Genomic DNA, 72,089 nt, shown 5'->3' with positions numbered 1-72,089 from the left:
CCCCATTCACCATGCGCGGATATGTACGATGTAAGCATGTCTGCCGATCTGCCCTGGCAATGAGATGAGAGACCCAAAAGCTCAATGTTTACAGACTAATAGTGTCAGGTCCTAAAGAAGGTATTATTTTTTATTTACATGATGTAAGGAGATGTTGGCGCACAAATAGGGCGCTGCCTACTCGTTCGCTCTTGGATTACATAGGGTCTATAAACATAAAGTACATAGGGTCTTAGGATCTGAAACACTGCACGGGCAAAGACACGAGTGCAAGACTAGCAAGACTAGCAAGACTGGTCTATGAAAAGCAAACCCACCGACCAAGAACGCGCGCTGTCCCCAAACACCTTCTTTCTTTGTTGAATGGTCACTCTCGCTCGCTGCACCTGGTTACCTGCTGGCAATATTAACTTTTGCAGTACTGAACAAGAAAACCTATAGCATAAACTATAAAAAACAAAAGATCCGCCTTTTTTATGAACAGCCACTGTAAATTAACAGGGCCACCAGTTGTCAAGTGTCCACGTGCTTACGTCAGTTCCCTCTTTTGTGAATTCTCTGTATACAAGGCAAAAGTATTATGTATACAAGGGGAACTACACATTAATCATTAGTAGTACATTTCAGCAGTACAGGTACTATATATTTGTTTATCGATTTTGTCAATTCAGATATGTACTACCTCAAAAATGCACATTCGATCTAATTACTCTGAAGCAGCTTCACGACGGCAATTTCACAAATGGTGCATTTATGCTTCCACATAACAATTTTGCGTAGGAGACCCGAAACCAGGAACGCATAGCATTAGGTTTGGCTTGTCGGATAGCTTCTGCCGAAGTGCACAAGCTGAACGAAGCTAAATGAAGTGGTAAAATATATAGGATTTGTAGGGCCAAGGTACGTGGAAGTCGACACACATTTTCGGCAGAGTTGCCCGCAGTTCACAAAAAATTTGGCATGGCATGGGGTTTAGACATGCGACCCGTGCCTTCTCTGAAACGCAGCGACGGGTAGAATTGATCCACAATACGAAGCAGGGCCGCATATTGCTCAACTGGTCTGCGAAAACCGCTATCCTGCCAGCATCCGCACATTCCTGCAAGTTTCTTTATGCTCTTCTTCCATATGTGACATCTTCAAGGCCCATGACCTGAACATCACCGCAAAGCGTCTAGTAAAAAAAAAGTGAAACTTGCTGCATAAACTGTTATGCTAAGTTATGTATGTCGGTTTCGCACGTGCTACTAAATTTTAGGAATTAATTCTCTGTACTCACAGCGAACACGAAAAAATTAAAAGTAAAGAACAAATGTGCTGGCAAAGACTATGCTTTAACAAAAAAATGTTCTGTAGGGCTGCCGGACGTTACAAATCCTGATTACCCGAAAAGTATAGGAAAGTTTGACAACATGGGGGGAAGTATTGTGCAATAATTGTTTACATAGAAAAGGAAAAGTTGCAACGCACTACAGTAATGATGAAAAAGAAATGCTGCAACCTCGCTTGCTGTTTATTTTTCATCTCCCACAAGAAAATTATAGCATTCGCCCTATTACGATGCAAGGCGAAGCCCAGAAGATGGTGGAGGTTTTACTAAATGTCTGTGAGCTTTTACACTGCTCGATTGGCCAAGCTGGCCAGTTTCTCCCCGCATAAATTTTCCCGCACTGAGCATAGACTTTTTTCAATGAGCGTTTGTCACGGTTCGCCTACATTTTGACGCCTGTATTGTTATTTTCTTTTAATACGAAAATATTTTCTGGCGGGGCTCACCAAGACTTCACGGCCGTATTTTCGTCACGGAAATACGTCAATGAAGCACAGATGACAAAGAAAAACTAGCAAGAAAATTTTATTAGCGTGGATGTCCTCGGAGTAAACCCACGATCTCTTGCCCAAGACGATAGGTGCAGGGAGCCCTATCCGCTGCGCTGCCGGCATATGGGCTTAAAGGCACGTAAACATACCTTATATATCTCTCAAACCTTCTCCTTCAGACGGTGCCCTTAGTTTCTAAAGACGGTGTCGCGTCTGGAAGCAATGAAGTCAAGCACTGCATCATAATAACGAGCGCTGACAGGAAGTTCCTATGTAGTAGCAGTGTGGCGGTGGCTGGCTGCCCGATTTAAACACCCATTTCGCTTCAATAATGTTTATACACCACCACCCCTCAACTTCCACAGAGTCTGTAGGTGCAACGCTAACACAGCGTTCGCAGTGATTCAATTCTGTGACTGCGCAGCTGTGCACTCTGTGTTTCGCGTCATGTCACAGTGCGCCACCTCGTCCCAACCGTAGTGAAGCTTCCACAGGAACAAACGGCATTTCCCAGCCGTCTACTGCCTTAAGTGTGATGGCACCGACTAAAAGATTGGCCGCGTATTTGCGTGCTTCGCTGCAAATGTCGTCTAAAGACGATAGAAGAGGCGCTGCGTGAGATATGGGCGCCATCTGGCAATACGTCGGGAGACATGAGTGCTGTGTTGTGGGCTGGTAGTCCCGGCCCAGCAGCAGGCGAAGACCGGCGGTGACCAACGCGACCGGCGGGGACGCCAGCCAGCCCGAACACGCGGTTTGGCGCGAAGCGCGGAAGCAGAAGAAACGTCCGCACTCAACGAGTACTCTCCACACACTGTTTTATTTACACGTCGCCTGAGTAAAACAGGAATGCCAGAGCGGTGCCCTGGCATTCGTACAGTGCAATAGTGAACCGAAACCGAAACACAACAATGAGCTCGTGCAGAGGGCACGGAGGAAGGCAAGTTTCAGCGCAGTCGCATTTTCAGCGCAGCTTAAGAAACTAGGGTCTGTAGAAATACGTATCTATATATTTTCTATTAAAGGAACACACCACCTAATACTTACCTAATGATGTTGCGCCTCAGATATGCGTAATGTTTGCTTTTTGATCAACAATGTACACAAGTATGAACTTAGTCAGCCGTTCAAGATGGCTGGCCCTTGGGCAAGTGGTTCAACTTTCGCCGGGTGGCTGAATCGAGTGACGTGCCGACAAACAGAAAGACAGACCAAAATTTCGGCGTTTAAGTTCCCCAAAAAAGACTATTGTCCTTGCCGCCGAAAGACGATAGACGAGCGCTGCGTGAGACATGGGCGCCATCTGGCATACGTCGGGAAACGTGAGCTTGTGCAGAGGGTTTCTTTCCCCAAAAGGCAGAGGGCGTTCGTGGCCGTCATAGCGTGGCATTTTCAGCACAGCCGCATTTTCAGCGCTGCTTAAGAAACTAGGGTCTTTAGAATTACGTATCAATGTATTTTCTGGTGAAGGAACACACCACCCAATACTTACGTAGTGATGCTGCGCCTCAGATATGCGTAATGTTTTGATCGACAATGCACACAAGTATGAACCTACACACCAGTTCATGGTGGCTGGCCCTTGGGCAAGTGGCTTAACTTTGGCCGGGTGGCTGAACCGGGTGAAAGACAGACAAAGAGAAAGACAGACAGACAGATAGACAGACAGGCAGACAAACAGACCAAACTTTCTGCGTGTAGGTTTGGCAACAGAGACTATCGTCTTTAAAAACTGGAGCATTGACCACCGCAGAAAGGGAACCACGTCGACGGGCGAATGTCGCGCGAGTAAGTGCTTTGGTGCATTGTGAGGCACGCCAGCAGGGAACGGAACGCCCTCGCGCGCTCGCGGCTCAAGCTACGAACACCGCTTCTCGGTGTTCCTGAAGTGCTGTGTGGTACTGTACGCATGAGCACTGGTGTAGTTTACTCAATTACTGGAGAGAGCACAGCTTCCAATTTCTCTCCACAAACGATGACGCTTTCAAAGTGTGCATATCGAGTGCCAGTGTGTAATATGCGCTTGTTGACGCCATCTTTGCGCAAAATTCGCCATGTGCTGTGTCTGGGTGTATGTTAACTGATTCAGCTACTACAAAGCTCTAATCATGATAACTGACGTTAGTAGTCGGAATGGAGATGTGCCACCAGGCGTCATCGCAGGTTCATTCGCATCAAGCGGTGCTATATCCACCAAACACGTACCAATGGATATTATGCAATCTCTCATTTATCAATGTACAATAAGCTTTCGACTAGTTCTGTGAAGACACGTTTAACATTCTTGTTCTACCAATTCCTGCGATGGAGAGATGAACCATGCTTTTTTGTATGTCGAATAACCTTCATTATTGTGCGAGATGATTCGACTGTTATTCTCGGCACCTATTCTTCCATGGGCGCGTTCCTATAGAACGCAGCATGTTTTAGCTTCCGAACGGTTTGTCTTTGTGTATTTCTTATGGGAAGCATGTACGCAGTTTGCTAAAAATATTCTTGTTCGTGCTCTTAAAATAAACACTTCATTGTATCGGAATTCACAGTTTTTATAACTCCCTGCTGCATATATAAATTTTCAATATATTAAGTCCTGTGCAAACGCCTGTATGACACTCTTTACCTATTGTTATAAAATATCTGTCCACACACGAGCATTTCTAACTCGAAAATTGCGCTGCATTTGCTGGAACAGTAAACTCCACCGTGTCGTATTTCCAGCCCATCGTCAGCACGTGACAGTAATGTCAGCACATGTCTGCGTGACTGCAGATTCTTCATAGCTCAAGTTAGCAACAATTTGCCTTTTCGCTTTTCCACATGCAGCATTTTACAGAACCGAATAGCATTTTTTTAAGCGTCTTGCGATTCGGTTTGGTCACAAACTTGAATCGTGATTAGGAAACACGATTCGTAATTGCAAGTTCTACTTCACCAACATCACTGTTCTTTGTGACAATTTCGTGTACTTGCAAAGCATTCCTTTTGCTTGGAAAACATCAGGTGTTCACACATGCATAGCAGCTAATGGAAATACCTCCAGACAATAACTTGCTGAATAAAACACTGAAAAATAAACGCATTTTTAAACGCGGAATGTGCACGTCTCGAAGGTGTTCGTAATATCTATTGTGCAGCAAGCATTGCGTAGAGCTTCACGCAAGTGCCATCAAGAAACGGACAGATCAGCTAGACAATCGTGGCTGCTTTTCAGACAATAAAAGTCCAGTGCCTGGTTAGGAAGGTGCGTCAACAATATGATGTACGTATAATTGTATTGCCAAAGAAGTATTTCTGACCCAGATGAAGTAACAATCTCAGCATTACCCTCTATGCCTGATCATGAAGCCGCCCTACATAATTCTTGTTGCCTTCTGCGTGATGCGCGTTCACGGTGGGTACCATCCAGCCGATTTTGTACTTACTCTAAAACAAGTTAACGCGTCCTATGTGCAATGAGTCGGATAACAATAATAATGGAAGTGCGTCAGTGAGCCAGCGTTGCATTGCTTTAAAAAAAGGAAAGTATATACCATGTACAAACACTCGTCTGTTGCGTGGACCCGCACAGGTGATCAACCACGAGTATGCTAAGTGTGTCTACCCTCTTCTTCGCAACAATGTTAGCTTTGTGTTTTTACTCAGCGTTTATGTTGTTTGTCTCCCATCCTTTGTATCCGTGTTTGCGTGTCTTATCGTTTTCGATGATGAATCCAAAACGTACTAGGTTTATTCAGAACCTACAATGAAAATACTTTTTGGACTGCAAGTTACGCGAAATAGCGGATATTCTAACGTCTTACAGCTTAAATACTTGATTTGGTGTAATGCGTTGCATGTTCAATGTGAAATAGCTAGTGCAGCAATAAATATGAACTAGAAATATAGAGAAAAAGCTGCGGTCACTGAAGCAGAAAGAAATATGAAGCTAGGCTCTGACATCGCTGCTTCCAGTACCCTGTAGCGAGTGCTGCTGTGAGCAACGTCAGCTGAAGGCGTTTGGGGTTTTCAATATCATTGGCTGCACACCAGAAGACATCCAAGATATGTCGTAGTAAACATTTTGACCATCTAGCGCTCTTTAACGAGCAAGTAAACCTAGTATACGGCTGCTCTTGCATGTCACCTACATCGAAATGTCGCGGTCGTGGCCAGCAACCAAACCTAATTTGTGTTTCCCTATTTCAGGGACTGAAGACGTTGCACAGAAACAAGTCGGTCAGAGGTATTGACCTTTGGTTACATCTTCCTTTTTCGCTTCTAAGAACGTGAATGCGGGAACCTCGAGAGATAATCTGTACTGAAACAACATGTTTCAGCTAATAACTGCAAACGCGTATTCGCAGAATTATATAACTTGCCCATTATGACTGAGTATCTTTACAAGGGGAGCTGCAAAGGACATAATAATAAATGTAGAGGTTCGTCATCACAGCTATTACAACTGGTCCGACGCGCACAGTCTTTCCTTTATACCTATCCCCAAGGATCTTGGAATTAAATTATTTTTCCAATGTTAATGAAAACTAAGCCAGGAAGGAGCTAAAGTTTGCTTCTTCACAACTATTACCACCAACTTATATGATCCTCCGCCACTCCCATTCTTCGACTAGATGATAATGATAATGGAGAAAGAGAAATAAATAGACCGAGGAACAAAGACAGAGAAGGGGTAAGAAAGAAAGCATAGCATAGCCCTCTATAGTATACATTAGCAAGGGGTTGGGAAAGGGTAGTGAGGGTGGGTAGAAGGGAAAGCCGGAGGGGATAGGGTCAAGCATAACAAAGTCATGTAAGAAGGTGGGAAAGGGTAAGTTACGGTGTGGAGGAGTGATTTCGAGATATAAGGAAAGAGAAAGAGAGAGAAAGAAAGCATAACATCGCTGTGTATAATATGATTTAGTAAGTGATTAAAAAGGAAAGTGAGTGGGAGGAGGAGTGATGGGAGGAAGGAAAGGCCGCAAGCTTTGCTGTTTCCACAGTCTTCGTCCCACTAGTGCGTGACTGCCCCACGTTTTTTCTTTATTTCGAGCACTGATATCTTTGTCCATGTCTTTTGTTCCTCCTCATCGGTATCCTAATCAATAAAATATCGTTTCACACTTATTTTGTCTATCACGTATTCATTATCCCGGCAGAACCCTGCCTCGTGTCCTGTCCGAAGAGGACTTAGTGTAAAATAGCCAGCTTCGCGTCAAAACAACCACCATAGCTTCGTTATATACGAATACATGACCAGCATAATATTTGTCACAAGGGTAAACAACCCTTAACCATGAAAACATTTCAGGGCTACACCATCAGATACCAGCAGTTTGCACGCAACGGCCAGTTACTGCAGGCTGCCGAATGGCAGAAGATGCTTGGTATTATGATGCTGCAAGGAAGTACCTGCAGATTATTAGCTTTAGGCTCTTGCGTTGACGGAGGCAACGTTTTCGAATCGCATCACGAGTGCAAGAAAACCTGCCAACGTGAGTATGCATACGGATAATAGAACTCCGCGTCATCAAAAGCTAGGCTGAAAAAGTAAAATTCTGCGGTTTTATGCGCGAACTCTGCATAATAATTATGAGGCATGACGCGGTGGGGTGCAATGCAATAACTTTAACCATCTGGCGCTAAACTAGGAAAAAAAACTTAGCTGTTTGGTTGTTTAGCCAGCATACACAGTGAACATTCGAGGATATATAGTGTCATCCACTACTAGGGTGGGCACGGCTCACCGTGGTGGCACTCCGTGGAGTGCCAGCTAGTGCACCCGGCGCGGCCGCGCATCGAAGCGCAGCGGCGCATGCGTAAGGGAAGCAAGTAGAGGTGCTTTGCTTTGTCTGCTACAATGCTGGAATGTACCGCTCCGAAATAGCTACCATAACGGTGGCGCCACTCTTGCTTGGCTGTAGCACCACAAGAGCGCTTGTGCATGCGCCCTTCGTTTCAATGCGCGGCCGCGCCGGTTACACTGGTCTTATGCACTCCAGCCAATTGGTACACACGTTCCGAAGGGCGCTCTTGAATCTACCCGATAAATCAGGTACACAGCGACAACCACACACACTTATGCCTTACTTTTCATACCTATCTAAGCATTGTTAACCGTTCTTACCAGGCAGTTCTCAAGTTCAGTTGCCCCTGGCATGGAATGTATACTTTCGGGGAATACAATACGCGATTTCCCTGAGCTCCCTATGATATAGGACTCCTAGCGCAAAACTCGCACACATTTGCGGTACCTCTCCATCCACACCCCTCAACCTGCTTGTTTTTCCTTTAAGTTACGATTTTTCTCACTCATTCAATATGAGCCGCCAAGCTATCTGAACAGGTATCTACTGTAGATTCTTTGCGTTCTCCACCTTTTAACGCACCCCAACTGTGCACTCCTTCGCTCCTTTTTAGTACTTGCTCTCTTCTCCTACTCCCGTTCTGTCGTGGGGAGCGAGGGATGCAGGTGTACACATAAACGGAGCTAAGGAAAGCAGTTGCTTTCTTAGTAGGCACAAGTCTTCTTGTCTAAAAGTTGGCTCTAGCGACACCCCTGTTCAAGAATTTTTCATACCTTCAAACTTAGCCGAACTTGATGAGGGACTGGACGAGGTATGGGAGTATAAATGAAAAATATTGCCACCGATTTCAAGGGGCTCTCCAATTTACTTCAAACAACTTGACACAGATAAGCGCGTTCCTGCGTGTCCCGGGCACTTAAATGGGCCCTAAATTGAAGCAATGAAATGGTTTCGATTGATAAATTGTGTTCTTAGAACTCTAACTTCGTTAACTTCACCATCATAGCTTTAATTATAGTGGAGAAAAGCTAGGCCATTGTTCGATTTTTGAATATAGTGCCCAAATACCCATGCGTTACGTCATGAAGTTCAAGGCGCATTGTTTGTATATCGCTTCATTGGTTCAACAAAATTTCGTGAAGCTTGGTATGTTAAGTATGTGGCTCTCTCAGAGGACAATGTACTTTATTTATACCTATTAAGAACTACGTAGGTCCCAGTAAACGCTGCCAAAATCTATGACGTCACGGCATTTCGTGCGGGAATATCTAGATGGCGTCGCCACCCGCATTTTCTTTTTTGCGCATTTTCTCCCTTACAAAACGTCTTCTCGCGGCGAGCGTGGTGATTTTGGAATTGTGAAAGAGTAATTTTCTAACATGATAAAAATCGTGCTTGTCTTTAGTGTCCCCTTTAGATACCAAAGCTTTAGAGGCAAAGCCTAATCTGTGACGTGTCCAATATTCACAGTTCTATCACGAACATCATATGTTCCTTAACACTTATTAACACATTCCACATTGAAGGCGTTAGATCCCGCGCGAGCGAGGTAATCTTTGATGCTGCATCGGTTCGTGATAATGAAATGGCTTCCTGCACGCCACTTTCATGAGCCTTCACCGTCTGGATCCATCACTTCAACTTCAAATTCCATCCGGACTATCCCAAACCGAAAAAAAACAGTCCTTTGCCGCCTGTGGCTTCGAGTGTCTTTCACGAACAGCTTTGCTTACCGAATCGGAATGACAGACAGTGCTGCCTGTGCTCACTGTGGCAGCGAGGAAACCATTGCGCACGTCCTGTGTCATTGTCCTCACTATAACTCCCAAAGACAGCAGTTCTCAGCAACGCTAGCACGCCTCGATGACCATCCGCTTTCTGAACAATCAATGTTGGAGTGCCGGAACGTTCTAGCATCCAACCAGAAAGCGACAAAGGCGCTGCTGACGTTTTTCCGCTCAACCGACCTCGCTAAACGACTATGATGTTCCCGTGCTTGAGTGTGTGTGCGTTTTCTTTATTGATTCTTTTACTCTTTTTTTCCTTGCTTACTTTTCTATTCCCCTTACCCCTGCGCCCAGTGCAGGGTAGCAAACCGAAAAACTTCTTGTTAATCTCCCTGCCTATCACTTAACCTTTCTCTCTCTCTCTTTAACACATTATTTTGCAGCCCTCAACGCACCCAAATCACGAGTGTGCGACCTGACACTGCTGCGGCCCTGCGGAGAAATGCTCCAAGCTTGGATTTTTGATAATAGTGACAGCCATTGCAAAATCGTGAACCACACCACTTGTAGAGTTGGTAGAACAGCATTCATATCAGAGCATCGTTGCCAGAAAATTTGCCTACGTGAGTATAAATAACCTCGTAGTAGTAGTAGCGCAACAGTGTAGGACACTGGTATCTAACGGCGACTTTGAGTATAGAGGGAGGTTCGGCTAAGTACGACATTCTCGAAAAATCACGAAATGAACGTCCTGGTCATACGATTGAGCGCCAATGTTGTCAGCGAAGTAAGGGAGTATTAATGGCCAGGACTAGTTTCCACAAATATGCAGCCTAGGCAATCCATAGTTCTTAATGCTTAATGCTAAATATATCTCCCGTATCAACCTACTGATTTTGATTGCCCGTGTCTGTCTGATCGTGTCTTCGCTTCGTCCCCGTCTTCTTTGCGTCATTACAGTTTTTCCTCAAGTTCTATAGCCGCCGAACACCAACAGACTTTATCAATGTAAATTGAACATTGAACTACTTTGTAAAGGCGTGTTGTAATTTCGTGTTATACCGGTCTGTATGACGGAGTGATCAGCTATGTTGCTTTTAATATTTAGCCAATCGATATTCGAAAGGTTTAGCACATTCATGCTCTTAATTTCTTGTATAGTTTTGTCAGTTTTAGCACAATGCATTGTTTATTTTATTTGCAGCGCACCAAAGAATACATGCAGTCTGCAGCGTGATTCCAGAGCTTCGAAAATGCTCCAAAAGAAACCATAGAATATGGTTTTTGTCTTTACAGAAAGGAGTTTGCATTGCGTTGCAACCAAATTACTGCCTCAAAAGCGGAATGGGCTTTTCGACGTATCCTGAATGCATGCAGAGGTGCACCTGTAAGTTCACGACATTTAAATCTGAAGCATTTCCTTGTGAACCTAAATCACTTTGAGCAATTCTATCTATCTATCTATCTATCTATCTATCTATCTATCTATCTATCTATCTATCTATCTATCTATCTATCTATCTATCTATCTATCTATCTATCTATCTATCTATCTATCTATCTATCTATCTATCTATCTATCTATCTATCTATCTATCTATCTATGTAGCCGCCTATGTCTGGGTGCTCTCGTGACTGCCTCCTTAGCTTGGTGTAGACGAAAATTGGCAGAGGAGGGTGAGAGGGTTTGACGAATATGGTTGTATAGTCGTGACATGAATAACGTGAAATTCCTGTCGCGTGCGGCGTCGAGCCCTTTCCTCCAGACACGTGTGGCACATACCCGTATACCACGGGCCACGCGGTAAGCGGGTATGCACCACGGGTGACTGACAGTTTGTATCTTCCCGGGCGCGGCGAGGACAGACATTGGTAATTTCAATGCGAGAGCTTAATGCCGAACAGGGCTCAGGCAGTCACGCTACGTTTACTGCAAACTGGGACGTACCCCACTCCGTATTTTGTAAAAAAAAAATTTCACCCCGAAAGTGAAATTAGAAAAGAATGTGACGAATGCGATGGCATCATTGAAATCAGACACATGCTGGCGGGCTGTCCCGCGACTCTCGCCAACCCCGAAGAAAAATGGCTTCACTGGCAGCAGATGACCTCCAGCCGTTCGTATCAAGATCAACTACGGGCTGTCCAGAGGGTTCACGATGGCGCTATAAGGCTCGGCCTAACGGTGCCCACGTGGACGCGGCCCTCCTCGGCCTGGAAAGGCCGGGCTTCAGGACTCCCAATAAAGCTTTGTGAATGAATGAATTAAAGAAATACCGACTTGGACAGCGTTATCCCGGCAAAGAATAAAAAATCAGGATGCCACAAGAAGCCTAATCCAAGCACTCTGCGTGACAGTCAGGTATTCTACCGCAGGAGCCACGCCACGCCTCAAAACTGCTTTGTAAAAAGACCCTATGCAGGCGTAATGTCGGTGAAACGTCCGTTGTGGTTGTGCTGACTAATTTTACAGCAAAGCAATAAACACTACATATGTACTCCTACGATATAGGCGTCATGTCAGGTTGACATCAATTGTGGTTCCAGTGTTGGCTCCGCTTATATAGCAGTCTAATAAACATTACATTTGTATTCTTATGATTCAGTAAGCTATACTGAAGCGTTGCTTGACCCCGGAGGAATACGCTAACGAAAGTTACACATGATATTCACATCAACGCACCGTAAAGTGCACTTCGTTCCGATAATATTCACGTGTGTGCTCTAAAGTGAGTGCGGATGTCATGTGAGACCATAAGTAACCCTTTAACGCCAGCTTAGTCCACGGGCCTGGTAAGGTCACGATGTTTGTTGTAACGTTGCGGGATGAAAATGTACCTGCCAGTTCCCACGTTATTCCCCATAAACGTACGGTACAAATACGACAGGCTCACACCGTTCCACATTTTTAGAGGGAAGAAATTTGATAATAGCGAAGCCAGGGCACATGATTTAGCCAGTGATATATGAATTTCTGATTATATAAATAATTTTGAACTCTATGAACAATAATTGGCTAAGAGGTTGGTTTAGATCTTTTCGTACCATTTTCTATTTCAACATGTTCAAAGTCTATTGGCACATAATAATTATATCTTGACCTCTTGCGGTCTGTCGTGGTATACTTTAAAAGATTTCGTAAAAGCAACACATGAAAGTCGTCGTCTCTCTATGCTTTTTTATCATTCCTTTGCGAAGTTGTTTAGCGAAAATTCATCATCTTTTCCGTGACCGAAAAATTGAGAAAGATACAAAAATAAATAAATAATAGAAATCCATGGCTTCGCCTGTGAATCGAACCAAGGTCGTCAGCGTGGCAAGCAGCCTTTCGACCACAGAGACACGCTATTTCTTAAAACTGCTTCGGAAACAAACACTGTATGAATGTCATGCTGTGGAAGGAGAGATTCCTGATTTGATAAGTGCATCATCATCATTATAAGCATCATCGAGATTTCGTTGTATTTGTTCGCTTCCCCTTTCTGGTCGTGTGACCCATTCAGTGGAAGTAGTTTCATTAACACATGTGTTATGGCGTGGCAGAAGCGTAAAATACCGCCAGGCGTTCAAACGTGTGAATTCCGCAACGAGTGGGTGTTTTCAAGGCCCACCGATTTCAAAGCGTTCAAACATATTTAGTCATCATCACTAGCAAAAGCATCAACAATGTGAACAGCTGCATAGGATCGCGTGTTGCCTTACGGACGATTAGTGGGCCCTTCACTGATTCGTAAGAGGAATAATTATGGCGTAGTGGGCACTTAACAACTGTACATGGAGTAGGCACTCTAGGATACTTTGAAACGGCCGATGTTAAGCACACAGTCATTCGTTTCACTTACGGCATGATTGGGGCATCTACCGAGAACTGAAGCCAGGCTAAAAGTTTAGGGGGCGATGTGCGCGGGGCCCGATTAAGCTATCGCGTTCTACTCTTGAAGGCGAAGCTCAAGCGTCCTCCATGTTTATTGTTTTTAACGTCATGCACCACGTAACGCCTACTGTTGAAACGCTGATGCTTATATCCCATAGCGACCATGGGTGGCGCTGCCTAATAGACTTTGAAGTAATGTTCTACAGATACACAAATGGAAATATAAAAACCCGGATGCGTTAATGATTCTAAAAGATTTACTCCGATCTTAACACAACACAACACACGCGACTTACGCAGTATACTACCTATAGGTGGCGAAACGTCTATGTAATCGTGTTAATACCGTTGCGTTGTGTTAAGTCGCAATAAATCTTTTAGAATCAAGGATACACAAATATCCGACGATTTTGTGCACCCAACCTCTAACCGATTTATTTCACGCTAATAACCGTCACTGTCTCATTCGTCACCGAGCGGAAAACTGGCCGTGATGAAACAGCAGCTGTGGTTCAGTGTCTTTCGTTACAGCTTAGAATTGTTTTTTTTTATCTTTTCGACCTCTGCTTCAGATGATCCACACGGCATTCATTTCCGACCACGTCCCTGGCCTCACCACAAATTAGCTGCCTCATGGAAGAAAATAGCGGATGATAAAGGCGTGAAGTTCTTTCAAGCTACACTTAAGTAAAAATCACTCTAATAAAAGCGTGCAGTCAAATAAAATCTGCCTTCTATACCAGAGTGCTAATTTCTGTACGTGTATGTAGTCTTCAGGGGAACATCCTTTCATTTTAACACAAGTTGGGCTCGCAGGGTGGCAAAAGAACCTCTCTATTCAATAGGAAGCACTGCGGTGGTAAACCAAGTTGATTGCGAAACCTAGTTGGACGAGCTGGTTATGCATATAAGTATTTAAAAGAAGCGAAAGAAACGTGAAGACAAAATATACACTGGCTTAACTTGCGCTATGTGTGTCTTGCCCTTAATTGTCATCAACGCTTACGCGTGTTTACGTATTCATCGTGAAGTAATCAGGCTGGCCGCAGATTTGCGCTCGCACACATTTATTATTTAAGCCAAGAAAGGCGAACGTTTAGAAAGTAATTTGGAGCACTTTCTAGAGGTAACGTTTAGAGATATTTGCTAGACTGTTAGAGATATTGCATCAACAAGAACGGGGCAAATGCAGAATAAGCACTACTGAGTTTTATAAAGTGTCCGTGTACATTAGTAGTGGCAACCGAATCTAGAGCCTGAGATTATATGGCTTTCATTTTTGTGCCTCTTGTCAATCTAAGGCAGCAGTACATGCAAAGTGGCAGGTACAAACAACCGACATTATTAATTCAAATAGGCTCCACCTCAAAATATGCATTCTAGCCAATTACTCTATAGCTGCAGCATCTTCACTGCATTATACAATGACTGAAACAAAATAATCGCGCCTTCACGAAAAAAAAGCGATACAGAAAATGACGTAGTGAGTGGTTCAAAAAAAGGGCAAATGAAATCGCCACAAGTGCGCAGAACATGTGGGAGAACAATGGGAACAACAGCACATATCTGGAGGGACTATAGAACACGGCTCACTGTATGAATATTCTGATTAGCGGTACATTTGGTATATGAATAAATGTTCTAATAAAACGGCTTTTGAACTAAATCCCGTATTAGGTGTGAATCATTCACAAGAAATGTAAAAGAAGCAATAATGCTGCAACGAGAACATGACAAAACGAACTTGAGTCCTTGTGCATGCATTGCTGACAAACCGAACTACAAAGAACCTAAAAGAAATGGCCGTTTTTCTCTCCTCAGCTCCTTGCTCTATAAGCAGCTGTAAGTGAAATCTTTTCGTTACAAGCCACGAGGGCAACCTACCAATCAAGCCAAGGGAGATTTTAAAGACGATAGTCTTTCTTGGGATACTTAAACGGAGAAATTTTGGTCTGTCTTTCTGTTTGTCGGCACGTCACTCGATTCAGCCACCTGGCCAAAGTTGAACCACTTGCTTACCGCCCACCCAGCTTGAACTGGTATGGCTGTTGATACTTGTGAACGTTGTCGATCAGAAAGTAAATATTACGCAACGCATATCTGAGGCGCAACATCACTAGGTAAATATTAGGTGGTGTGTTCCTTTAATAGAAAATGCATTCATACGTAATTCTAAGGACCCTAGTTTCTTAAGCTGCGCTGAAAATGCGACTGCGCTGAAACTTGCCTTTCTCCGTGCCCTCTGCACGAGCTCATTGTTGTGTTTCGGTTTCGGTTCTGTATTGCACTGTACGAATGCCATGGGGCGCCGCTCTGGAATTCCTGTTTTACCCAGGCGATGTGTACATAAAAGAGTGTGTGGAGAGTACTCGTTGAGTGCGGACGTTTTGTCTGCTTCAGCGCTTCGCGCCAAACCGCGTGTTCGGGCTGGCTGGCGTCCCCGCCGGTCGCGTTGGTCACCGCCGGTCTTCGCCTGGTGCTGCGCCGGGACTACCAGCCCGCAACAGAGCACTCATGTTTCCCGACGTATTGCCAGATGGCGTCCATATCTCACGCAGAGCCTCTTCTATCGTCTTTCGACGACATTTGCAGCGAAGCACGCAGATACGCTGCCAATTTTTCTCTCGGCGTCGATCATGGAGGAAGGTAAAGCACAAGGAGAGAGCATTACGCGAAAATCTTATAGCCTACTCGTAGAAAATATAATAGAGAAATAAACCGTACTCATGTGACGTGCAAGCACTACTACGGGCCGCGTCGCTTTGGTTGCGCCTGCTGCGAGCGCTGCGGGGCAATAATCCCTAACAAGTGGCACAGCACGCTGGGCCCCGGAGAGCGGTAGAGCGGCGTCTTAGGAGGTTGCCTTGCCGATCCTAGCGAACTGACATCACGAGTCCTGCTAGCGTTTATTCTTGCTCTTTTGCTTAAACAGGGGCACAACGTTCCTGCATTCTGATTTCGAAGCCAGGCTTTCTCAAGTAGATATCAATATCCCCTTCAGGCGCAACGTCCACATATGTGGACGCAACTTGTTTTTGCCAGTTTTTTGGACTAGTCGGAAAGAAAGGGCAAGATACATTGTGCATAGCATCAATTGAACCTTCTGCATAGTCAACGTGTCTTTACTTAACCTCAATGTGCTAAGTATGACCATAACCGATCACTTTGGTGAAGGCACTACGATGTTCGACGGGTTGTTCGACGTGCCGCATTCCAGGACCAACGTCATCAGTATTATTTTTCTCCGCACGAAATGAACATAACCAAGAACAAATTGCGCACGGATTTTAAGCCAACAATTTCCTTATTCTTATATAAAAATGGAACATGACTGACTGCAGAGTAATTAAATATTCAATTATTCTCTAATTAGGATTAATTAGCAAAACTCGCACAAAACAGCATATTACTTTATTTTCTTTCTTGGAATGTAATATTGAGTGCCTTAGAATTGCGTTGTGCGAATTTGAGACATTTGCAGACAGTGCATCATAATTCGCGCCTGAAGGGGATATATTGCTCATCCAGAGCAACAGTTGCCACCTCACGCGAATGGGTGCCTTCGATTCCAGTTGCTTGCGCTGTCGTTCAACAATTGTCAATTCTCACGTCGCAACAGCTACCCACATTTAGTGTTGCCCACACGTCAAGCAGTAATGCAACAATTTGAGTTTTTACGTGCCAAAAACATGATATGATTATGGTACACGCCATAGTGGAGGCCCCGCGAACCTTTGACAAACTGGCCTTCTCTAAGATGCACAAAAATCTAGGTACACAGGCCTGTAGCATTTTGCTTTCATGTAAATGCAACCGCCGCGGCTGGGATCCAACCTGCGACCATAAGGCCGGCAGCCGAGCGCTTTAACTACGGTACCACAGCGGCGGTACAGTGGTACACATATTGCTGTGTGAGAAAAAAAAAACGCACAGGGTTCATTATGCATTCTCCCAAAACGACTCGAAGGCGAGAACCATTTTCTTCATTTTGAAGTCTCACTCAATGCATTGATCCTCCCCCGCCCCCTCCGAAAGCACCGGCCGTGGTTTTACACTGCCTCTATGATAGCAGGCATTCCAAGCTACCTACGTGACACCTGGTTTTGCACCACCTCCGTGGTTGGCCCACCTTTGAATAAGCCACCATGCTATGTGAAGACTTCTTCATGTGACGTCATAATGAGGTCATCGCGTAGCAATGATTTCTTGCATCACTCGTGTGGACGCCGCCGACACCCACGGTCAATTTTCCCGTTTCATAGGGCATATAAGGCTTTCGACTTAACACACCTAGTATATATATCACAGTGAGAGAACGGCGGTAGACACACTGCGCTTTGATAAAATAACGCATCAATTAGGCAAATTCATAATATAGCAATTAATGGTATAGCATGCATGGATGGATACAATAATACAGATATTTGAGGTGTAACGGCGTTTGTTGGACGGCACTCGGCCACGATGAGCGATGGCGCCAGTAAAGGCGGTGCACGGACTCCCAGCACGAGTGGCATTCTTTCGGAAAGGAGCCGAAGAGGACAACCCACCTGAATGCGCTGGGGAGTACGGCCCATTCCAGGGTTCTAAGCCTTCGCTACGGGGGGTACAACTTCAGCTATTCCAGCACAGCTGTTATGGTCGAGGTTGGACGTGTGTCGTAGACACTAACTTATCATCATCGTGAATCGACACGCCCTCAGTCACCGTCCAAGCATTCTGTACAGATGGTTATCATTAGAAGCTGAAACGTAGTGGGATTTGCCCAGTTTCTTTGACATATACTCGCTATAGGAGTTTTAGAGTAGAGCTGTTATGGTCGCAGTTTGCCGTGCGTCGTAGATAGGAAATTATCATCGTCATGAACCGGAACACGTTCAATCACCACCTAATTATTCTATACAGATGATTAACAAGATAACCTGAAACGTAATAATAATAATAATATCTGGGGTTTAACGTCCCAAAACCACGATATGATTATGAGAGACGCCGTAGTGGAGGGCTCCGGAAATTTCGACCACCTGGGGTTCTTTAACGTGCACCTAAATCTAAGTACACGGGCCTCAAACATATTCGCCTCCATCAAAAATGCAGCCGCCGCGGCCGGGATTCGATCCCGCGACCTGCGGGTCAGCAGTCGAGCGCCATAACCACTAGACCACCGTGGCGGGGTAACCTGAAATGTGTCCACCAGCTGAGCTGTGAGCCAGCCTTGCACGACTTTTTGCAAGCTGCGCTAAATTTTAAATGCGAAACAGCAAATCATCCAAGGCACTTTGAGCGTTTCTATCTATCTATCTATCTATCTATCTATCTATCTATCTATCTATCTATCTATCTATCTATCTATCTATCTATCTATCTATCTATCTATCTATCTATCTATCTAGCCGCTTACGTCAGGGTGCTCTTGTGATGGCGTCCTTATATAGCTTGGTGTAGACCGAAATTAGCATGGAAGGGTAAGAGAGTTTGACGAGCATGGCTCTCTAGTCATAACATGAATAACGTGAAATACCTGTCACGTACGTCATCAACCCCTTTCCTCCGGCCTCGTGTAGCACGTACCCGTGTACCACGGCCCGCGGTATAAGTGGGTATGCGCCATAGGTGATTCACAGTTTATATCCTCCCAGGAACGGCGAGAAGAAACACTGGTAATTTAAACACGACAGCGTAAAGAAAAACCGAAATCGGCGACCCGACGAATGCAAAGAATCAAAATCAGGATCCCATCAGGAATCGAACCCAAGCATTCTGCGTGGCAGTCAGGTATTCCACCACGGAGCCACGCCACGTCTTGAAACTGCTTTGGATAAAGATACTTTGCAGGCGTAATGTCGGTGCAACGTCAATTGTGGTAGCAGCGCTGGCTATCAAATATTGTAACAAAGCAATAAAGATTACATGTGTTCTATGATACAGGCGTCGTGCAGGGCTAATGTCACGTGTAGATTCAGTGTTGGCGCCGCTTTTATAGAAGTCTAATAAACATTACATTTGTATTCCTATTACTCAGCAAGCTATATTCAAGCGTTGCTCGACCCCGGAGGAATATGCTAATGAAAGTTACGCATGATATTCATATCATCGCACCGTAGCGTGCACTTCTTTTTGTTAACAAAGACGTATGTGCTCTAACGTGAGTGCTAGTACTGCATCAGACCATAGGTTACCATATAAACGTCAGTGTAGTCGGCGTGCCTGGTAAGCCCACGATCTGCACACAACTCCTCCATTTGCGAAAACACGTCGATCCACCTCGTAACGCTTGGGTCAAAACCAATAAATGCAGCATAGACAACTATTCGCTGAGTGCTTCGCATGAAACCGATTCACACAAGGCGTGCGATCTGCCGAATTTTCTTCTCAACAAGGTGCATACAGCTCGGCACAAACTGTGGTCTTCCAAGCTGTGAGCATATAAGTGTTCGAAAAAGCTAATGATAGGCAACAGTTTGATCTCAACTTGTTTTCATTAAGGCGAAATCCTTCAGTGCTTGATCAGATGCTGGCCTTAAGAACGCGTCGTGCGGTACAAAACCTCACGTAACCTAATAAAATCAGATAAATAAAATCAGTGCCCGAGACGGAATTGATTGCAGGTATTCTGCATGGTAGTGGAGCAGTTTACAAGGGAGCACAGGCACTGCTTGAGACCACTTCGGAAAAAGGCCCTACACTGTCTTCAGGCGGGCAAGGAGTCTCGTCAATCGATATAGTATAGCGTGCGTACACGAGACGTCACACCATCTGAATTGTATAACAAGTGGTTGGTTGAAAGCTGCCAAACCATCTCAAAGGGCTAAGCTATAATTCATCTTCTTCTTCATCAGCCACATATTAAAAATGTGTGTAGCTACTCACGTGACATTTCGATTTCCAATGACGATGATGAAAAAATAGAGCAGGGGTCTCAAACAAGCCACCTGCAGACCACTCACAAGCGGCCCGGCTCGCACGTGCCTGTCTTCGTCCCATATATTTTTAGTTTTCTTAAATATGTCCATCAGATACACTGACATGGCTAGTCTCAAGCACTGAAATCAGTTACGCCCATGGAGTATTCATATGCTAAAAACCTTAGAACGAAGACTGTATATTTAAGAATGAGCGTCCTTATTGCAGTCATCGATTTGTTTCGCAAAACCGGACCACTTGAGAAATGACCCATACATGAGATGGGAAAGGCCTTCTTTCAAATAGCAACGTTACCTGACATTTGCTTCAAACTACCCTTCCCCCCCCCCCTTCCCGGTCTAACCGTCGTTACTACCTCCGCCCATGACTGCGGGGCGCTTACTTGAGGTGAGGTTTAGACCCCTGAAATAGACACTACAAAAGGCTTCAGCCTTCGAGTCACCTTAGGCTAATGCAAAAGGGACCCTGTGGGTTTTTCTGTTTTGTTGTTATTCTACCTAACTGATATATTTCGTAAATATCTGATGTGTCTTTAGAGCTTACAAGCGATTACAATATAACGTCCTTTGTAAGGCAGCTATTTCAAATTGCTCGGTAGAGTATTATTCCAATACGTAAGTTAGGAGTTTCTCTCTTTGATTCCTCGAATATGCTTTAGAAATTTGAGCGGCCCGATCTATGGATAACACGAGATCACCTTTGGTAGTGGTAATTTCGGTCAGTTCACAACGTTTACAATACTATCAGTTGAGCATATAAGTACTATTTGTAACTGTTACCACCCTTTACTGCCAGAAATATAAACTAACGCTACCTTTTACTTCACTTGCTTACACTGTCGTAATATATCAGACAAATTGCTGGTAACCAATAGCTAGCCACTACGACGTATTTCTTATTGCACCCTCCGTATTCTTAAAGGAACTTTTTCGCATTTCCGCTAGTCCAAAGCAGAACACAAACAAGGCATTCCTGACGCAACCAACCTAATTTCCTACGATAAGCATTGAAAACGCACGAAATCTTTCCGCGCTATAGGAATTCTCATGAGGCTAAATTGGAAAACCAGCGTATCGCAGGACACTTGACATGCATTTTTTAAGCTTCTGACAATATCTATTGTGTAGCAATCGTTTCGTAGCTGAACACACAAGCGCTACCACGTAGAGGAACGATTCGTTACAGCCTCGTGGCTGCTTTACAAACAATGCAATCCTATGCTAGGAAAAGTGCATAAAAAGACAAGCTGTGGATAAGCGCAGGCCTAAGGTTGCATTCTCCTGACTCTTAAGACGCTGTTTTGTTAACGCCACTCTGGATGACTAATGGTGGAGCCACTATACAGAACCTTTATTTTTGTTTCCATAATACGCCCCCATGGTAAAGTACCATCCCAAGTACTATAGGTAAATAGCTAGCACGATCAGGATCTGGAGTGCAAGTATTCATTTTCATAGTAGTTCAGTTGGGCGGAATCGCGTGTGCAATCCACTTTGACAGGCCATTGATGCTAGGTGTGTAGCATGTCCAGTTCGAAAAAGTCAGAATGCAGAACATTGGAGCAATATATGGAAGTAGTAAAATATATGTGAAAATAGAAGGGAGATAAGAAAGTATATTCAGAAACGTATGCTGAAATCGCCTATTACGCAAGCATAAACTGCACTCTTGATATATTATTTTCACTGTTTCAGGAATGAAGTTGCTGGAAGGAAGTAAGACAACTAACGGTTTGACATTTTCGTTCTACTTTTTCTTGTTATAAAATTGCAGTGTGAAAATATCTGAATTCACATAGTATGCTATCCAAGTTTATCAAACATTTATCAAAATTGTTTGAAAAGCGCATTGGATGTACACAGTACAAAACAGCATAAATTATAAGGCACATTGGCAACGGTAAAGATAGAATGTCGTGATAACGGTCTGATGGAAATCCTGACCTGCACGGATGTTCCCACTCCAGCGCGCCTGTTCTAGTTCGTTATTTCTGCCGTGACACCAAACTGTTCATTCCTCCTGACTTAACCAAACCTGAATATTTTGCTTAAGCTTTTGTCTATGTTTCTAAACGGACACATATATTCCGTCAATTCGTCGCAAAAAACGAGCATTCCAACTTCATCGCCGTACAAACGGCCGCCGAGTAGCAGACGAAGAGTTTTTAGAAGTGACGCCAATTGCGAGAGGTTAACGAAAGCTGGCGCACGCGCTCCCATAAAAGCCTGGCTACCTATGCAGGTCAGGAGTATTTATAGGTCACGGCCGCTCGATAAAAATAAAGCGGCGGCCTGTTGCGTCGCGCTGAAATACACGTGCACAAGTGTTGACAGTTTCGTCCGCGTTAGCACTATTACACTTACAGCCATGCATCTTTATAGCAAAAAAGAAACAAAAACGAGGGCTCTGTTCTGCGTGAAACGTATCCCGGCATACATGGGCATGGCGAGGAGTCGCTGCGTTTCTCGGTGTCCTTGAACGACAAGAACAGATGTCAACATCACCGACCAAGAATTTTCGTATGACACTGAATTACGTTAAATGGCAAATGATAAAAGAAGATATCTTTGTTTCCGAAGAAAACGATACATTTACAGGAGTGTTGATGACCTTATCGCCCATATTATTTTAGACGAGTTCGAGGCTCCTGAGAACACCCGCAACGCAGGGATACTAGTGTTTTCTTTAAACACCCTTCCTCCGACCCTTATTCTGGCGCCACAGCGGCCACACGCTAAACTAGGCGGCTCCCGCCGCTTTCGGGGCACGCAACAGGCCACACTTCTTTTTTTAATGGAGCGGCCGTGGTAGTGGTCGCGATAACAGGAATTCTAACTCATTCTGCATGAAACTTCTTTTGAATATGGAAATCAGTAAATAAGCTCCATATGCTGGATAAATGCGGACGCTTCATCAATCAATTAGGAGCGTCCGTATAGGACATACCACTGGATAAACAACACTTCTGAATGACACATGTTCATTTTAGAACATGCCTACTCACAGTTCTCCACTATGACCCAATGCTAACGGTTACGTGTATCGTTATTGGTATAACATGTAAAAATGATGTGTCCACAAATAATCACCCCGACGTTTATTCTAGTAATGTTATATTGATATATTTTCAGTCTGGCATTTCACCTGTCACCGGACAATTTTTTTCGTTCCTCGTTATTGCCTATATATTTGTATCGTGTTACCAACGCTTGTAGCAGCACTCCCTTGTACAAATGTCTCCTAATGTTTAACCAGAGATATTTAAGGCATATCTTGCATTCCAGTAATGTTTTATAGTCTTTGAATGCTAGGTATTCTGCAAGGTGCACTTTTTTTGCAGATTTCCTTGGACGAATAATTGAGCGTTCATAAGAATGCACTGAGTCCTCCCGGACATCAGCTCCAGTGCGTCCCTTCCGGTATCAAATGTTTGCACAAAGAGCACACGAAGAATCACTAATATAAACAACCCAATATATAGAGTCTGTGGTACAAGAATAGTAAGAATAGTAATAATTAAATCATTCATTTAACTCACGCAGGAACAACGGGAATGTCATTGGGGTGGCGCAAGTAACAAAAATCACTTATAATAGGCTGTAATACAAAGGCAGCCTACAGAAAAAAAATAGCAACAGTAAAGCGGAAAGACGTAAAACAAGAAGTCACGAAAACACGACAAAATATCACAACACCCCACTGAGAAAAAGGAAAGAAAGTTATAAATAAAAATCTCATACAGCAAGGCACTAGGTAGGCTAAAAGACAAAGGAAAAATGGATTTGTACAGTGTGCGATGTTATGGTAAAACCGCACAAATCTCGGATAAAACAATGATTGTGATCTAAGAAATACGTCAGCGCCAAAGCAGTAGGCATTATAAAGGCTTTGTATTCTGTGGATGGTTGAGGGCTGCCATAGATGTAAGGAACCTAATAATAAACATAATAGGAAGATGAAGAGTATGACCTTTTACGTGCTAAAACTGCGATAAGATTATGAGGGCGCCGTAGAAGAGAAGACCCTGGATATTTATCTGGTCAACGGTGACATCCCTACAGTTACTGCATATACAGTGTCGGCAATAACAAAACATATTGAAGAACACTACTTTTGAATTAATTTTAATACCATCTCAACATGTATTCATGCAATACGCAGTCCAACGGCCGAACTTATAGGTGACGTGCAGCTCCAGCAAACTGGCCTGGGATCGCATGAATATTTCTAATCAGTCTTACTACTCTTAAGCTTTCGTAGAAGCTTTTATCTTCCGTCAATGTTAGTTGATTGACGCATAACACATACGCTACAGTTCTAGACACGGAAGAGAAGAAAGGTAGCTTTAAGCGAATTAAGCAAACGCCAAAATAGCTCTTCCTTCTACTCTGTCCTTTTGGAAACAGGTACTTGCTGGGCTATACGCCCTCATGAAACCCCAAAATATTTCTCGCAGCTTAAAATTAGTGGCTTTTAAAGGAAACTTTCATGCCACCACCACTAAAATACTTTAAAAAACAAAAAAGACATATTTTTGAAATAAATATTATCCAGTAACAATATCATCAGGAATACTAATTGTCATAATTCAGAATGTTGCTCTGGCCTGGCCCTTTTTCTCTAAACAGAGCGCCACGAGCCAGTAATAGCGCATATGGTTTGAGCATATGATCAGGTTTTCGGCATATGAACGATTCGCGACGCACATACTGAGATGAGAAAATTTACGTACCACATATTTAACCATGATCCTTGCAGGGTTACATCATCATGTTCCGAAGGTGTGCACGCAGTCGCCGCTTACTGCCCCATGCCACAAGTCGACGGAGGCCTGGTATTATAGCAATAATGCAGGGCGTTGTAAATCGGTGCCACCTCGCTCTTGCGTTGACGGAGGCAACAGTTTCCCTACTCTGCGTGAATGCAAAAAAAGGTGTCAACGTGAGTATACATAATGCACACAGAACCATTATTTCTAGCTAGTTATCCTACATGGAGAGCGTTTCATCGCAGACAAACGCGAATCACAGGTCGAAGGGCTGCTGACCTAACACGGCGAGCTGCAGTGCCATCTATTGACTAACCGCGCCAGGCAGAGCCCAATAACGTGCACAGTCATTCACTGCTATCGCTACCCTGAGTACGGTGCAATGACACCGGTGCGTCACACGGGTATACATAGAGTTTCCTACAATACTTACTAGAGGGAACTCTGGCGCTAGTGTCTATGGGAGCTGCAACGCGTGACGCTTCAGCCAGCATGGGAATGATGGGTAGTACACAAATTTGTCTAAACTTCGTTCTTTCGGCTCCGTTTGGCTGCGCGTCGGCTGCATCCGCTTTGTCGCAAAAGAAAGTTCAGCAAAAGTCAGCAGTTCCACTTCACCACTTTAACTTTTTTAGGCTCGCCAAATCAAACCTGGTCACGAAGTTCATAACGGTCGATTCTTTTATCCGAAAGGAACGCCAAAACACAGCAATAAACAAAGTCACAAGTACGTTTGAAGCCGCAAGCACGAAGACTAGGCAAATTTGTGTACTACCCATCATTCCCATGGTAGCTGAACGATCGCAGCGCCAGAGTCGCCTCTAGTTAATTTTAGGAAACCGGTATAGTAACACCACTGCGCCAACATCGCCTGTTGTGACGATAATGCAGTGGTGGCGCTGTGGTAAGCGCGCTCGGCTTCGAAGCGGTGGAGCGGTAGGCATTGGGACAGAGGGTCGAGTATCTTTACAGCGGAGCTGCTAATGCTTTTCGTTATGCCGTTTTGCGTTCACATAAACTATCATCATCAAGAGTGGCCTCTACATTTCTAACGCGTGCAACGCAATAACTCAGCCGACGTGCCATCTGCTTCGTTGAAGTTCGCTTCCCGAACGTGTGCGCAGTGCGCGCTCTCTCGACGCGCTGATTTGTCCGGCGTGAGATACGATAACTCGGACAGGCGAGCGAACAAGTACCGAGAGAGAGAGAGAAAGGAATAGATAGAAAAAGAAGGACAATTGTTCGCAAAAAGATTTCTTAACAAGGCAGGATTCGAAGCCGCGTGCCCCACGATCCGAAGGTGAGTATCGTAACCACTCGGTTATCCAGGCACGCCAGCAGAACACAACATGCTTGTATGGTATAGTGTAGCCAGGGGTGGGAAAGGGAAGAAATGGTGAGGAGGAGAGTTGCTAGGATGAGGAGGAGGGAAAGGAGGACGGGAGAGATTAAAGCATAGCACAGGAAGTAAGAGAGAGAGAGAGAGAAATAGAGATAAAGAAAGGAAACAAACAGAAAGAGGAAGACTGACAGAAAGAAAGAAAATCATGCAAAGACACAGAGAACGATACAGAGAGAAAAAGAGAAAGAAAGAAAGAAAGAAAGAAAGAAAGAAAGAGAGAGAGAAAGAAAGAAAGAAAGAAAGAAAGAAAGAAAGAAAGAAAGAAAGAAAGAAAGAAAGAAAGAAAGAAAGAGGAAGTGAGAAATACAGAAAGAGATAGAGATAGAGGCAGAAAGAGAAAGAAAGAAAGAGCGAGAAAGAAAATGAAAGGGTAGTTAGAGCACAAGCGTTACTTAAAAAAATATATAAAATAGATTTCGCCTAAGTAGCAAGCAGCCTGCTGGATAACGTATAAACTATGTATGGAAACAAAACGCATCCCCAAGCAAAATTTTCGTTAAATCAGCATGTGCATAATATTCAAGATATGGTTCACAGGCTGATCGCATTTCCATTTTCTCAATGTCGACTCAGCTGAGTAGTACAACCAATAATAAAGCAGGATCACGTCTTGCTTTGCGTGTTGTTCACGTATTTCTGACAACGCACGTCGGTGCAAAACTGAAGTTTTCGTCTTTCGCTCTCTCTCTCTTTCTCTTTTGCTCTTTCGTATCGCTCCTATGAGAGTACTGAAAACATTGTATAGTTAAACCCCTGGGACACTGTCTGATATCACCACCAGAACTGCGTTATACGTTCATTTTGCCAAAACCTTACAGACGCTTACGAAAGTATTTCATTTTTTCAGCTATCAATAATACGAAGCCTGAAATATGTCTAATGGTGGCCATACACACTTGTGGAGAGAGGTATCCTGCTTGGAGTTTTGATATTACTGACAGGCGTTGCAAGATGCTGGAGCACACTGCTTGCAGAGGAAAGATAATGGTCTTCGCATCAGAGACAGTTTGTCAGGCTCTCTGTTTACGTGAGTATAATTTTCTCTATGACGGTAGCAAACAAAATTCTAGAAAAGAATTGTCCACGCAGCTTGCACACATTCTATTACGACATCAGTAAAATGTAATGCCACTCGCTAAGGTGTAGATTAACTTCAACGTTGGCAGGAATAGGTGTGGCAACACTAAGCGAGACGGGTATTTTGTCAGCTATGTGCGACCATACAAAGTCACCAACTGCTATCAAGGCTGTGATAGATTTTCTCAAGAGCACAGAACTGGACACAAGACTATAGCGAAACCACTAAGTCACGTGGTTATTGTAATATTGTATATACGCATAACTCTTTCCTCTCCCCATCATCACCCCTCATCACTCCTTTTTTCCCCTTTCCCTTTTCCCCTGTGCAGAGTAGCAGGCTAGAGCGCACTAGCTCAGGCCGACCTCTCTGCCCTTCAAATAAATTCTCTCTCTCTCTCTCTCTCTCTAAAAACAAAAGCATTCCTGGTGTGTCTTATATAACATTTAACGAATTTGAACCTGCTAATAGAAGCGTGAAACCAGTGCACTGACCCTGACCTTTAAAGCGCCAGCGCAAAGCACAGATCGAAATATCAGCGGTAACCCGAGGCTAAAAACGCTGCATAGTATGCAAATCGCAAACATCCTCGTTTGCGTTTATTATAGACTTCTGGAGCTCAGCTCTTAGGTGCCAGTTCCTGATTTGAGCGTCCTTTGTTGTTCCTTACATGTATAGGCGCTCGTATCGCGCGCCTCAAGCTACGCGACACTCTTCTGATGCAGAGGCAGGCCATCTGAAAACATGCCTACAGCTGGCTCACGTCGGACATTAGAGAGTAGCGTGATCGCCGGTAATTTTTTAAAAAATGTTGTTGCATGTTGCTTGTAATTCTGTATTACAACACGTTGTAATATTTGCAGTTATTATGTTACATTATTTAAAACGTGCATTCTCGTATACCGCTTAGATTATCTAATTGCAACAATAATACAACTGTGCATCACAGAATAGGCCCATGCAATTTAATATGACGTTGTGCTCTTGTGCCAAAGAAGAGGACATTAAAGGCACCGAAAGCAACAGGGTGTTATTTGTCGATTTAATTTAAGTGCGGTAATCACGCGATAAAGAGAAAACAAAGCAATGTGAGGACCAGGCCTACAGCATCGCACGCGTACTGCAAAGGTTGTGCCAGAGGTCTTTTCTTGCAGCAAGTTGTTTTCTCGTCCACTTTTATTCGCTTTCTGTGTATTTCATAATTACTGCGGTTGCACTCAACATTCTAAGTAACGCTACGTACGCTTTCAATTGTTTAATGATCTGTTCCATTCATATGGTTACCCCTTGACTGTGCCACAATAGTATCCGTAACGAGGCCCATTCTAAAAGTAATAAAAGTATTGCAGATGCGGCTAAGAGGTAATCCCTTTACCGCCAAAGTATTAAAGTCTGCACTAACCTCCCTGAACTCAGTAGGTAAGCGGAAACAGAACACACAGTGTCTTCCCATAGCAATAAATGGACACTGCTACGCACACTTACGTGCCACATGCCATCATGTATAAGCCATCCTCTGTGGCAATATTTATAAATGAAGATTTTGATAAAGACGTCTTTCAGAGAAACGATTTGTTTTCAGTGTCCGAGTGTCTCGAGTTCCCGAAGATTTCACATTTGACCCAGGACCTGATAGCCGTCTCGTTAGCTCAAGTAGTACATGGTGACCGACCTTGAAAGAAAAGACGACGTATCCTGGTTTGAATCGCGACACAGAATAAGTTCGAAGGTAACGGGGAACATTTCTTTTAAAAAAATTGCACACATGTTCTCTTCGTAACTTCATGCCATATGAATGATTGATCCGCAATTTTTCCGCTTCAGGAAACTTTTTTGATCTTGCGCACCCTGGCTAGAACCTATTTGCGAAGCAAAATTAAAACTGTTCATTGGACACTACGCCGTAAATCAATGAAGCGTATCATGCTGCCTTATTTCTTTTCTTTCCTTTTTTTTGAGCAGATATGAAAAGGCTTTGTTTTTACCAAATCTACATAACTTACTTCTTTGGAATCTTCCGTTTTAGGCTAACAATTTGCTTGCACTTGCAGCTCATCAAATGCCCAAAGCGATTTGCAGTTGGAAAGCATATCCTCAAAAGTGCTCAACATTTCACAACAACAGATGGTTTTTTGCGTTACAAAAAGGCGTCTGCACTACTCTTCCTGGCAATCTCTGCGTAAGAAGTGGGAACAGCTTCCCGACGTATGCAGCTTGCATGAAGCGGTGCAGTTGTGAGTAAACAATTTGCATGATCGTACATTTTTAAAATGTTCATGTTTCAAATAAAAGCAAGGTAAGAAGGGGTCGGTCAGTCCGGATGCGTTCGTGAGAGTAGCGGAAGTGACGTATGTATTGCGCAAAGGAATGCTGGGATGAGCGGCCCAAACAAGCACATTTCTATCGTAACCGATTAGCGAAACTGTCGCTGCTTGAGGATTCAGAACCAAGACTTCTCTCAGGATAGTGGAGATGCCCCCGACAAAAAGGTTACAATCAGTTGCTTGACTGTGTCTGGTAATTCTGAATGCATGGAGGGAAGAAACAAAAAAATCACGGTTAAATCGGAAGGGCGCAGCAATGAATGCGATAGCAACAAATTGTAGTATTATATGAAGTGAGGCTGGCAGCTAGCTGTTTTGTATCCGATATCGCGTAACTATAAAAGGCTGGTGTAAGAGAATACGGCCACTCCAGGGAGAGATGCTCTCCGCATAGTCACCTCGCGTTGAGAGCGTGAAGTGGCTATGTAAACAAGCCGCCCGCTGTGATGGTTGTCGAGATAGCGCGCGCGTCAGCGATCGCGACCGTGCCCTTAGATCCAAAGTTCAATGTTGCTGCTCGCGCGACCCCCCCTCCTCCTCGCGTCTTTTCATGTTCATTAAACACAGGCGGCGCGTTTCCTGTCTGCTTTGGTGGCAGGCCTCCCGAGCGGGGTGATGTTATCGCATGCACCTTCCGAGCGACGGAAATGGGCCGGCTCGTTTGATCTCTGCTTCGGCCGCGTTCGTTGGCCCCGCTCGCGCGCTTTTACCCGCGGTAGAACATGCGATGCGCGGGGGATCTTATCAATTGGGACTTTATACGAGAGGGACATGACGGCGACGGCAAAAACCCCTCGAGACTGTCCATATAACTGCTATCGCCATAAAAAAAGTGCTGCCAGCTTCCTTTCGCAAACGCTCTCGAAGCAGCAAAGGTGATGCCCCTTACCGAGATATTTTGTGCGCCTCTCATTCGTTCACCCTTTCCACCTAGCCTCGCCCATCTTGGCGTGGCGCAGCGCTTCCTCTCCTATCGAGTCTCTCTCTCGCTACCGCCGCAAGACAGCGTGACCACCCTACGCCAACGGACGAAGAGGCCGGGGAACAGCGAAGCTGTTCCTAGTCGAGGAATACGTTCAAGTGCATAAATACAAGTGTAATAAGATACGAAAAATGACAGTCAAGTGTAGTATACAAACCATCAAGATGAGCTTTTACACAGTGTTTCTAAGCGGACAAGTAAAAAATTATTAGCGCAGCTTGCGCCAATGCGCGCAAGGCAGGGTCACAGCAGAGCTCTCGGGCACGTTTCAGCTGGGCGAGTTAACCGTCTGTATAGAATGCTTTTGCGGTATTTAAGCGCGTGCCGGTTCATGATGATGATGATTTTCTATCTACGACACACGGCAAACCTTCACATAAGAGCTCTGCTGTCAAAAAATCCTGTAAATATGTTCTGACGAAAGCAACAGTGAGAGAAACAAATATCACGGATACGAAGAGAAAGCTTAAATACTACTAGTTACCAAATACGCAAATGAGAAAAAGAGGACTGTGTATTTTAACTAGCGTAAATAAATGCAAGAACAACGGTTTAAAGGAGTGCACGTGTTAGATAGGAACAAAGAGGAAAATAGGAAACAAAAACCGTTATTGAGGCACAAGACAACCATAGCGTATTGCTTACTAGCCTCCAGTTTTAAGAAAATTACTCTAATTCGTCGAATTTCTGGTACGTAGCGCATACGCTTTTCTCGTCCAAGGAATTCAAACCTTTGGTTGGCGACTTGCCATGTTTCTGCGCCACGCTTATGCCTTTAATAATATGTCTCGCCTCCCAATTGGCCGAATATTTCTCTTACGAACAACGCTAGCGGCCATTTTTAGTACGGGCTCCGCTCATAAGGACTTTTATTGAGACAAAAGGATTAGACGTCTCGTCAAACGCCAAGAGCAGCCGTCGTGATCGGCGGCGGCGTCAATACCAATGATCCAAAAAGTCCCATGATCACAGATGGCGTCCAGATGATGTCTTCTGTCATGTCACAGATTGTCAAAGATCGTGACGACATTGCAGTACCGCTGTGATGTCATATAACATGATGCGATGTCATATAACAGGTGTAACCTTAAGGGACAAGAAGATAGCAGAGTGGGTCAGAGAACAAACAGGTGTGACATCTTAGCCGAAATCAAGAAGAAATAGACAGGGGCAGGGCATGTCGCGCATAGGCAAGATAACCGCGTGTCATTAAGAGTAACTGACTGGATTCCAAGAGAAGGCAAACATGCGAGGGGAAGGCAGAAAGAAAATTACACCATTTCCCGCTAAAGGGGACCATGAGGCGATGCGAAGCCAGAGTACTTGCACGATCGCGTTCCGTTGGCGTTCGTTGGGCATGCCACCGACCTCGCGTCGTGGAACGCGAAGAGGAACGCTACGCGCGTCTTGTCTTTCCTCTAGCCTGGCGGTTAATTTTCAAGGGTGAGCGGGGTACGCGGTCGACAGGCGTGCGAGAGGGGGGCAACGTAGGAGAGGAGAGAGAGGGGGAGGGGACGCGCATGCGCTGGTGCTCATCGCGGCGTTGCGCAGGAGAGAATTTCGGCATGTCTAGCCCGCGTTTCAGAGGAAAAGTGGAAGGGGGAGGGGAGAGGGGAAGTGGAGAGGGGCATGGGCGAGAATAAAAGGGGAGAGGTGAAGTGTGGAGGGGAAGTGGAGAGGGGGAGGGGAGAGGGGGAGTGGAGAGCTGGCGCTCATCGCGGCGTTGCGCAGGAGAGAATTTCGGCATGTCTAGCCCGCGTTTCAGAGGAAAAGTGGAAAGGGGGAGGGGAGAGGGGGAAGTGGAGAGGGGCATGGGCGAGGATGAAAGGGGAGGGGGGAAGTGTGGAGGGGAAGTGGAGAGGGGGAGGGGAGAGGGTGAGTGGAGAGCTGGCGCTCATCGCGGCGTTGCGCAGGAGAGAATTTCGGCATGTCTAGACCGCGTTTCAGACGAAAAGTGGAAAGGGGGAGGGGAGAGGAGGAAAGTGGAGAGGGGGAGTGGAGAGAGTTGAGTGGAGAGGGGAAGAGGACAGGAGGAATGGTGAGGGGGAGTGGAGAGGAGGTGTGTGGAGAGGGTATGCGCATGCGCAGTAAGGGTGGTCACGCCACACACCACCACCACCACCACCACCACCACCACCGGATTGAACTCTGCCATAAGATACCTCGCATCTAAAAGTGAGGTGGGCAGATTAAGTTTGCGGGTATAACGCGGCCGCAGCAAGCGCAGGACCGGGTTGATTGGCGGGAGATGGGAGAGGCCTTTGCCCTGCAGTGAGCGCAGTCAGGCTAATGATGATGATGATGACATGACGACGTAATCACGTTACATTGTTGATTGGTCAGAGATGGGCCAATCGCGGAGGCAGTTCAACACCATGAAGCGACGGGTGAAGGGGGCGGGGGGCAGGATCAATGCAAATGATCTGATTTGATTTGAGTTGAGTTCATCCAACCACGTGACAAGTATATGAAACTACACTGTATACGTAGTTTGGTGCAAAGGGAAAAAGCTGCATCTCCCAGCTTGACTGGCCCCTTCACCTAGCAAAATATCAAAATTACAAAGTTACAAAATTTACAAAAAAGTACTGGCAGCGGAAAGCGACAATACAAAAAAAAACACGCATGTGGCCCATGACAGCAAATATTAGAATAACAACTCTGAAACGCATACAGAAATAGTCATAACAAAGCAATGTATGAGCGAATGAACCTAAGTAATCATTACAGAAATCACCCAACCTTCATGAACAGCACAAAGGCTGACAAGGATAAAAAAAAGAAGATGGCTTTCTTCCACAAGCCATGTTTGGAAAATGCGTGAGGGACCATGTGACTTTTTGGTTTTGTTATGACGCGCGTAAGCAGTATACACACTGCGCGCACCTCATAGCACAGCGAATTCAAAGCTCGCTCCAACATATACTGGCGAACTGATTGAACAACGAACTAGATGGGCCACCAAGGTGCCCTCACTTCCAGATTTCTGACTTCCGGGTCTCTGATGTGTTATTTCCTTGCTGCACTACATTTCTGGCTCTAATTGCCGCATTGCGCTTTCAAACAGGAGTGACGAACCCTTCAAGCTCATCCGGTCGTGGAGGCTTAGCAGCTGCGTTGTGCTGAGAAGCTCGAGGACTCACGTTCTTATCGTGGTCACAGCGGCCGCATCTCGGTAGGCTACAATGCAAACCCAACTGAAAAAGAACAGCATGGGTCTACAACAGTACCCGTCTACTATGGCGGAGGTCAACGCTAAACAACACCATGTGGTCAAAATGAATCCAGAGTCCCGCAATATGCCCTGCACCCTAATTATTTACTAGTCTTATTTCACATGAACCCGTAAATCATTTGAATTATTAAGATATACAAAGCAGTTTCAACATAAAACTATTGCTTACTTTTAAATGTATGTTTACGCAACCTCGTGGTAACAAGATATCGCAAGGCATCTAGATACTCGAAAATATAGAATAACTTGTGACAGGGAAGTAGGCAAGGGGGAGGCAGCCTCCCCACGAAATTCGTCCAGCCCGGGCAACGTTTTTGTCTTTTTGCCATAGAAAGACTTTCTGTCGAACAATTAGGCCTTGCCCCCCCCCCCCCCCCCGCCCCGCCCCCCGAATGAAAATCCTGGCTACGTGCCTGACTTGTGATATTTTGTCTGACACGACACCGTATGCTCCATAAACCTCTGTAATCATACAACCTTCGATTAGACAGCTGTAAATTGAATCTGCTTTTTGTGTTATTTTAGGATGCCGTTGGCGCTTCTCTGGAATTCACGCACATGTTTGAGTGTTTTATGGTGTTGGAGATATTTATCACTTCAAAAATTATTTTGAAGATAGCTTCAACATAACCCTTCAAAATGACCTGAGAGGGAATTTGATGGAATAAGAGGTGTGGTTCAGTTAATGCTTGCGTTGAAACGGGCTGTCAATCTTTTGGGAGGTCTATTTGCTGCGGCAGCTGACACTTGGTTCTATTTTTGTCCATTTCTCAGATCACTCACCCGGCACACATTCATCAAACCGCCCATGGCGAAGCACGAATGAACTACCTCAAGGAAAAGACGCAGGATAGCATGGGCCCTAATTTCGTGGCATATTCAAGCTGTATTCCAGAGAACCTCTCATTAATTGGAATCACAAATTAAACGAAAGATTGGTTGAGAAATTACAATTAGGATACTATGTCCGTTTGTTCATACGGCTTAATTTAAAACATTTTGCTCTCTTTTTATTGACAATTTATCTCATGCTGACAGGGCACTATCCAACGGCAAGCTTGTTCAACGACATGTAGGCCTACTGCTGTCTGAAGCCTGTCCGTATTTTTTTTTTTTTACTGACCTTGCGTCACCACAAGGACCACGGATTAACGGAGGAAGTATTTCATTCATTTCTCAAGAGCCACGACTGGTTTGATCAACTCTGGGATGTCCAGAAGGCCCACGATACGGCGGTCAGGCTTGGCCTCCCTGTCCCTACGTGGGATCGGCCCGCAGTCTTGCCCCTATTAAGACGGGCGGAAGATTCTTCCAGACCGGAATAAAGGTTACTACGTACCTACTTACTGACCATGCGTACAAGACAATAGAGGCCAGTATTCGAAACTCCGCTTCACATTCTAGCAAGGCTTTGCCAAAGCAGAAACAATGCAAATACAAATATCGCCTCTCTCGTTCTTCCTGGTTGCCAGCAAATCCGGAGAGGCCACCGAATGACGAATGTGAGTACGTTTATGTGTATTTATTTTTATTGCGATAGCAATTATATGGACCGTCTCGGTTGGCTTTTGCCGCCGCCGTCATGCACCATATATGTGTAAGTATGCATATATATATAAAAGTCCCGTTTTTATATATAGGTTTATAAAAGGTTATATATGTATATATATATATATAAAAGTACTGCGATACTTTATGCGGATGACACTAATCCACTGATATCAGCCCGGAGTGAAAGTTTGTTAATTAAAAAAGTTAATGCTGAACTTTGCAACCTTCATCGCTGGTGCACAACTAATGCCGTCACACTCAATCCTACAAAGACTGTATTCATACTTTTTCACTCTGAAAGACGGGAAATCTTAGTGCATAATGACATAATCTATAACAACTATTTCATACAGCATGCGGATCACACAAAATTCCTAGGAGTTGTCTCAGATTCCCACCTTAAATTTCATTTACACGCACGAAACGTTGTTCAAAACCCTCATACGGACTGTATGTTCTTTGTAAATGTAGACACTTTTTTCCAAGAGAAATACTAATTAATCTTTATTATGCATTCATTCACTCACACATAAACTACTGCATTGCTATATGGGGTTGCACGTACCAATGTCACCTTAAATCCGTAGAGATTATCCAGAAAAGAGCTCTTCGCATAATAATGCCTAATGATATTCATATCAGAGCCCGTCGCGCCATCTCGCCAGTGATAACGAAAACACTGTAACACAGATCTCTGATACAGGCGACCACGACCTGTAGACGCGGGCGCTCGTCGCAACAGCGACGACCTCTCAAGCCCGCTCTTCTACGCTCTTCGAGCCCGTCGCGTCATCTTGCTAGTGATAACGAAAACACTGTAACACAGATCTCTGAGTACAGCCACCCGCAAATGGTGTATATAAATAGCTCGCCGTTAGCATTGCGAAGAACTTGCCGTCCGTGGCCGAATCGTTTCGCGCTGCGCGCTGCGGAACGAGCGGTCGTGAGTTCGATTTTCGCTGACGGAACTTTTTCTTCTGGTTTTTTTCTTTGCCCACTGTTAGTCTTTATATTTTACAACGTCATATCCGTGACGGAAATACGTCAGCGGAGCCGTGGTGGACCCCGGCATAAAACACTTTCGTGTTAAAATGTGACTGCTCTGCAACAGCGGCTTTCTTACTGGACTTCGTCTTATGACATCGGATACAGACAACGCCGCTACTAGCGACAGCCGCGAGACAAATGGTCTTGAGATAATAATATTCAGTTTGCTTGACACTATTTCGAAGTTGTAGCATACAGAAGCTAGAGTGTTTTTTTTTTCCTCTACCTTCCCAGTGATTTCTACAATGATCCCGCATAACCAACTCACGTACTCGTCAGCCGACTTATAGAAAGTGGTTCCTTTGTTTCAAAAGACTCTGGACCGTGCCTCAGATGCGTAGGAATACAATGATTTAAGCGGAGAGAGTGCAAAACTAGGATATACAATGCCGGTACGTCCAGGATTTCAAGACAGGTCAGGTGAGCCCATCGCAGCACAGACCGCGCACAATTACTAATTTGTAATATAAAATGCATCAGCTGCAATGGGTCATATTATTACGGCTTTCTTGCAAGAACACCTGCAAGGTCGTATTCAACTTGGTTTAAGAAAACAACAGCTGCGGACCTAGTTTGCGCTTAGTAAAAAACCTAGGCCTTGAAGTGCGTTGTGTTCATATGTGAGAAGTAAGACTCCTGACCATGGCACTTCTACATAGCGCCTTTCTGTTTCTTGTTACCATTACCTACGCCTATGGTATGTTGTCCGATGTTTTACGCGAAACAAAGTAATCATGCGCCGTGTAAAAGTTGGGTTTAATCTAGAAAAAGTTTTATATGGCTGTATAATACCTAATGTTAATAGCAGTATCTGTAAAAAATTGTATGTGGTTTCTATTACATACACACTTTTGATCTCTATAGCATTGCTTAGGTTGATTCATTTGCCAATATGTTATTTATTTGTGCAGTATCATCCTACCTGAATTATTATCAGCTTGGTGTTTAGTTCTTTGGTTATGTCGACTAGTGGTCTTTCTGATGCTTTAAAAGGACCCCTACTATTTTTAAAGCCCCATTTTTTGTTGGCGGGTAATGTACATTATAGTTGCGGATACCTTTCCCAAAGACATAAATATCAGTATCACAATATTTAGAGCTTCATAGTCACGCATTTTAATCACTGCGTCGCTGCTTAGAGCATCGGCGCGTAGCGGCGCTCCCCAGAAGCATTTCTGCCAGAACTGACGTCGCCATGCGCTCAACAAAAAGTTGCAGATAATCACTTTACGATACCATGGCACATGCTCCATTCCTCTAGCGGATAGAAGTGAAACGCCTCTTGATCTCGGAGGCTTTCATTCTTGCGATGCCAGTTGTCCTGGCCCCTACAAAATTCCTACCAAAATGGCAGAGGGCAGCACAGGAGAACGTGAAAGGCGGGTTGTTTTCGTCTCCTTTTTATCTAAGGGGTGCCGCGCCATGTTGTTTGTTGCCATTGTAAGGGCAAGATCGATGCGTTGATTGGACCAGGCAACCCATGAAACGCCAACTTCTGCTACGTAAGCATCTCGAGCCCTGCGATTTGTTGCGTCTGACGTAGTGAGCGAGAGAAGTCAGAACAGGTGACCGTGAAATTCGCATTGGGAGTTGTAAAAAAAGTGATAAAAACGTGCGAAGACACACTTACCGAGGTAATAATGACCAGCACTGTACTCAGTGTCGCGCCAGCAACGTTGATGTAACCCTCGTCTTCTCTTTTATCTGAACAAGAGTAAGGTATACGCTTTTTACATGGCGCGACCTAACTAATTAAGGATTCATAATCACGGAAATTTGAAGACGTGCACATCTCACATGATGTTTCTGACTACGCGACCTTTAGGAGAATGAAGCGGCACTAGGCGACACCAGCCACATTTTTCCACTAAATAAACGCATAAACAGGCATGTTCAGTTTGAAGGCACGGGACCGCGATCTCCTTTCTGTACTCAACCATATCTGCCCGTAATACATGACGAGAGTAATGAGAATTAACAGACAATAATGCCAAGGAAAGTATAGGGGGTGTTATTTGTAGTAATTAGGATATAGATGTGAAGAAGTAGAGTGGACGAAAAGATAACTTGCCCCTGGCAGAGACCGAACCTGCGACCTTCGAATAACGCGTCCGATGCTCTACCACTGAGCTACGGCGGCGGTCATCCCCTCGTCCACGTTATGGGGTATATATGTGCATTTAAACCTAGGAGTGTTAGTCAGCGCCGATCGCAGCCATGGCGGCGATTGTGAAACACTCTCTTTTATGCCTGTTGGCGTCACGTAGCACGTGACGCCAACAGGCAGAAAAGAGTGTTCCACGAATCATGTCAAGCCACGAATCATGTCGTGGCTTGACATGATTCCCGAATCATGTGCCACGAATCATGTCAAGCAGCAAATTAACAGACAGACTCAATATGTTAATTCGATTCGTGTGTAGAGCGACACGTTTTCGTTCTGTAACAGATGCTTCTTGAATCCTACCGATTCAACGAAGCGCAATTGAACGCACGTGGCGGGGGTGTTCAGAGCGCGAAATTCACTTAGGAACAAAGTACAGAAGATACCATTGACTTCTAGCTGTAGAAGTGAGGCATTCTTCGCACAGTTGTGTGCTAGTTCGTCCTTTTTTTTCGTGTCACCTTTGCATTTTTATTGCACCAAACCGCTTCATTCATTCTGACCTTGCGGTCATTCTATTCACGTTAATCATATTTCTTTTTTTTTTTCAGGTGCTCCGCAAATGCCGCCAGCTTATTGCCTCGAGCGACCTATTAAAGGTGGATGCCGCGAAATAAATCAGTCATGGTATATAGATGCCAGTACCAAACAATGCGTCGCGCAACGCCAGGTGCTTTGCGGTGGAGGACAAGGTGGCTTCCAAACAAGGCAGTCGTGCATGGATTGCCAAAGTGAGTGAAGGTTTCGAGCAACTCATCTATGATTGCAAAAATGACCTTCAGGATTACGCAGCTTAATAGGCCTCGTCGCGCGCAACTAGAGCGTTGTCACATTCTGTGAAAGCCATTTGGGCTTTTTATACGACGCAGCAAGTACTTCAGCTACAAAGAAAAGTCTTTACTACTAGTACTGCTATGATACATTGAAAGCGTTGTTGAAGGCTACAAAACAGAGTTGAGTAGTCACGTTAGCTTTCGAAAAACCACATTATTTGTATAAGTAACTCTGCAAAGCGCTATTATGAACAAAAAAACTGCAAAAAGATGCCCTTTGTGGACATGCCGTCTATTCGCAATGCCGTTTACGCGCATTAATGCATCATGAAAGCAGTATTACAACGTTCTCCGTTTTGCTTGTACTTTGCAAGCAGTTTTTCGTACACAGCCGATGGCTCCTTGTACAGTTGTCATAAAGTGACATTCTTTTAAAAACTTGGATGAAGCTCGAGCTTTGCCGTCAAGAGCAAAACGCGGTAGCGTAATCGGGCCCAATCACACCACATTCAACAGTGCCGCAAGGAAAGGCGCGTTTGTGCGCGTAACATTTATCTCGTCAAACTATCCTAGAATGTCTGCTGTAAGTACAGTTGCGCAGTGCCCGCTACGCCATAATTCTCCCTTTTGCTAATTGGTGAAGCACCCATTACGCTTCCGTAAGGTTCCACGCTAACCTCCACATTTTGTAATGGGTGGGTAACTCTGAACGACCCACTCGTAGCGAAATTCACATGGTTTGACGCCTGGCGCTGTTCTACGCTTCTGCCACGCAATATTCCATGCGTTAAGGAGACTCCTCCCAGTACATGACATTCTTATAACGTTTTTTATACGAAGCAGGTTCAAGCGCTGGCGTGGCGCCGTGGTAGAACACGTACTTGCCACGCAGAAGGCCAGTGTTCAATTCTCACTCGGACCAAAGGTTTTTTATTAGTTATCCATTTGCATCTATCTCGAATTCTCGCTAACAGACAACGCTGAATTTTATCTCAGAACCGACGACGACGCTGCCCACACCGGAATTTCTGCGAAAGAAGCTCTTTAACGCTGCAGCGCTAAAATTTATCTTAGTTGCACCAAATTTTCGCATTACGCCTGAAGTTAGGGCATCGATTTTCCCCATTTAATTCTCGTGCACGTACGACTACTGCTAACAGATTATTATTATTATTATTGTGCTTATTAGTATAGGTCGTAGTTGTGGCAATATAGTAGTAATAATAATAATAGTAGTATTACTAGTATTGGAATAATAACAAAAATGGCTAATCATAAAATGTGCAGGGAGCTGGTTGGCAACTACTACCGATCACGAAAACTGTCACAACATCCTTTTAGAAAGTATGCTCTAGCAATAGATGTTCACGGCAGATGCAAGGAAAAGTGCGGCAAAAATAGCAAGACGACCTTGCGACAATTTTGACAAGCGAGTGAGTTGACAATGCAATCTGCAGCTTGAGTCATCCGCCTGTACATATTTTAAAAATATGTTTTCTAAGCTGAATCAAGCTCGACGGTGATGATTTCACGGGAACATAAAGTGAAAGACAAAGATAAAAGGGCGCCAGATCAGAAAAGGCAATATATATACATATCCCTACTGAAAGCGTTCCGTATGCCAGTACCATAATTCCATATGTTTCGCATGGAATCCATATGTTTTCCGTATATTTTCCATATATTTTCCGTACATTTCCGTAAGAATCATACGGAAACATACGGAATTATGGTACTAACTTACGGAACGTTTTCAGTAGGGATATATATATATATATATATATATATATTCTATAACCCACCAACCCAAGTGTTTCGGAAATACATCCTCTCTGCTTACGCTTTTAGGTCTCCTAGTGACCGGGGTTCCTGCAAACCCTCACTGGTGTTCTGGTGTTCTGTCCATCATGCAAACTCATTAAGCATGTGAACCTGACTCATGAATTTACGGGGCATAGTTCCTTGCATCTTCTAGATATTTGCTCAAGGCGCTTTGTTCGGCTAATTCAACAGTCTCATGGATCTTCTAGATAGCCCTCCTCTGCTAAACAGCGATTAGCAATCACGTGCATCATAACTCTAGAGAGCCTATCGCATTGCGCCTGCACTGGTGTCATTTTCTCACAAATTTATTAAAAACATGAAACTTTTCCAGACAATTCCGCGAAAAAGGGCCCAAGTGCGTGCCCTCCCAATTCCTTCCTCGGTGGTTGCCAACCAAGAATGCACCGTTGGTTCTACGACTCTGACTACAAGACCTGTCGGGCGTTTCAACACGGAGAATGTAGCAGAGGGCGCAACCACTTTGTAACTGAATATCAGTGTAGAGAAATGTGCGTGCGTAAGTAGAACTTTTACTTGGTTCCTACCCAGGCCACGTACAAAAAATACCTAACTTTCCTAAATACAATGATCTTCAACACTGCATGAAACACAACAAAAGTGTGCTCATTTTACAATGCCGCAGGGGACTACTGAGGACGCGACGGGGCTACAATTCAAAAGCGATATAAGAAATTTTAATTTCGTGTATCGTGTATAAAGAACAAATGAAAATAACTGCATTCGAAGTATTGACCAAGATGCCCCTCTTATTTAACTGCTGCATTTCCGTTGTGGGCTGAGCCTACCTCTTCATAAGTACGATGTTTATTGTTAACGAAATAACTTTCGTGCAATCGTTTTCGCTGGCATTGCAGGTGACCAGCAGATGAGTTTCATCAGAATTCACGTGCGATTCGCTCAGTGGCGGCTGCCAGTTCTACCCAGAAAGAATGTAATGTTAACCTTGACTTGTTCGAAAGAGCAGTGGTGGTGAGGAAATAACGTGAAATGTCAATGTTATAAATATCGAATAGGAATCGCTGCGGTTCAAGCAATCGAAACGGCCTTTCTTGTAGCCTTCTGCGAAACTACGGCCGTGGTTCGTAAGACAATCGGGCTCGTGGTGACGAAAGCGAATGTATGATAACGAGCCGGGATTATTATTCCACGTCTTGGCATCTCATGGCCACTGTCATATATTGCTCTTTTTTTTTTCAGCTGGTGTACTGAAACCACCAGACAGATGTCAGAAGCCGCTGGTTCGAGGCCAATGCCAGCAATTACATCGCTTTTGGCATTATAATTTCAACAAGAACGATTGCTTCAAATACAAGCCAGGTCTTTGCGGTGTCGGGAATAACATGTTCGTGACAAAAGAAACCTGTTTGAATGCGTGCCAAAGTGAGTACATGATTCCTATCAATTCAACAGGAATGACACACAACGAGTGCTGTCATTCGCAAAGTCAAGTTTCATTACTGGAGTCATCACGCACACATCCAAAAGAATTCACATTCTATTAAGGATTTTGTGACTGCTGTTCGGCACGGCAACACACGTATTGTAAAGTATTAATGCCGGTGTATGAGACTACAGTCGAAAATTTTGAAACACTAGCTTGTAAATGCTTACACATGAAACTTCAACATTATCGCAAGAAACGACTTTCGCGAACGAATAAAAATGCCCAGAAGATCTTGGCAAACATAAGTGCATGTTGTGTTTCTTACGGCATTAGGAAGACTGACGTTAACGCAGCAGAGCCTTCCCTCTACTTCCTTAATCGTTTATTTCAGCCGCCTAGCACACTCTAAGAAAAAAAAGAATATGTGTGACTCCTTTCGGAGAGTCTTCAGTAGTCACGTACATGACTCTTTAAAGAGGCATGTCAACTCTTTTTCGAGATTATACTCTCTTCATAGAGTCGTGTGCCCCACAAGAGAGTTAACTTGTCACGATAGTCATATACGTGGCTAGTCAGGACTCCCCGAAAGCAGTCGCACACACTCTTTTTTTTTCTTAGCGTGTGGTGCATTCGTTTACGCAATCCGCACCAATATAGACGATAGAAAGTATGCTTATCGCGTGTTACTTTTACACATTTGAATTGCAAAGCCCGTGTAGCCGAAATACTGGTGTAGGCGTCGGTATTCGGTGCCGTTGGTTGTGAGCGAAAAATCACCACAAATGCAAAAAATTGAAATTGTGGGTTCGACCCAGAATCGAACCCAAGCATACTGCATGACAGTCACCTGTTCTAAAGCAGAGCCACGCAAGTGCTTGCGATTGCTTCGAAAAAAAGAGAACCTATACAGGCTTTATGTCGCGTGAGCTAACATGTTAACCGACGCAGTATTGCTTGGCAGGCCCGCACCAGCCGTCACACCATGTGAATCACGAGAGAGTGGTTTAGACGCACACCAATTTAAAAGCACTCAGGCGTAACTGATCGTCGTCATCAGCCGTGGTATCAACAAAGTCTGAAGCAACGAAGGTGCGCGTATTGCCTTAAGGACGAGTATTAGATACTTCGATAATTCGCAACATAATGAATTACGGCGTAGTGGGCACTTCGCAACTGTACTTACATTGTGCATTCTATAGGAGTGTTTAAAACGGCCAGTGTTATGCGCACACAATTTCCTTTCCTCGCGGATTGGTTGGGGTGGCCTCCCAGAAGCGCCACATGGCAAGCGAATGAAAAGGCGATGCGAATGGGGCCCGAATATGCTATGACGTTGCACTCTAAAAGGTGAAGCTTAAGCGGCCTTCAACCTTTTATTGATAGTTTTCCTGCACATCAGACTTGTAGTAGTCAAATAGTGTTAGTGCTATTTGGGGGCGTTCTTGGTTTGCGTAGAAGGTACTCGAACTGCAATGAGAATTTTCTTAAAAGAGGATGTTCGGGCTGCAAGAGCTTATATAATGTGGGATATGTCATCGTGTGCTCTGTACAGTATTGTGAGGAGCCCTGATAGTTATGTTTGAAAATCTAATGCAACTTAATACTTTTCCAGAGCCTCCTGGACAAAAAACACCTGGATGCTTAGCTACACCACGCTTTGGCAGCTGCCAATCTAACAGGCTCGCATGGTTTTTCGATTATAAAGTCGGGCGCTGCAGGATGTTCAGGAACGGAGATTGCGGCACAGGTGGAAACTATTTCGCAAGCGAACGGAAGTGCAAGCAAGAGTGTCTTAGTAAGTATAAATGTCATTCGTGGTTGATCCTAAACAAACGACATTCAATATTCAAGAAATCCTTCCTTAGAGGTTTCCTTGAATATTGAAACACTGAATATTCAAGCACTGAATTTAAAGCACTGATTTTTGGAATTACGTACAGCATCCAAACAGTTATTCATGCTAGACCACAAGATAACCGACACACCTGTGCGCACTCTTGAAGGTTTAGTTACACGTCATTTAGAAACGTTAACTTCATTGAATGCGGTTTACGAGAAAAATTCAACATGAGATGAAGGAAACGCTAATGAATAGGCGAGACAGTAACATTTCAGACTGATTATCTGACAGTGTATTCCTTCGTAACGAGATAAAGCCACAATAAGGAGAGCAGCATGGCAATGGCGACCACGATGCTTCTGTCCTCTTCAGGCTAACTGACCACAGCTACCGTCATCATCGTCAACATATTTTATGTTAGCTACAGGACGAAAGTCTATCTCCCAATTCATCGCCAATTGGCTCTGTCCTGTGAGAACGGATTCCATTTTATGCTTGCAAAGTTCTCAGTTCCCGCATCCCGTCTAACTGTCTGCCGTCTTCGTTACGTTTCCTATCTTTTGGTATCCGTTTCGTGGCCATACGTGAATGGTTGTTCGTTTGGTTCCTAGATGAATGTCTCAACGAACCGCGGAGGATCGGCCATGAATTGTGCGGCAGTACAATTTGTGAAAAAAAGAAAAAAGAATATCCTTCAAAGATAATTTGTAGGCAAGCGAAAATGCTAGTGGTGTTAATGGCTCTTATATTCAATGCTAACGAAAAACATCCACTTTTAGCTGCGGAGCAGTTTAAGCTTGGGGAAATTCCGGCGTGGAACGAAAACCTTGAGCGGGTATGCGCCACTGAAGGCTTGTATGTGCCAAGCAGCTCGTATCATATGCACATAGGTCGGCAAACTTGTACCATGCACATAGGTCGTACCATGCACAAGCTCGTACCATGCACAAGCTCGTACCATGCTCCCATGCATAGTATAGTATAGCAAGGACTGGGAAAAAGAAGAGGGTGAGAAGGAAGGACATGAGAAGGGGAGAATATAACGTACAATATAGCCTTGTATAGTATAGTTTAGCAAGGGAATGAGAAATAGAGGTGACAGTGAGGAGGACTCATGTTAGGGTGAGAAGGAGGGAAAGGAGGAGGTGATAGAATGCACCATAGCACAACCATGTACAGTTATCATAGCAAAATGTAGAAAAGAGAAGCGAGGCTGAGGAGGAATACTCTGAGGATTAGGAGGAAAGAGGGCAATACAGAAAGAGATAAAGGAAAGGATAAAGATGAAAGATACACTAAATAAGAAGATGTAGACAAAGATAGAGAACGAAAGAAGCGTGTACTAAATAAGGAAGAAGAAGATGATGATGAAAAAAAAACTCAATATGCGTTCGTCATCTGGCAGCCCTTGCGTGTCAGCTTTACTGTTCGCTGAGATTGCACAGGCGTGGAACTGGCTATAATTTTTCTCATTTAATTTCAGCTAGGATGTCGGCTACGCTTGCTTGTTCTCTGATCCACTTTTCCTTGTGTCTTATAGCTACGCCTCTCATTTTCCGTTCCATAGAGCACTGCCCGTTTCTTTACTTCTTCTCGAGTTTCTGTGTTAATTCCTCATGTTTCTGCATTGTATTTTATAATTGCCAGTATACAATAACTGTACACTTTAAGCTTTAGCGACAACGCCAAGTTGTCCAAAATCATAGGCGTGTCTACCGTATGCGCACCATCGCATATTAAACTTGACCCTTACGCAAATTTTCTTTACGAATGTGGCACCCTCTGTTTGTAAGTGACGCATATATGTACGATTACTCTTGTATGGATTCTAAGGTCCAGTTCCCTATCGCGAACTCCTGTTCTTTCGCCAGACCTCCAAGCATTATATTTGTATTTTGCATTTTTTTTGCTTCAACGCTTTCTGGATTTCGGGACGTCAGTCATTTCTTTCTAGTTTAACGTCATCTTTCCCGAAAACCACACTTTAATCGACAAACCATGAGTCACTCAGATATTATCCTTTAATCAGTATTCTTATTTCCTCACAGTGTATTCGTCTGAATGGCTCTTCTAAACAAGCAGTGAATAACACTGAAGAAATTGTATCTTTATCGAGGCTCTCTTTGGCACTCACAGTATGCCTACATTTCTTCGAGAGAAGCAGCGTAGCTCCTGTGGAATATTTGTGCACTCTGGCTAAGGTATTGATGTATATATCATGTGCTCCGTGACCACTCGATGCCCATAAAGGTACTGGTATCTAGTGAGTCTAACGCCATTCGAAGTAGTAAGCCTAGCTTACGTTTAACAAAGCTCTCATAATACACAACCAGTTCGTATAAATATTAGGAGCGTTTAGGAGCGAAGCTTCTGGGTTCGGGGTTCAGCGACGAAACGTTGTTTTTTGAGCACTTTAATTCATTTCAATTTATGTCATAATTAGCACACTATAGTTGAAAAACAGCAACAAAGTAATTCCCCGTAAGCTTTACTTGGCGTAATGGTCTGTTGGATATGTTGTGTTAGAATATTATTTTCGGTCATCCATTTGCCTGGCATATCAATGTACGCATGACATACCATAAATTCCATGGCATATGTCGCATTACATGTATCGGATTTACTTGTATAAAACTAACACTAGTTTGTCCACTACCGGCTAATGTTGTGTAAGGGTTCCTAGTGTTTGCGAAGTATTGGTTAGCCCTCGCTTATGTTCCCACTGCTGAAGTGATGAGTTGGATCAGCCAGAATTTTTGCCACTGAAATTACTATATTAGAAAAACAAATAATTTCTAAGGAACGAACGTCATTCAACCATAGATGGCGCGCTGTACATTAGCTGCTCGGATTTCATCCTCCTAAAGTTAGTACGTAACAATTAGAGTTTACACGCAATATCGCTTATGCTGTTTCTCTGATGTATTATGCTGTTTCTCTGATGTTCGTAACGGCATGATTTAGCAATAAAATGGTCTCGTGTATTTGATTTTCAGGAATAGGCGATCCACAACTCGTCTGCAGTGCCAAGCCAATATCAGCATACTGTATGGGATATGGCACGCACTGGTATTTCGACGAAACCAAGAACAACTGCTACCGCTTCAGCGGCGGCTGGTGTGGGAAAAATGCAAACGGATTTAAATCATATTCTGCCTGCATGAATTATTGTAGCGGTAAGTATGGTGTGTTACTTTATGTTTAACTAAGGAACGCGTGTTTCCACACACACACACACACACACACACACACACACACACACACACACACACACACACACACACACACACACACACACACGTACACACACACATTCGATATTGTTTATCCAGCTTATCGTACTACATATCTATTCATTTCTGGGGCTTAGAAAAAATGTGTTGGCAGCTCACCTAAGCGATATCATGTCTTCGAGCTCAACATAATCATCATCATCATGCTTGTTATTCTTATTCTTGATATTGTTATAAAATTTCAATCTCTTCATGTAGTGATTGCCAGTCTTTGTCGTATACCCATAAACATATGAAAAGATGTGCAAATACCTAACTTATAGGAATAAGTAGAAAATCATGAAGGCACGCGTTTAATTTAAGGTCAGAAGGCAATATAGCAACTGTCGTAAAATCTCCAGCAGCGTCGTATAAAATATACAAATGGTGTTTTGTGTACAGCTACTCGTGGGGGAACTGAGCGAACGCGTCAGGTCTGTTATAGTTTATTCAGTGAGTCCGGGCCATAACTATTCATCTAATCATGTGACCATTATTGACGGCGAAATAACTGCTCAGGTGCTTCATACGCAGTTTCATATTGCCTCGAGCGCGGACTAAACAGCGCGTGGCCGCGATAGCGGCCAGTAGCGCGTGACGCAGACCCTGCCAACCGGCCATTGAGCGTTAGATTAGTTTACCGCGCCCGAAGGGCGCAGAGGGCCTTCACTGAGCAACGGGAAAATAATGTAGTCACCTTTGAGGAAAATCATCGATGTCTATAGCGTTTAAACGTTCCTAGAAGCCAGGCAAAGCGCCTCAGTGACACGGGCATACCACGGACTTCTGCGACACCAAACAGAACCCTGCCGGGAAAAGTTCCTCCGGCAAAATAACGAAGTGGTTTTCGGGGCTATGTCTAAAAAAACACGGTTGATCCCTCCGTCATAGGAATCGGAATAACACGAAAGTAAAGCATGCCCTTACAGAAGGAACTGAATGCTTACTGTATATTGATATAAGAGAGTTTGCACTTTGTATATTGATGTCTGGCAGCTAATGACGCCGTTTAACGTGTATGCACCCACTTTTATGATTGGTGGTACATCTCCATCCCGACGACTAACGTCCATGTTAAATTATTAAACAAACCCTTGTGGTAGCTGTAGCAGTTAAAGGCGAAAGCATAATCAGAGAACGAGGTGTGATAGCCAGAAGAGCGTCGCATATTGGACGCAGAACTCGGTCGCCATCCCGCGGCATGTTAAAATGTGATTGAACACCACGGCCGGACTAGAGGGAAACGCAAAGCGCGTCGTGCCGCCCCGGTAGCCCGGCCGCGATTTTTCTCGGGGCGAGCGCGTGAGCATGGAACGCGCTGTTACAGCCAGGTGAGGCAGGCGCGTGTCGCAGAGCTATTTTTGGTTTGTATTAGCGTGATGCTTAGCGAGGCCGACGCTTTTACGACGCTTGGCCAAAGGTCGCCACCTCGCGGTGTGTCAAGGCATTGACAAAATTCAACTTCTATTGAAAACGCGCCGAATGGGACGGACGCGTAAATGCGTTGCAGGTGATAGTCGTGGAGGCCACAGCAGTGACGAATTACTTTACCTTACCACTCCCAGAGGTCAACACAACCCAGGCGACCGGGAGAGTGGTAGATATAAAAGGCGCGTTCGTAAAACCTCCAGAGTCTGTGACCGTGGCGCAGTGGATAGCGTGCCCGGCATCTATTGTTGTGGACCGAGCGGTCGTGGGTTCGATGCCCGTTGACGGTACCTTTTTTTCTTTGCCATCTGATTGTGTATATTTTTTCGACGTCATTTCCGTGACGGAAATACGTCACTGAAGTCTTGGTGGACCCCGGCATAAAACACTTTCGTGTTAAAAAACGTCAGGCCTGCGCTCAAACCGCAGCACAGTCACAGCGAAAGCTGGAAGAGCGGCGTTTCTAGAGCGCGTTAAGTTCTCTTGGGGCTACAATACAAGTACACTAGAAAGGTACCCACTACGCCATAAATCACAATTTTTGTGAAGTTGGGAAGCACCTACTAAGCCATTATTCGTCATTCTGCGGCGAAGCGAGACACCAGCTACACGTCTGTAAGGCATTATGTGCACTTTGTTGACGCGACGACTGATGACGATGAAGAATTATGGCTCAGCCCTTTGTAATGGCTTGGAAGCTTTAAACGGCCCACCACTTATGTAATTTGCATTGGGTGTATAACATACGTTGACGTGGGAGAGAGACGGGGGCGGGCGAAGAACTTTACTGAGACCCCGAGGAAGTGGATCATGCGCTTATGGGCTTCCTTGGCAACCAATACAAGTGCACTTGCGGGGAACCCACTACGCTATAAATCATTGTAATTTTTGAGAAGTAGGGCAGCAGGCACTGTGCCATTTTTCGTCATTCTACCGAAAGCGTTGGCACCTGCTAAACGCATGTAAGGCATTATGCGCACTTTGTTGATGCTGTGCCTGATGACGATGAAGAATTATGGCAGAGCCCTTTGTAATGGGTTGGAAGCATTCAACAACCTATACGTTGCGCAATTCGCGTTGTGCGACGCTTGGTGCTTATTTCACTCTTCTACCACGCTATATTGCATGTGCTAATGTGGTTCCTTCCCGACATGAAGCCTGTATAGGACCTTTTTGCAAAGCAGTTTCAAGCACCGGCATGGCTCAGAGGTTGAATACTGGGCTCCCACGCAGAGGGCCCAGGTTCGAACCTCGTTCCATCCTGGAATTTTTTTCTTATTTCGTTTTTTTTTTCTTATTTCGAGCGATACTGGTTACGGACACCGGCGGCGGCGGCGGCGGCGGCGGACAACTACGGCGCCAAAAACGGCCGGTGAAATGATCTCATAACAGCTTTCGCTGTAAAAGAAGCGCGGTGAGCAGACTTTGATAGGGAGTGCTGAAGGAAACACGTGGTGATTGGTTGGTTTGCGGGTTTTAACATCCCGAAGCGACTTAGGCTATTAGTGATGCCGTAAATCAGGACTGCGGATGATTCAACCACCTTGGGTTGTTTAACGCACACCGAAATAGCACAGTCCACGTGCCTCTACATTTCGCCTACATCGAAATGCGATCTAAGCCGCTACTTTCAGGCTAGAAGCCGAGCGCCGCATACCACCGGGCCACTGAGGCGGCTGTTTTACCAGGTTGCTATTGCACCACCATACATCGAGAAACACCTCAGGTTGTGCAAGTCTGTAGACCCTCCGTTGGAAGAAGAAAAGACCGGGTAACTCTTCAAGGGAGCTGCCAATGATGTATGTAAATTTCTTACAGCTAAATACACTATGGAGGTGGTAAAAGACGTCATCGATCACACATTGCGGTAGGTTTGAGACTCTCTAAGCAAGCAAGCGCATTACGACTCTGTTTGGTGGGAAATCACGAGCCAACAACAACGTCCATCAGAACGAGACTCCGACCGATGATTATGTTGACGACGTTGACCCTTCAATTTTCGATATTGCCTCTTTTTCCCTCGAACCAACACAAAGACAGCACTCTGACTCTTTTGCAAGCAAAAATTGGGGCTAGCTAGTTGTGCGGTGTATTACTCTAGTTTCAGCGCTCTTCCAAAGAGTCTAATCAGCCACCTTCGTTGTACAAAGTGACTTCTTAAACAGGCAGAATTATTGCGGCAGCGGCGCCGATTTCATTTTCGTCATCCGAGCACGTGTGCCGCATGATGTGCTTTAATACACGAAAAATAACCCTAAACCTGGACAGTTACTCGGTTTCGTAAATGTTACCGCCCACAAGGCAGTTTGTACTGATCGAAGATAAGGTGCAACACGAATATCTGCGTTGTCAGCTGTGGCCTGTCTATGTCATATGAGTGTTACCAGTGCCCTCTGGTCATCATGTCGCCGCACCCCCTAGTTTAACGTTTGAGATCGTTGTTGCTGAGCTGCTCGATCATTCAGAGTGATCAATGAAAAGCAACCAATGAATTATAATACGTCTCTACTGCCTTACACGCTATGCCATTAATGCGGAAATTCCTTCATCAACCGCGGCAGCAATTTCACAATTGATACTGTCGTGCGTCATTCTACGCCTTGGATGTTTCGTGCCATCATCAGTAATCACGGCTGGCACCTTGTGGCCGATGTCGTGGAGCAGCTGCACAATTTTTGCTACTTCGCAGTTTTTTCCTGCCACTCCGTAACACCCAAGAACTGATAGTCTCATCTAAAGGACAAGGATGAGTCTCACTAACATTCTTTCAATGTATGATGATTCTAAGCATCAAGAAATTAGACACTGTCTTGGCTTTCATAGCTTATCCGTTAAACATTGCTCATTATGAAGCCATCATGATAGTGTCCCTTCTACCTCCTCTATACGGCCGCATATAGGCAGCAGAGGTCTTGGTTATATCATTTTTGAACAGGACGAACCTTGTCTTGCAAGAGGCTCTGCCGCACGGAGGAAGCTCGGCGAATCGCCCACCTTCATACTTCCGCCTCACAAGAGTGTTATAAACCTCATTGGGACAAGAACCATCAACACTTATTGTATACTAAAGTTGACTTGAATCAGCTGTTTATTCTTGTCCGCAAGGTACTTGGATACCACAGGTTTCGGGACCGCTACACCGGCCCTCTTTTCGTCCTGACACGTCTGCGAAATGTCGCGTAAGTGCTATTGCGCCTCCTATCGACTGGAGGCCACTCTAACAAGACTGAAGTGTTTCCATGGAGCCTACCTTTAACGTTTTATCAACGGAAAAACGAGTAACTAACGCTACGGCCATCGTCTGTGGCGGGGCAATTTACACGATACGATGGACAGTCAGGAAGAAAAGGAAGACGACGTTCGCCTGAAGTTTGAGGTGGGGTGCTATTCTGGACATCGTCAACTTACACCGTGTTGTCAACTTCCGCCATTGGTCCACTCTGATTGGCCCAGAGAACCCCTACGGCCTCTCTTATTGGTTTCAAATGCCCCCATTACAAATTTGACACGATGGCGGAATTTTGCAGTGTCCAGGATTGCACCTCTGCTCAACACCTGTATACCTGTGGCAATCATCGGTCATCGCCTGTAATTAATGAAACCGCCTCATTTTAATCCTACGTTTTTATTTTAAAGAGAATCGAAATAAAAGAAGTCAAATCCATCTCCCCAAAATATATTCCTTGCGTTGGGCAGATGTCTCGAATTCTGAATAGGTCATTATGATGACAATGAAATGCTTACTCTTACATCGCCATTGTAATGCCGCTTCTTGTTTCCAGTTTACGGTTACTAACACGTAAACATACTCATTTTCGATTGCAGACCCAGAAGCACCAAGCTACCCACCACAATCCAAAAACAATGTGCCACCTGTTCAGCAACAGCAGCAAGTAAAGACGACAGGATAAGAAAAATTCAATGGGAAGACCTCACTATACATAAGCCACTGTACAACCGGCTTTTTTTGTCTTGCTTCCTTCAAGCCACCAGGCGTTCTAGTAAAGCCTGCAGTGCTTGAATGGGCAATGCGTCCCGAGTTGACCATTAGTACATGACATTCATTTTTTCTTGCAAACGGTAGATGCTCTGGATATGGGTACGTCTCGCTTAAAACATATATTGCACAAACATTACAATGGTCATCATTTTCTTTTTTTTTAGAATAGATTTCAACACTAAAGGATGATGGATAATGAAACAGGGGCTAGAAAGAAGTTCAGTCGATGAAGGAAACGGCGTCACAATTACACTTAAATTTAGAGGAGTAGCGTAAGTACAGCAAAAAGTAAATTTCAAAAGTTCGTAAACATATTGTAGTATCAAAACTAAATTCCTCGGTCAAAAACCTCAATGGGTCTTTATAGGATTCCAGTAATAGTGCTTCATGATCGTGCAACATATAAACCTCATTTTATTAGTGCTCTTGAAGAGCAAAATCGGCAAGTAAAGTCTGCTTCTAGCACGTGAAATGAAGTAATATTCAACACGGTATGAAACACCGGGCCGATTTCTCGTGCGGAGCAAAACTGTACTAACATATTTTATAGATATTGCACCAAAGAGTGCACCTATTCCGGATTCACTGCAGTAGCAAACTGATCGGGTCCAAATTCCGCTGGAATAAGAAAGTTATGCGAGAGCTTATAACTGAAAATGCGAGGGAGAAAACCTAGTTGGATTCATAGCAATGTCGAAGTAAGCCCTGAGAGCGTGCATGCTTGGCAAAGCCACTGAACCGGCGTGGAGCACGGGTCCCTCCCTCATTCAGGAGTCGGGGCTCCACTGCACTGGTGCTCACACGAGTGGTCCAAAGACGAAGTGGACGAAGTAGACACGAAGCTCGCGCGTTCACGTAATTTTCGCTTTCTTTGACCATATTGTTTGGACCTCACACGACCTTGAAACATAAAAATGTAAGGCTATCGCCCTGAGATGTATAGGCCTGTCCAGGCGATAGCGCAACGTCGAACTGGACTAATCTTGTTTACTTACCGGAGACTGCGACTATGGTAACCGATTTTTACGCAAATGCTTTTGTTGCGATTTGTCGGTCGAAGCGGTCGTACATGATCTGCCGTGCCGATAAGGCTGATAAGGCTTTGACATTAACAGTTCAGGCGATTCAGTTCTTTTCCAAGGTCGCCCCCTTGCGCCTTGTGTGTAAACATAGCAGGCTTTCTTTCACACATTGGTGGCTTGGTGAGAAAGCTGCGAATGAAATTTTCAGGACAAAATACATTTACATATAACAAACCATCTAGCGGGATAGGGTAGGACGAGCACTTGACTACAACATGGCTTCAGGAAAGGATTCTCAACAAAGGATCACAACCATGCGATCAACCGAGTAATTCAGAAGTTTGATGAATACAACAAACGCTTTCATGTGGCTTTTCTAGACTACCTAAAACCATTCGACTTAACTAAGTTAACTACTTAAAGGGATTCGAAAGGCATACCAGCAGTTTCGGAGGCAATACGTCACCAAAGAGTATACGCGAGGTATGTGAATACTACAAGCAGCTTCTGCGAAGATTTCACAATTAGCGTGCCTCTGTACATTGGAAGCGAAAAAATTGCGGTCGAGAAAGAGGTCGCGAAACCAGACACACTCTTCCCAAGTGTTTAACTGTATACTTATAAGTAGTGTTTATAGACTAGATAGGCAAGTTATAAAACAAAAGTAAATATTGACGGAGTATATCTCAACAATTTACAATTTGTGTATAAGATCACGCTCTTCATCAATGACGGCGAAAGGCAAAATATAACATCCAAAGAACATACCATCGTACTGCAGTAAATATAGAATAAGCTGATGATGATAATTATTACCTCAACCACTATTTCAATATGCTGCAACAAAGCATTTTAGAGCATAGCTCTTTGGCGCCTGTTTCAGGGTTCAACGTCGTCACTCATTGTCCCTCGCTCTAACAAAATGAACGAGCAGGGCGAAAGATTTGGCTAGCACGTCTCGACCAGCGCGACGCCCATCGTCTTTTGCCGAGGCCGGCAGAATTATATTCAAACCTTCGCCGCCGAAAAAGAAAATACAATGAAAAATATAGACAAATATATATAATGTAAAAATGAAGAAGCAGCAGAAAAAATAAAAATAAATACTGTCGGTAACTGCAGTTCGCGCTGTCGAAGCAGAAAATAGAGAAAAAATGGAAAAAAAATTCTAACAATATAATAATAATAGTAATGACAAAATAAAGAATCATTTAAATAAATATCACAAAATAAAAAGCCACAGTTTCGCCGAAAGGGCGAAGCAATGAATGCATTAGCAACAAACTGCAATGTTATATGAAGTGTGGCTGGCAGCTAACTATTTTAGATCCAATCTCGTGTAACTCTACAAAACGCTGGTGTAAGAGAATACGGCCGCTCCAGGGAGAGATGCTCTTTCCGCACAGTATCTTCGCGTCGAGAGCGCAACCTGTAGAAGGGTATACGAGCCGTCCACTGATGGCTGCCGAGATAACGCGCGCGCCAGCGGTCGCGACCGCACCCTTAGAATCAAAGTTCAAAGTTGCTGCTCAAGCGACCCCTCCCCCCCTCCTTACGTCTTTTCATGTTCGTTCAGGACGAACGGGGCGTTCCCTCTCTGCTTCTACTGCTGGCCTCCCGAGCGGGCTGAAGTTATCGCATGCGCCCTCCAAGTGACGAAAACAGGCCGGCTCGTTTGATCTCTCCTTCAGACGCGTTCGTCGCCCCCGCTCGCGTGCTTTTACCCGCTGTAGAACATACGATGCGCGGGGTGATGTTATCGATTTGGAGTTTATACGGGCCATGTTGGCGACGGCGACGACAAAAACCTGTCCACAGCAATAAAAATTAACATAGAGAGTGGCCTGTCACTAGTGTGCATACATGTCTCCCTCAACCTATTTGCATCAGTATATTGAGAAATGAAAACTAGTGCACAGCTGCTCTCAATTTGGCATTAGGGAGCGTTGAAATCTTCGGTAATTTTACAGCAGAGCTGCTATGGTCGAGGTTTGCCGTGTGTCGTAGATAGAAAATTATCATTGTCATGACCGAGCACGCGCTCTATGACCACTCAAGCATTCTATACAGATGTTAACTAGCGAAGCTGAAACGTTCCCACCAGCTCTGCTGTGACAAAGCCTTGCGCGACTTAGTGCAAGCAGCACTAATTATTTTTCACATTCTCAACACATATTGTGGTAATGAGAACCTAATTAAATACAATCTTGCCGATGGGCTATCTGCTGGTTGGTCTCTAATGAATCCCTCTTTGTTGATAACAAGTCCTTGGCCTGTTTCCTTCTGCAGTATTTGTTTATTGGCGATTTTCTTACAGATATGCACAGACGTCATGCTAGCGAGCAGAAATAGCGTTATAAGATGAATACATCGACCAAGAACAAGAGGACCTTCGCCTTCGAGTCGTCTTAGGTGAAGGCATAAGGGGCCTTCTGAGTTATTTAATGTAATTTATTCTGCCTTATTTATGCGGGCATGTTGTCCAGCCGAGATATTAGACATTTGTCTTGCGTACACATGTGCTGGTAAGCGAATTTCGAAAGCTTCGAAGTCTAGCGGCGCCTGCACCCACGCATACAAAGGCCTGCTTCTCCTTTAAAAGGTGCTCCCGCTGTAAAGATGCTGGAATGACAGTTCCCTGAGGCGCTTAGTTTTGATCTGAAGTCATAGAGTACAAAAAGAAATCGCACAACCACGCACCGCACTCGTTATCTAAATCGTTGTCATAAACCTCATTCTCGATTTTGCGCGGCCAGACATCATTCTCTTCGGTTAGTCTCAACAGACGTTATTGCTTTCATATTATGAAGGCGAAAGCCTCGGATGCCTCATCAAACAGGAAAAGGCACCGTCGGCGGTGGCGGCGTATGCGTCAAAATGAACTAGCAAGAAAATTGTGTGATGGTATACCTTATGACGTCTCCATGGTGTCAAAGATTGGAAAACTTGTGACGCAATAATGACGTCGCACGATGACGTCATCAACTGACGCCATCATTTCGTCACAGGTGGGCAGATCCGCGATGCACTGCAAACCCACAGAGGTACAGGCAGCTTGCAATTCCTCTTACCCTGGAGGCACTGCAAGCCACGTTATGTGCAGAAAGCTTTCAGGAAGGCGGGCTGGTGGGGGCTAGGGGGGGGGGCTAGGGGGGGGAGGGGAGGTATCTATACAGTCGACTGAGAAGAAGATAGCTTTCTACTGTAAGTCGTCGTAGGCGAATGGATAATGGGCCCTGTGAGTTATTTTTTTTTTGTGACCATTATCAATGATTTAACGCCTCTCAACTTCAAGATAATGAATTCATCGCAACATGAACCGTGTTGGTCTGCTACTTTCTGAGGCAGGCTACTTGGAGAATTGCCTCCGCTTTGTGAGGAAATAAAGGCTTTGTTTTACTGCAACACTCTACATGCCATTGGTCAGTATTGTTTGAGAAAAACAGCAGCTGTAGAGTCCGTTGCGCACCGTAAAATAGCATGCATCGAAGTCCGCTGCACAGGCGTGAAGCACCTAACAATGGCGCTTCGATGCAGCGCCTTTACTCTCCTCATAACCATTACATGCGTCCATGGTAAGTTATCGTTTCGCTCACGCGCATCTACCCAGTTAACGGAATACACGAGTCAATTTCGGTCTGTAACTATGCAATGTTTTACCTGGTTGCATGAATGTTTTCAAAATATGCATTTCTTCCTTGGTACGCAATCAGACAGAACGCAGAAGTGAAGTAACACCGTACAGTTACAGAATAGAGTAAGAAAGTGGCTTGTTCACCCAGGAACCCCAGGAATCTGTGCTTGGCTTTGGTGGTGTTCAAATAGCTTGCAAACACAAGCCTATAGTGTACCTGTCAACATTGGGGTTCGGTATTAATGTTCAAGTTACAGACTGTAGTATACAAAAGTATGTTACGCTAATTTCGGTGACCGCTGGCACATATTTATCAAATTTTCATAGGCCTCCTTTTCCATGAATTAAGTATTACGCTGCTCTTGAAGCCCTCCAGGCTCTCACTGGACGCCATGGACGCCGGCGTTTTCGACAGCAGAATATTTACTCTTTATGGCTTTACTTGCCACCGATCCACTAATGCACCATCACTTTGCAGACATGATTCAAGAAGCGGTGTTTCAAATAGATGGTTTTACCATACAGAGGCACGTTTATGTATCTGACTTTAGATAAGAAACTTGAGTGCCTTGGTAAATTTCGTCGGGAATCCTGACACCACTGGTAAGCCAAACGTATTGTTTTAAGCAGTAAAGACGACTCATAATATGCATCGTATGAAACTGCGGCGAGTAGCGAAATTTACCCAATTTTACTGGCGCATACCCGTTTATGATAAACCCTGACGACGACATGACACGCCGACAACGCGAGACGCTAAGGTGCTTCGCCCCTAATAAGAAAGGTGGCACCATGAGAACAGGCAAACGTATAAGCGGCAATCTAGCACAAAGATATCGGCAGTCAGATGCACTAAGTGAAATGTTGAATTATGCCTGAACACAGGAAACAATTGCTTTGCTATATTCCACACATCGCGCTAAAAAGACCACAATCAGTGAGATTTTGTTCGTAGACCATGGCAGCAATAGCGCTCCCCCATCTGGACGGTGTTTCATATTTGGAACAAACATGTGTCTTCATTAATAAAGTCAGAATAAACCTCAAAATATTTGCATGTGTTCGTCTCACTTATTTTATGATAAAAACTGAGCAGATAAGTTTTCAAATGTTTTCCTCGTAATTCATGGCTAAGTTCTCTTGCTTGTTGTGTTGCGTGGCAAACTTGTATTGCAGTTTAACTCAAAGAGATAGCGATAGAATTCTGGGACAGGAATTACTTTATCCAATAATTTTTTAGGACTAGCGGCACCGCATCATTAGAAACGCGTGAAGGCTGTGGTTTTGTCTTAAGCTTTACAAATGTTCTGTGCGGATGCCCGAACTAGTGCGAACCAGAGCTGGGCAAAGATACTTTGAAATTGTATCGCGATACGATACAAGATACTCAGGCAAGAAGTATTTGGGATACAGATACAAGATACTGCAACACTGATTGTATCCGATACGATACATTCCAATTGTATTTTAAGATACTTCGATACATTCTCAAATTTGTTAATATATATGTATATCTATACAATGCAGCATTAAACGCCTATGCACATAAATGTTCGCTTGAAAATTTATTAACTGCGACCAATTGTGTTTTATTTGAAAGAAAACTCTCTTAGTATATCAAAAGTTTTGTACTTCTTGCTGAAGGGATATCTGTTTCATTCCGAAACAACTTATTGGCGTTGTTTTAGTTGCTTAACATGACAGCTCTTTATACATTTCGCTGATAGCGATTCTTGCTTGTAGCTTTTGTAACTGATGGGAGCTAGTCGCTACTCTGCTTGCTGACCAGCAAGCGGGTTGCCAAGTAACCACATGAACTTCAATAAGAAGCCTCCGCATGATGGTGCAAATACCGATATGGAGTTCTAACTTGCCGATAAACATATTACGGTTTTCGCAATAACGGATCACCGGACAGGTGTACGTCACCAGGAACATATGCAGCCCAGAAACGTTTCAGACGCATTGTACAGTTGCGCAAAGCGCTGCAGGACACCGCCGCTATTCACGTTATTGACACTTATAGATCCCATTACCTGGTGATTAGCAACAGTAAAAGAATTCAGGGAAGCCTAAACAAAGAAAACAAATATATCTAAGTAATATAGAAAAGTGGTTCGGTATCAAACACAGCGAATAAGCACAGAAACGCGATACAGGAGACACCCCTAAGAGCTACTAATAACTTGCGTTTTACGTCGAACAACCACGATATGATTATGAAAGACGCTGTGTGGAGGGCTCTGGAAATTTTGACCACCTGTGGTTCTAAAACATACATATAAGCACATGGGCCTCTACCATATTCCCTCCATCGAAATCCGGCTACCGTGACCTTCGGGCCAGCCATAAACCTCCTTGGGGCCAGCAGTCAAGCGCCATAAGCACTGGACCACCGCGGCGGGTAACTCCTAATAGCTACGATAATTGAATTCAGTGCCTATGGAAAATGGCGTAAAACGACTCTTTGGGACGCTCATGAGAAAAACGGAGCATTTGGCATAACAGTGTTTGCCAACGTATTTGCCAACGTATTGAAGATGGCGCCTAATAATTTACGTTATTATAATGCAAACTCAAATTTGCTAATTTAGTTAGCACTAAGCAGAATTATCGTTACTGCATACTCCAGGCGCGCCCATATTATTATATATTTGTTCTCAACATCACCGTTACATAACAGTAAATTCAAGTGGAATATAAGTATATAAACTTATATTCCACTTGAAGAAGAACAGCGGCAAAAATGACGCAGACAGTTAAAACTAGGAATAAAGCAGAGAGCTTACATTGGCAGCACGTTAAGGGCATATTGCAGTAAGCAGACCGGCAGAAAAAAAAGACAAGATAGAGACATAGGTAATCTACGGAATAGAAAAGAACGACAGCTAAGAAATAACTTCTGCTAACAATCAAATTATGATTTTAAAAACTCTGAAAGAAAAACAGACGTAAGCTAAGATAGCATCTGTTAGGTGAATGCGTGTTCTGTTAAATCCAGCATCGGTACAGTTGGTGCTGTAGCTGTTGCAACTGCTGGACACCATCACTCCAGTTCTCGCAAGTCTTCAGAAGTCTGTTGTTTGAGAACACTAGCAGCACGACCATGACTTCACCGTCGACAAGATTTTTGGTTGCATGGGACCGCGCATACAAGTTGCATAAAGCAACAAATGCGCTGCTCTATTTTCAGCCACGGGACTGACTCACTGCCTGTGGTGTCAAGCGCAGAGCAGCCGTTACGTCGACGGCAACAGTGACTTTTCTCTCCTCCGCTCTATAACCTTTATTCCCCCTCCCCCCTTCCCCAGGGCGGGGTAGCCTACCGGGCTCAGCCCTGGTTAACCTCCCTGCCTTTCAACCTTATTCTTTCTCTCTCTCTACATTCATGAGATCCTTCAAATCGCTTAAGTGTGAAAGCCACGAGAGGCAAAGCAACCCGCCATTCTTGCATTCTTTAGACTTCGTAACGAAGGATCACACAAGAGGAACTTCGATAATGACTTTACAGCGGCATCAGCATGTGTGCGAAAGACGCCGCACGCATTGTAGTACGCGGCACAGGAGAGTGGCTAAGTGCCAAGTGTCATGGCACTGACAAAACTAAAAAAAAACGATTAAACAAAAGTTCGGCTGGGCGCAGACGTTCGCGCGCTTGTCTCGAGACGACGCGAGCGCCACCTCGTAACTCTGCTCATCCAATATATAGGGACGCTCAGAGCTTATCGCCTATCCTCGCTAGCAAACTCATGCGGAAAGATAAAATAATGTCACTGCCTTTAATTTTATTCCAGTGAATTAGTGGCAGCAGCATCAGCTTGAGAAGCTCGAGCTCAGCGAACGTTATTGCTTCGCACGGTGGTGGTGCGATCGCAGTATCTTGTATCTTAAGATACACGATACATTCGTCAATGTATCGGAAATACAGATACAGATACTTGTTTTGCGAGACGTATCGCGATACAGATACAAGGTACCCGAAATGTATCTAAGATAGTATCGAAGATACATGTATCTTCGATACTGCCCAGCACTGGTGCGAACAATACACTCAAGACACATCGGCCCATATACGTAAACCCACCTGCACTATGCCTATGAATAGATGCTGCTTAGCGGGTGTGTTTTCTATGGATTTAAACAATGAAAGAAGGCGACTTAACTGTCATGCTTGAGACTCATGCTAACGGCTTTAAAATCGACGTTTTTGAATAGCGATAACAGCTCTCTGAAACCGATTGTTCCACTGCATCTCGAACTTATTTCCTGCTTTCTGTAAAAAACTGTATTGCTATGTGTAGCGCAAAAACAAAATTTAAATCAGCGCCTTATGATATTTATTTCGCTGTCGTGCTTATCGCATTTACTCGGCGATACTACCGTGTAGGCGGTGTGCCAAACAGTAATTGTGCGCATAATAATGTTCACAGGGAGTTGTTTTTATAATGAAACTAAGGTACGGGTAGCAATCTATGAGCCGTCAAAATTTTAAGATTGTACCTTTAATGCTTATAACACTAGGCTGGGAAAATCGGTCAAAGACAGCATCTTATCTTATCCAATCCTACCTTCTACTAGGTTTATCCTTCGTTCTTAGTTTGGCTTTTCCGCCCTTTGTTGCCAAAAGCAAGAAGTTATTTTGTTCCGTATTGTGCCGGCAATTTAAGGCGCTCGATAATTTTCATTCAAGTAAAGTGTAGCCGTGACTGAAGAAATTCTGTAGAAAAGATGCGAGGTAGTTATGAAAAACTACAGCAGAAAGCATTGAAATTCTGCTCGGTAAAATTTTGAAGTTTCGCGCAATGATACTCGAGCATCACGACAGCAACATGAGTTTTTGTTTTACTGCTTTAGATTAATAGCTACAGGTAGGCAAAATTCTGATTTAAATATGCCAAGCAGTGATTGGCGACGCAAATTCACTTTTGTGCAGTAAGGCATACTGGCGCCAATAAAAAAAATCACCATTAGCGTGTCTATCTAGCCGCCTAGGTCTATGCGCTCGCCCGTGCAAGGCACACAACTACTTCATTGAGCAAGAGAGAGCAAGAGTTTATTCAAAGGCAGAGAGGTCGGCCTGAGCTAATGCGTTTTAGCCTGCTACTATGCCAGGGCAAAAAAGAAAGGGGAAAAAATCTGTGATGAGGGGTGATGATGGGGAGAGGAAAGAGTTATGTGTGTGTTCAACAACCGGGCACCATAGGGGTTTCGCTAGAGTCTGGTGTCCAGTCCTGCACTATTCAAGTAGCCTATAACAGCCTTGACAGCAGCTGTCAAAGGCACGCACAGCACTAATAGCAAGACAACACGATCCGTACCCGCCATGGAGGTACAGTAGTCACGGTGGTCGACTATGGTGGTCCAGTAGTTAGGAAAGGTCGAAGTATCGAATGCCTTATTTCGACGGAGGCGAATTGCTGAATCCCGGATATATAGATTTAGGTACACCTTAATTAATGAACACCAGATGGTCAAAATTTCCGCAGCCCTCCACTACGGCGTCCCTCATAATGATATCGTGGTAATGGGGCCTAAAACCCCAGCACTTATTATTATACCACTCGACACCCCACCTGAACACCATGAGCATGAGGTGCGCATCAATAATTCAAGTGGGAGAGCAATGAGCGAGGAAAAAAATTCAAGCCATGGAATTCCAGGCCTGTGCTCTTTGAGTGAACGGCAGCGCTGGCATGCAAGCGCCACCACCTCGCGAACGCAGATTGAGTTTTTCATCTTTTTATTCCTTTCTCTCTCGTTTTAGAGAGCAGCTCTTGGTTCATGCGTTGAGCGGCGTCGGCTTTGTCGTAACCGGTAGAGCGAACGAGGGCGAAATAGAGCGAACGCGGATCGCTGCGGAGGATGAAAGACGGCGATAGTGAGGCGAGCGCGAGGAGGAGGCAACGACAGTATAGTGAGACGGCAGGTTCCACGACGGCCACCCGCGGCGCCGCAGTAGTGCGCGCCGCGGGCGGCCGCCGAGGGTTGGACTCTCACCTAATCCTTTGCCTCCTCTTCACTCCAGCATCAGTCCCCCTGAACCTCGCTTCTATTTCCCATCACCTTGCAAAACTACACTATCCATGGCTATGATATGCTCCTTGGCACATGCCCGCTTTCTGTGACGCATACCCGCTTTAGCCTCTCCCCACCTGGTTTCATCCTCCTCGCGCAGTATGCCTTTTCCACCCGCTTGCTAAACAATGCTAAGCATGGCTACGCTATGCTAGGTGCTGCTTGCCACATACCTGCTTTCTGTGGAGGTGGTCACCCGAACTACAGTGACGTTTTCTTCACAGTGGAATACGAGAGATGCGATGCCTGGCTGTAAGCGTGAACGCCAGGAGCGTCGCGGTTTCTTCTTTATACGCACTTTAACAATCTGTATGTGCCGATGCTGCAAGACCACTCTGCGCTTCTTTAAGAGATAGGATGTTTACTGCTGAACGTTTACTGCGCAAGTTGATGATCGTTTAACGTAGTGCACGTTTTAGTACGCGCATCACTACCAAACTGAGTTTGGGCATGCCAACGTCGCGATCGAAGCAGCTCATGTGTACACAGTAGTAGCCCCATTCTCACGACCGCGGTAATGAATGCTGGACGATTTTGCAAGCGGCCACCACTGGCCAAATTAGGTAGGAAATTCTGCCAGGCAGCGGTTACAATTTACGGAAGATGCACCGAAATGCAGAGCGACTACTCCGTACTGCGTGGCCGCACGTGCCGTAAGTTTCATACAGCCCATGCTCTGGTGGCGACATCTCGTACCGTAAACGACAGACGCGTCGCTCGTAGCTGCTCCCTGAAACCACTACCCAGGGTGTTCTACTACACAGTGTATCCGAAATGGAGGAACAAAAAGCTTAAAGAACGCTGCTGTTCAAATGTACTAAAACTATCCTCATTTCTCGAATGTACGTCACCACGAGCAGACTGTCTTTATTTACAGTCAATCCTAAGATGAAGAAGAGGACGATGAGAGCGCGCACCAACCGACTTATCGCGTCGCAGCCGCTATGCGCACCTTAGTTTTCTGGTCACGTGAAACGGCGGAACGAAAAGCTTAAAGGGTTCCGCTGTTAAAAAATGTATAATGCAAACAACGTCCCAACATTATCTGCTGCAGAGCGAGAAATCTGAGCAAAGCATGCGTGGTGGTCATCCGTATGTTGCACAATGATGCTCGACGTTTGCCGCACTCTGTGGTTGCGATTTCTTACTTTAGTGCAAAGACGACCTATCACGCAAGGCTGCCACCTCAACTCTAACGCGATTCTCGCGGTGGCAGCCAAATTTCGCGATCACTAGCCACGTTACACAGCCGCTAAATCACACACAATTCTGCAAGTTATGCCCGGGGACAACAGCGATTTGCTGAGCTTCTTCAAGACAGCGCAATAACAGCGATTTATCCTTGATGAACAGTGCACCATCACCTCAGCTACGCTGTTTGCCCAAACACATCCGTTCATCTCGTAACGTTTGGCTGAATGTAAAAAAAAAAATGTGGCATAGCCGAATTCCCGCCACCTTCTTCGCATAAGATCGATTCCCACAGTTCGTGGGACCTACCTTTTAAAGACGATAGTCTTTCTTGGGGAACTTAAACGCCGAAATTTTGGTCTGTCTTTCTGTCTGTCCTGTCTGTCTTTCTGTTTGTCGGCACGTCCCTCGATTCAGCCACTCGGCCAAAGTTGAACCACTTGCCCAAGTGCCAGCCATCGTGAACGGCTGACTAGGTTCATACTTGTGTACATTGTTGATCAAAAAGCAAACATTACGCATATCTGAGGCGCAACATCACTAGGTAAGTATTAGACGGTGTGTTCCTTTAACAGAAAATACATAGATACGCAATTTTAAAGGCCTTGATGGTATGCGTTTAACGTTGAGACTTAAAATATTGCCACAGCTGAAGCGATCAGCGGTCCAAGCCGAGCAAGCGCGAGCGCCAACAACAACCGTCTTCGTCTTCTTCTTTCGCAGGCGTTCTTGTCTGCGCCCTACCATGTTACAAATCACTCCCCCGCGGAAAAGGAGCCATCCTGGCGACCTAAGGAACGGGTACAACTGGTGGGTCATAATGCGGCTTCAGTCGATCGACGTGAACAGTCTCGCGGCCGCGACGACGGCGGTTCGTAGATGATTGAACAGGCTCAATCATATAGTTAACTGGGGATGCTTGACGTAGGACACGGTAGGGGCCTTCGTACTTAGGCAGTAGCTTTGTGGAAAGGCCAGGAGCGGAGGAGGGAACGCGAAGCCACACCAACGCTTCAGGCGAATACGACTGAGGAGGCAGGTTTTCGTCGTGACGGTCCTCCCGGCCCTACTCGCCCTACAATGTTACAACCCTAGTTTCTTAAGGTGAGCTGAAAATGCGACTGCGCTGAAACTTGTCTTCCTCCGTGCTACAGTGTTCTGTACTCCGTGCCCTCTGCACAAGCTCATGTTGTGTTTCGGTTTCGGTTCAGTATTGCATTGTACGAATGACAGGGGGCGCCGCTCTGGCATACCTGTTTTACCCAGGCGACGTGTAAAGTTTGTGGAGAGTACTTGTTGAGTTCGGACGTTTCTTCTCCTTCGGCGCATCGCGCCAAACAGCGTGTTCGGGCTGGCCGGCGTCCCCACCGGTCGCGTTGGTCACCGCCGGTCTTCGCCTGCCGCTGCGCCGGGACTACCAGCCCGCAACACAGCACTCATGTTTCCCGACGCATTGCCAGATGGCCCATATCTCACGCAGCGCCTCTTCTATCGTCTTTAGACGACATTTGCTGCGAAGCACGCAGATACGCGGCCAATTTTTTAAATGCGAAGCATTTCTTAGCGAACTTCTGCGACTTTGAGCGTATCTATCTATCTATCTATCTATCTATCTATCTATCTATCTATCTATCTATCTATCTATCTATCTATCTATCTATCTATCTATCTATCTATCTATCTATCTATCTATCTATCTATCTATCTATCTATCCGCCTACGACTTTGTGCTCTCCTGGCCGTTTCGTTATTCGGATGTATACAAAATTGGTATGGGATAATATGATCGTATTACGAACATAAGTGGCAGATCATAACATAAAAAATCATGACATGCGTGTCATGAACAGCATGATTTACATTCCACGGCCTTGGGGCTCTTGCGGTCGTTCCGTTAATTTCATAAATACCAAAATTGGTATGGTGTGACAAGAGTTCATGACGAACATCATGACACGCATGTCATGTGCAACATGATTTACATGACATGACCTCGGGCCGCTCGGGGCCGTTTAAATGAATGGATATATAGGAAAACTGGTATGACGAGAAATTTCTGTATGACGAACATACCTGACACGTGGTAACATGAAAATTATGACATGCATGTCATGTACGAGATGATTTACATGCCAAGCTCATGGCGCACTCGTGGCCATTTCGCTACGTTGATATTCACCAAAATTCGTACTGCGCGATGTGACTGTATGAAGAACGTCAATGAGAGGTGGTAACATGAAAATCATGACATGCAAGTCATGTACGACATGATTTGCTCAGGGTGCGCTCGAGGCCGTTTCGCTATATTGATATACACCAAAATTGGCATTGCGCGCTGCTACTTCATGAAGAACATAACTGTGGGTAACATGAAAACCATGACATGCATGTCATGTGTGTCATGCTTTACATGCCTCGCTCATGGTGCATTCGCGGCCGTTTCGCTAGCTTAACATACACCGAAATTGGTATTGCGCTACGCGACTATATGGCGAACGTAAAGAGACGTGGCAACATGAAAATCATGACATGTAAGTCATGCACGACATGGTTTGCTCATGGTGCATTCGCGGCCGTATCGCTAGATTAGATATGCACCAAAAGTGGTATTAGGCGATGTTACTGTACGAAGAACATGAACAGTTGGTAACATGAAAACCACGACATTCTTGTCGTGTATGTCATGATTTACAGGCCACGCTCATGGTGCATTCGCGGCCGTTTCGCTAGCTTGACATACACTAAAATTGGTATTGTGCGACGCGACTGTATGACAGCCATAAATGCCAGGTGGGATCTTGAAAATCATGATATGCGTATAATTGACGGTATGATTTACATTCCACACTCATTGTCCGAGCGCGGCCGTTTTGCTAGATTGATATACACCAAAATTTGTATTGCGCGTCGCGACTGCATGAAGAATATAAGTGACAGGTGCTTAATATTTTGATTGCGATAGCAATTATATGGAAAGTCCTCGGCTGAATTTTGCCGTCGCCGTCGTGATGCACCGTATATGTATAAGTATCTATATATATATATATATATATATATATATATATATAAAAGCCCCAAAGAAAAATCATCAGAAAAATGCTTCCGAAGCGCGGAATCGAACCAGGGACCTCTTGCTCCGCAGCGAGTGGCGCTAGCCACTACACCACGAAGCGCACATTCCTCCACGTAGCTAACGGCGAGCGTTATATACACACTCTTTAGCGCTGGACGGACTCGGAGACCGGCATGCGCTTATAAGCGTTTCTTCATTACCAGCGAGATGGCGCGAGGAGCGCGTCGGCGAGCTCGCTCGCTTCTTCTTATGTTTGCGCAGGGAGAGCCTTGCCATTCCGCTGTCTGCTCGCGTGGTTTTCTCGTGCTGAGGGGAAGTGGGATGTTTCACGCTTTCACCGTGATGTCCGCGCTCATGTTACGGAGCGTACGAAAGTCACTCGAGCTCAAGGGACGCCGCTAAACGAACAAACAGAAGATGTGCAGCGAACTATCAAGTGTCACAGCTGAACACTTGAAGCACGCTAGTTTCCTTCGCTGCTTCGGCTGCCTTTGCAACAGGAGCGCTGTTCAAACTGAGAGTATCCATTGCCGAGCCTCACTTCGTATAGCATTAGTTTCTTGCTATCGCATTCATTGCTTCGCCCTTGCGGCGAAACCGTGACTTTTCGAAAACCATGATATGCATGTCATGTATGGCATGATTTACATGCCACACTCATGGTGCACTCGCGGCCATTTCGCTCGTTTCATATACACCAAAATTGGAATTGCGCGATGTGACTGTATGACGAACATAAATGACAGGCCCTAACATACGACTCATGCTATGTATGTCATGTACGGTATGATTTACATGACTCTGTCATGGTGCGCTTCCAGCCGTTTTATTAACTGGATATATACCAAAACTGGTATGACATGACACGAATGCGTGATGAACATAAACGGCCGGTCATGCATTGTACATACCAGAATATACGTCTCATTAGCATGGCATATACCAGATTGTGGATGCATGCGTGCGTGGCAAACATGCGATATATGGTGAGCTAGATGGCATGGCATGAGTGATTTCATTTGGCTCAAAGTCAATCAAGGCGATGTATGCAGCTCTTTGCTGGCTGCTTCGCATTACATCGATTCCCACAGTGCGTGGGATCTGCCGGATTGTTTCGAATGTGATCGTCATCAAGATCCATTTGAGCCTATGTTATGTCCACAATAGAACGAAGGCCTCTTACAGTGTTCCACAGCCCACCTTGTCCTGCGCGAAGTGATAAATTCTTGAATTAAACACAAAACTTCTTCCTAATGAGTGCCCTTGAAATGTGCGAAACTTGATAAGAAGGCCTCTAATTGGCTTAAGGAGTTTGTTTGAAGAGCAAGCGCCGAAGGAAAGCGCCCAGCGGTCAAAACGGCGAGTCCAGTGTGCGGTAGAAGAACGAGCATGCCGGACTTCGGACGTCGTGTACCTCCGTTGGCAGGGGATGTATTCAAAAGATGACCACAAGAGAGAAGTGGGCTGCTCTGGCCACGTGAAGGAAGACGAAGAAGGGTGATATGGTTAATAATAATAATAATAACTGTTACTGTTTTGCGTCTGCAAAACCACGACATGACTATCAGAGACGTCGTAGTGGACAGGCTCTGGAAATTTTGAACAGCTGTGGTTCTTTAACATGCACCGTGATCTAGGCACACGGGTCTCTAGCATTTTACCTCTAGGAAAGGCGATATGCCAGGAATGATGGGCGTTATGGGTGAAAATAGCAGAAGAAGAAGAAGAAGAAGTGAGTATTCATGACGGGCGACAACTGTCACATAATTTCATTTGGTAATATACTCGCCTGAGGCCAGCATATTTCCTTCAGTTGAGTTGATCTTATTCAACCACATGGCAGGTACATCGAAGTACACATAGACGTGGTTAGGTGGGAAGAGGAGAACGCTGAATTTCACAATATGACTCGCCCGATCACTCGAAACACAACAAATCAGCAGACAACAACAAAGGAAAAGACAACAACAAAGGAGACAGGAACGTGGCCCATCATTTCCAGAGCCCGTTAATATTTATAAGTGTCACTGCGTTTGTTTTGTTTTTGTGGCCACCATTCTTACAGTGCTCGCGTATTCTTTTATTTTTACAGCTTCTCCGCAAGCGCTACCACGATTTTGCCAAGCTCCGGTGATTCAAGGACTGTGTCGCATATTAAACGTGTCATGGCATTTTCAATGTCGCACCAAAAGTTGCCTCATGCAGCCTAACGTACTCTGCAGTAGAGCACCAAGTGTTTTCTTATCGCAAAAGTCGTGCTTGTTGGCCGCCAAACGTGAGTAAACGTTTTCGCGAACTCGTTGGGGGACGCCACATGACGCTATTGTCACAGTGAGCATAAGATATATAGTACTATGCCAAAAGTCCCTACTATTGTATAGCTTCTTCCAATCCCATGCATTTCATGTCCATGTCAACGCAGTTCGGAATCGCCCATTGGTTTCTTAAGTCTCCGTGAGGACCCTAGCACAATTAGCCGTCATTTAACCAACATCATCAGCGATGTTTTAGCCAAGCTTAATGAGAACCAACCGGTATATAGTCAGGTATAGCTGATATAAGGCGATAATACCAGCCGACATTAGCCAAATGGTACTTATAATAGCTGTGATTCGGGCAACTCAAGCCAATATTTATCATGGAGCAGTGCTGGTAATACGCGAGGAAATGCATTAGCCCAGATGTTAGAAGCATGAGGGTAAATACGGCAGCCGACGCTGCTCGTCAACTTTCACTGCTCTGCAGTATCTCCTCTCTCACCAATATATTGTGACGTCGTGTAAAGATCTATGTTACGCGATTTTGCAGTACACCGCAGTAGCCCAACACTTACGAAGTGATATGTTCAGAAGCATCAAAATTTCGATATCGCGATAACCAGGAAACGTAGTGCAAAAGCCTTGTAAGGCGGTATATCATGCTCCTGTATACTTGAATACAATAATGTTTGATTGACGCGTAATAGTGATACTGTAACATTATTTCGTTTTTTTTTTAGGTTACTAAAACCAACGAGCTATTGTGTGCGTTTTTTTGTATGTATTCTATCTCGGCAACTAAAATGCCTGGCGCTAAGAATAAATCTTTTGGCACTGGGATTAGATGATTGGCATCTGTAATTAGTTAAGTCGTACTTACACTAGACTATCTGAAGTTCAAATGTTTATTTGATCGTAAAAACCTGTACTTTCGACTAGAAAAAAGACCATGTTTTCAGGACTGACAAGCTTATTTCAATGTAAGTTGACGACTCGAGAACAAGTGACATGTTCCCTGATTGTCTATTACATGCTTGTTGGGTTTAATAAATATAAATTTCAGAGCTTTGTAATTATCTTTAAGTGTCTTGCATACTAGCACGGTAACTTGGGGCGGCCGTGGACACACACAACGCGAACTTCCAACCAACAACTTTCTATTTCGGGCTGTGTCGTCATACGTATATATATACGTGGGTAGCACCACAGTTACAAAACCAAGATAAAATAACAACAGCACTTCACATGCTCAATCTAACGTTCGCGCGTTCGGCTCTCTACTGGTCAGCAATTTCATTGTTACACCAAGCATAAATATGTACGACGAAACAGCCCGACATAGCTAGTTTTTAGTTTCAACCACGGGGCTGTTTAAGCCGGGCTGTAATCTCTCCAGCGTGAAAAACAACAACAACAAAAAAGAAACATGCCGCGATATGTCACCGCACATTGCTTAGCAAGCAGATGCGCAGCTGTCGAAGTTTTTCGCTAGACCATACACTGCTCCCCCATCAGCCCATCACGCCAGGCAGACGTCACGGACGCCTGCCTGGACACTGCGCGCCACCACTCGGTCGCTTCAGACGTGACGTCACGGACGCCTCATGGGCTCTT

The 72,089-nt window shown here is 44.7% G+C and overlaps 2 protein-coding genes and 1 long non-coding RNA gene across 3 annotated transcripts in view; all 3 read left to right on the top strand.

Moving 5' to 3' along the window:
* Positions 1-21,310: 21,310 nt before the first annotated feature.
* LOC125756304 (uncharacterized) lies at positions 21,311-29,611 on the top strand. The gene is made up of 4 exons (XR_007414352.1): positions 21,311-21,509; positions 24,888-25,070; positions 27,147-27,326; positions 29,429-29,611. It is a non-coding gene; the product is annotated as an uncharacterized LOC125756304 (long non-coding RNA).
* Positions 29,612-37,129: 7,518 nt separating this feature from the next.
* LOC119373486 (papilin-like) lies at positions 37,130-53,251 on the top strand. The gene is made up of 7 exons (XM_037643520.2): positions 37,130-37,213; positions 39,232-39,411; positions 41,609-41,794; positions 42,496-42,678; positions 44,295-44,477; positions 47,519-47,698; positions 53,048-53,251. The coding sequence occupies exons 1-7, from the start codon at positions 37,159-37,161 to the stop codon at positions 53,131-53,133; spliced, it is 1,053 nt and encodes a 350-aa protein (XP_037499448.1). The 5' UTR covers positions 37,130-37,158; the 3' UTR covers positions 53,134-53,251.
* Positions 53,252-57,688: 4,437 nt separating this feature from the next.
* The window catches only part of LOC119373396 (protein AMBP), a 19,590-nt gene continuing 5,189 nt past the window's right edge, over positions 57,689-72,089 (top strand). The window contains exons 1-2 of the mRNA XM_037643423.2: positions 57,689-57,819; positions 70,310-70,492. Coding sequence (XP_037499351.1) covers positions 57,765-57,819; positions 70,310-70,492 — 238 coding nt within the window. The 5' untranslated portion in view covers positions 57,689-57,764. The remainder of the gene's footprint in view (positions 57,820-70,309; positions 70,493-72,089) is intronic.

The sequence above is a fragment of the Rhipicephalus sanguineus genome, chromosome 11 (assembly GCF_013339695.2).
Source record: "Rhipicephalus sanguineus isolate Rsan-2018 chromosome 11, BIME_Rsan_1.4, whole genome shotgun sequence".
NCBI lineage: Eukaryota > Metazoa > Arthropoda > Arachnida > Ixodida > Ixodidae > Rhipicephalus > Rhipicephalus sanguineus.
This window is presented reverse-complemented; position numbering and strand designations above follow the sequence as displayed.

Excerpts from the sequence above, each read along its gene's own strand:
- LOC119373486 (XM_037643520.2), top strand. The coding sequence starts at position 37,159 with ATGGCACTTCTACATAGCGCCTTTCTGTTTCTTGTTACCATTACCTAC. Across the intron at positions 41,795-42,495 it reads GTGTAGAGAAATGTGCGTGC|CTGGTGTACTGAAACCACCA; the intron begins GTAAGTAGAACT and ends TTTTTTTTTCAG. Across the intron at positions 44,478-47,518 it reads GTGCAAGCAAGAGTGTCTTA|GAATAGGCGATCCACAACTC; the intron begins GTAAGTATAAAT and ends TTTGATTTTCAG.